The following is a 72,089-nucleotide window of genomic DNA, read 5'->3' on the forward strand; positions in this document are numbered from 1 at the left end:
CCTGAGGGGCTCATCTTCTGGCATCATATCTTTTAGCGTTGTGATACGTTCCATGGGGTTTTCTTGGCAAGAATACTGGAGTGGGTTGCCATTTCCTTCTCCAGTGGACCACATTTTGTCAGAACTCTCCACCATGACCTGTCCATCTTGGGTGGCCCTGCACGGCATAGCTTATGGCTTCACTGAGTTATGCAAGCCCCTTCACCACAACAAGGCAGTGATCCATGAAGGGGTAGGAAACTCTACCTATCAGTAAATATTGGGAGCATCCTCCATGGCTGGTACCATCCACTGGCCAATGCCAGTTCTACCATTAAAATCCCCACATAACAGAAATCTTATATCGGGATAGTGACATTCCAGAAGAATCAAGGTTTCAGATAAGCTATTCCAAATGCTATTAGGACCTAAATCTCTGGACAGGATAGGTGAAAAATAAACATTTATACAAGTAAGGGAGCCTGTATACTTTCCCTTAATAAAAAGAACCATACTTACTTACAGAACTGTACACAGTATTGCAAGTGTGGCCACACCATAGATTTGTATAACAGCAGTATGATCTGGCAGTTTGATTTTTTTATTTCTTTCCTAATGATCCACAACATGGAATTTGCCTTTTTCACAGCAGCTGCACTCTGGGTTGACATTTTTATTGAGCTATCCATCACAGCACCAAGATCTTCCCTAATCAGCTCAGACCCCACTAGCGCAAAAATGAGGATTTTGGTCCCAACTTGCATCACTTTAAACTTGTTTACATTGGACTACATGCCCAATTTTACCGTCCATTCCTCCATTTGGTGAGAACCTTTCAGAGCTTTTCACAATCCCCTTTTTGTTTTTGTTTTTATTTTAACCATCCTGAATCATTTGGCCTGCCCACCTCACTGCTCACACATAACTCCAGATCATTTATGCGACAGTCTGCCCTACTTTCAAACAGTTCTTACCATCAGGACATTTCTCCCACCATTTAGCTGAATTTAGCTTCCCTGCAGTTTCCATCCATTGGTTTGAGTCCCACCTTCTGGAGCAACAGAGGACAACTCTGCTCCATCTTCTGTATGGCAGGCAGCCCTTCAGTTCTTTGAAGACTGCTTTCATTTGTGTCCTTAAATCTTTTCTTTTTTGGGCCAAACATACCAGCTCTTTCAACTGTTCCTCATTCATTCATTCATTCATTTAATCACCTATCTGGCTGGTCACCCAGCTACTCTGGGTGATGTACAATAATAAAAACAGTTTAAAACAATAAAATTCTACATTAAAAACATCATTTTTCTAAAAAATACCCTAACCCACCCCAAATGCCTGCCTGAACAACCACATTTTTAATGAGTGGCGGAAGCTCATTAAAGGTTTCATAGGTTTCCAGATCCTCACCATCCTGCTCATCCTCTTCTGGCACACTTCAGTCCTTAAAATATGGTGCCACTGAGCACACTGTTCCAGACACAGCCTAACCAGTGCAGAGTAGAGTGGAACAATATGCGCTTTTCTACATGAAGCTTTTAACCCGCTACTTTACTGAGGCTTCTACTTCCAGATATTTGTGGGGTTAAGATCTGCTCCTTTACACGTGTCTTTTCCTGGGGGTTTTCTTTCTCTGCCTTTCTATATGTTCTGTTACACAACCACTGGGTGGTGCTGTGGTACAGCAGAATTGCACAATTACACCTAGGGATGTACAAAAGTCACTTACCTGGTCCCGCAGCTTGCTTCGCGGTGGGGGGGAGGTGCTTCGGTTCTCCCCCCCGAAGTTCAGGCCGGGGGGGGAGGTGCCCCGCCTCGCCCGGCCAAAATTCAGGCCGGGGAGAAGTGCCCCGTCTCCCTGGCCGTGAAATAAAAAAGTGAATGTTAAAAAAACACACACACACGTGATAGGCTATGTAACGATTTACGTAGCCTATCACGGCTAAATTTCCAAAGTCAGCCATGATAGGCTACGTAAATCGTTATGTAGCCTATCACGGGTGACTTTGGGAGGGGGGGGGAAGCGCGTAAGCAAATGGCGGCGCCCATGGGCGCCGCCATTTGCGTTCCTTATTTGGGCCCGGGTAGTCTACGTAAAGATTTACGTAGACTACAGCGAAAATAAGGGCAACGCTATGTAAAGATTTACGTAGACTACCCGGGCCCAAATAAGGAACTCAAATGGCGGCGCCCATGGGCGCCGCCATTTGTGTACGCGCTTTTTTTTTTCCAAAGTTACCCGTGATAGGCTACATAACGATTTACGTAGCCTATCATGGCTGACTTTGGAAATCTAGCCGTGATAGGCTACGTAAATCATTACATAGCCTATCACGTGTGTGTGTGTGTTTTAACATTCACTTTGTAATGGCGGTGGCGGCGGCTGGCTGGAAGACCAGCCGCCGCCCCCACCCCCGCCGAAACGCCGCTGAAACGCCGCCGGGACCCACCGCCGAGAGGGACATTCGAGGGAGGTAAGTCCCATCCCGGGGGGGGGGGTGGAGAATTTCACCGCCAAGAATTCTCCACCATCCCTAATTACACCAGGGTTTCATGTCTCCATTCAGGGAAATACCAGACTTCCCTCTTTAGAAAAAAAAATGCTGCAGTGGTTGCAAAGGATGGGAGAGGTCCTGGAGGATGATGACATTGTGTAAAGCACCTGCAAACTACTGTGAGTGAGGAATCACGAATGCACAAAAAATGCCTCATGTAGAATGGCTCTTTGCTTCTGTTTGGGGGTGCTGCCTAAGGTTGCATTGGGTACAAGTTCTTTATTCCTTGGGTATGATTTTCCACACAAGGGAACCGTGCCCATATGCAGAGGGATGCCCAGAGAGATCAACAGAGCCCAGTTTTCCCATTCTCCCTTTTGGTGCATGTGCACAGGCAGCATACCCCAGGGTGTTGCAGGAAATGGGAGGTCTATGTGTACCTCCTATAGCCCCATCTAGCCTTCCTTCTCCACTTGGAAGCATAACATGACTGAGCAGAGAGAGAGGAATGGATAGGGATGTGGGAAGTGCATGCATACATCACAATGTCTGGGTGGCTCTCGTGTGCTATGCAGTGAGTGAGAGGGGGAAAACAGGGCTCTAGTGGACCCTACAGGGATCTCCCTCCACACAGGCACACATGGGGAAGGATCATGTCCATAGAATTCTAGATTTTCTTAGGATATTTTAGGATACATTCTTTCACACAATATTTTTAGGTGGCTTGGGGTTCATGCTCTAATCTGTGGTTTGGAACATCTCATCTAGGTATCACAAAGGACAGAGGACAATGCATGATGGGAGGAAGAGGAGGAGGGGGAGGAAGAGGAGAGGGAAGAAAGAGAGTTTCTATGCTGCCACTCAGTAGAAATTCTCATATCTTACATGAAAAGGTGTCACTTGACTTCTTAACAGTCTGACAGTGCAATCTTATGCATGTCTACCCAGAAGGAAGTTCCACTGAATTCAGTGGGACTTACTCCCAGGCAAGTGTGCATAGGATAGCAGCCTTAAGAACTTGCTGACTTGCAGCTGTATGGAATGTTCTGCATTTGAAGAGATGTGAGATGTCACAGGTGTTATTTCTGTGGTGGTTGATCTGTGATGGCTGATTTTCCCATGCCAGATGCCATCTGACGTTGCAGTTCGTCCAGTAATGAGTCTGTATATGTGAATTAGCCCTCTACTGTTACTCTGGTTCTATGTGGTTGTAATGCCACCAATGCATGAGTTTAAATGGGAATGGGACAAGCTCCCAAGGATCCTATTAGTACTGCTATTGTCCATCTAGTAATTATACAAGTGATTTTTTTTAATGAAAACCAGACCTTTTACATTTAAGCCTGCCCATTCCTGTTGTCTAAGAGACTAAGGGCACAATCCTATCAAGATAGGCAGCCATCTCCGAACTTGGATGTGACGGCCTATCCAAAGCAAGGCAGGAGAGGCACTAGGGGATCGTTCCCTCCCTGCCTCTCCTGCCTTGCTATTTTTCACTAAACAGCCATTTTCAGCTGTCTAGCGACAGGGGGGCTAACTGGGAGAGGAAGCTGCCATATGACACATTGGTTGTGTCATACATGCAACTCCGCCCCCCTTCCCCAGAATGCCCCCAGCCCAGCCCCTTTTCAGTCACTCCATGCTCCTCTTCCAAGCACGGAGGATGGGGCTTCTCTGCACTGCCTCAGAGGCAGCATGGACAAGTAGGGAGGTCAGTTTTTCGGGAACCAGTTCCCCGAAATGAGCATTTCCTATGGCCCTCTAGTGGCCATAGGATGGCTCCCTAAGGGCACAATCCAGTGTATGTTTAGACAGAAGAAGTCCTACAACTTCCAGTATGCTGAGAGTTGCCAGTATGCTGAGAGTTCTAGGGCTTTTTTCTATCTAAACATGCATAGAATTGCACCCTAAAGAAGCTGAAGGCATTTGTAGATCACATGATGGTTCATAATTCCCCAGAGAATTGTACTTATGTCAAACAGGCAAGTTTATACCCATTTGATTTCTTCTCTGTGTTCAAAACCATAAACTCATTTTGCTGCCTTCTGATGTAGTCCCATAGATCAGTTTGCAATTTCCAGTCTAGGGTGGGTTTTTTTGTCCATTGGGTCATCAATATTGCTCTTTTATTTGCATCTGCAGAATTGTACGTTCTGTGTTTGCCCAAGATTTCTCTTTTGATGATCGTCTTTTTAGTGATAAAGTTTTTTCTCACATCTCCAGACAGATCATCTTTGATACTCCCATAAGCAATGTAATGTAGTGCCTAATCCAAGTCAACTGGAGCTGAAGCAAACTGGAGCCTCTGTAGATCAATAAAGTCGAAATGTACCCTGATTAAGCATCTGTCTGACTGAGTGAGCAAGTTCCAATCTTTTCAAAATGTTTCTCATCCATCTTCATAGATCTGTGGGTCAGTGACATGTTTCAGGCATGAAACGATACTTGTAAGTTACACCCATCATAGGCTATATAAGCAAATTCATTATGTGATTAAGAAATAGAAGGGAACAGACTATGACTCAGAGGTAAGGTGCATAAAATCCAGATTCAGGGTTTAGAAACAAACAGCATGTATGAAAGGAAGAGGAGGAAGTGGTGTTCAAATGGCTTTGCATGAATTATCTAGTTGTAAATCTATCAACTCTGTAAGATAAATCAGTATTATTACCCTACATATTGCAAACGGGGTGCTGAGGCTGAGTGAGAGTGGCTGACCTAAGGCCACCCAGTGAGTGGGTGGTGAGATTCGAACAGGGAACTAATAGCTAGATCTCTTTAACCATGATGCTGCTGCACAGCACAAGCTCTCATACAGGTGAGAATACTCCCCCAATCAGCCTCCCACCCTTTCTACAGGTGTCAAAGCATCAGCTTATCATTCAAGCAATGTTCATATTTCATGTTGAGATCTGTGTAAATGGGGCAAAAGTGTAAAATTGGGTCCTATTTTCAAACATTTATCTAGCAGCCACAAAACATGGTCAAGTGCACTTAAGGCCACTGAAATCAATAGGCTTAAGGACATGTAACAACTGCCCACTAAGTTGAATTAGTTAGAATCCAATTTTTTGTAGCCACTCAAATTGTACTTGTAGTATTAGTGGTCACATCAGTTTAAAATGTAACAAACGCTTGCAATCACAAGCAATTACTCGCAATTACATACACTAATTTCATCCTCTCCACTCTGTGTTTGGTTATGAAACTACCGTAGCCATTCTAAAAAAGAGACTCTCAAACAAATATTCCTCCAGTAATTAAAGAAACCTGCTGTATGCTCTGTATTTTGGCTTGTTATTATGTTTTTAATATATAGCTCATAACCTGAGTGCATTTGATATTAGCTTGAAAGAGAAAGCCCAGGAAAAATAGCCCCGCAAAAAGGAGAAAAAAGATTGTACGTCTGCTAGCATTTTTATATTACTCCAGTTAAGCAAACCCATCTCAGATAACTATCCAGTTTTATGAATAAGATTCCCAGAAACTGAGGACTGATGTATAGAAAGTGCCATTTCATGATTGAAAAGGTGATAAAGTGACACATTAGAGTGAAAGTATGCTCATCTCTAAAGAACTTTCATATTTCAAAATCACATGAATAACATTTTCTTTCTCCTACAAAGTTTTTTTCTCTCCCATGAACCATTATGAAATTGTTCAGTTAGCCATAGGAGTTGCAATCCAGCACAGTTAAGACACTTTTAATGTCCACTGATTTCCCTGAACTTAAACAGAGTGCCACCAAACTGTGGCCAAAACATTTTCCAGCGCAATGATGCCTGGTTTTTACATCTATGGATCAGTAGTGCATAACCAATGTTGTAACTGTTGTTCATCCTGATTACTCTTGTATGTGAAGGTATCTCCTGATAGCTTTTTGCATCTTTCAGATTGACTACACTTTCTGCCACAACTGAGTGGAGTTGTGTGCATACTCTACTGGTTTCCTCTTGTGGCCGAGGAAACAGGATGCTTGCTGACCCAGTGCTAGGAGTTTATACACATTCTTTCTATCCCAGCAGCAGGAAGCTTGCATCAAGTCTCCTCAGACCTCCTCTCATCCAAAGGTTGGGGCCTTCTTTGGGAGAGTCTTGGGGAATATTTTTAGAGAGGAGATCCATTGGGAAATGCTAGGAATTGGAACACCCCTGCATGGAACTGGACTCGGCCTCAAGTCTTGTTCTAGGCAAGGTGGCTCTCAGAGCTGCTAGAAGTCTTCTTTGCTCTTTTACTTCTGCTGGAGCTACCAATGTTTGCCTCCATCTATGTATATACATTTAGGATGCTGTCCCGCTCCCAGCCAGTCCCCTGATACAGAGAAAGTTATTTGTGCTTAAATACCGAAGCAATTTAAAATGCCTATAGCTGAAGAGTTGACTGCTAAATAAGTCAAGGGGTCTTGGAGAAAGTCTATCAATCTCATGACCAATTACTGCCATTAGAGGCTGGTGGATCCAATTTCTGTGAGGCTGTGAATCTATTCCAGCTTTCAATCAGGACAAGTCAGAACTCTCAAGGAGCTGTCCAAGATGCTGAACCCATTTTGGGGAATAGGGTTCAGTACTTTGGGTGGGCTCTTTAGAGTTCTGACTGTTTGTGATTGAAACTCAGAGTGGATTCACAGCCCCACTGAAATAGGAGCTACCGGCCTCCACTGATTACTGCAAGACTCCACTGACCAAGCTGACAGCTGCTTATCGTCTTTGTGAGCTTCTTCGGCCAACCCTGCACAGCTTCTGGGTCAGTTCAGATATCTTGTAGCTGTGGATCACATGACTTATTTCTTTATGCTCAGTCACTAGACTCTCCTTTGAGATTCCTTTAATAAAAGTCCTGCAAAGCCTGCATGTCCTCACGATGCCGATGCTCTAAAGCAGAGGTGCTGAACCTCTTTAAGGCCAGGGGCCAGCAGTTTGGGAGGGGCAGTGGTTGGTGGGTCCAAAGGCAAAAGTGTTGGGGACAAAAGACCCCAAATACCAGCATATTGTAGCTTAAAGCCCTTACTTCCAGTAGCTCAGCTGTAGGACAAACATTTCAACCTTTTAGAATGGGGAAAACACTGCATAAAAGCCAATGTGGTGTAGTGGCTAGAGTGCTGGACTGGGAGTAAGGAGATCCGAGTTCCAGTCCCCACTCCCCACTCGGCCATGGAAGCTCGCTGGGTGACTTTGGGCCAGTCACAGACTCTTAGCCCAACCTACCTCACAGGGTTGTTGTTGTGAGGATAAAATGGAGAGGAGGAGGATTATGTACACTGTCTTGGTTCCTCATGGAGGAAAAAAGGCAGGATATAAATGTAATGCATACATACATAAAAGCCAGGAAACCACCAAACAATTGGTAGTCAGGGGAAAGGGGGTGGGGCCAGGGAAAGTAGGTGTGGCCATCTAGAGAACCCTAGAGGGCCACCCCAGAGGGGTGAATTTGGCCCCTGGCCAGAGGTTTCACTCCTCTGCTGTAAAACCTCCATTTTCTGCTGGGATTGCTGTTGGGTTGCTTTTATTTTGTCACGAGTGTTCTTGTTTACTCCATCTTGGCTTACATTCCAGCTTACAATTTCTCTCACCATCCCCATACTAACACCGATCTCACCCCATCTCCCTCTTCCCCAGTGAGAAGTCTAAGGGCAGCAGTACATGGTTTAGCATCCTTTGGATGAAAAAGCACTGGTGACTTAGGATATCACTCTAATATTTGCTTTGTTTTCAAAGCCACTGGCAGAACGTATTGGAGGCAAATACACTCCTTGAGCAGGTAGCATAAATGCTAACCCTGCATCAGGTTACCAAAGAAAGTCCCTGAGCCCCAAGGTCCTTCACAGTCAGCTAACTTGTAGCTCTCCCTCTCTGTGTCCTTGAATACAAACCACAAATCTGCTTTTAACTGTCTCTCTGTCCCTCTTCCAAATGGGTGTCTGATGGGTGCCACATGCTGAAGGCTAGGGCTATCATCATGGAACATTAAAGTCCTTTTGTCAAATATCTGAACACCCTATTAGGCAACAGCATAAGCAAAACCATTGTCGTAGACCCATTCAAAGTAAGCCACAATTTTATTCAGCTGCTTTCTCAGAAGCTTTTATGGTTTAAATAATGGTGGCTGTGCTTTCAACATTGTGCCCTCTGGACTTAATTAAACTACTTACTTGCAAATGTGCCATGTCAGAATAGAATGGGATACTGACAATTGAGATAATGTATGAGAGACAGAAATAATTTGGTGTCTCTTAAATAATTGTCTTAACACTAATTCTGTCTAGTTTATTTAGTATTTTCATTTATTTATTTAAATAATTTTAAATAAGTGACAGTATTTTCATTATTATTTTACAAAGCAATGGTCGCCATGTTGAACATATCAACATTTCCAAAATCTGTATTGCTGTACTAATTTTACTAGGCCAATTAAAAGATAAACAAAAAATTGTGCAAGCTTTCAAGATCCCCAGAACCGTTCTTCAGGCAAGATGTTGTAAAAGGTGTGTGTGTTGCGGGGGGGGGGGGAGGTGACGAGACAGTGAAGTCACATTGTCTGCAAGTTCAGACGAATCCCAAGGTGTACTGTGGGAGGAGGAGTCTGCAGGTCAGCAGGTCATGTGATAGTTACAAGAAGGTTATGTTCCCACTGGTTATGCTGGGAAGAGGAGATGAGAATGTCAGATTTGGAGAATATAAAGTCCAGCCATACTCAGTTTTCCATCTTGGTTGATGTATGTGGGCTCCTTTTGCCAGTGGATCACAGTGAGAAATTAGACATTATTTACACTAGGGATGTACGAAAGTCACTTACCTTGCCCAAAATTTGATTTGCGGTGGGGGGGAGGTGCCCCATCCCTCCCCCCCAAAATTCTGGCCAGGGGGAGGCGCCTCGTCCCTCCTGCCGCGAATCCTGACTGGCCGGGAATGCAAATGGCGGCGGCCGTAACCACCGCCATTTGCGTCCCTGCAATCAGCCGTGATAGGCTACGTAAATGTTTACGTAGCCTATCACGCCTGAGTTAAAAAAAAAACAAAACATGCATATGCAAATGGCGGCGCCCATGGGCACCGCCATTTGCATACGCATGGGGTTTTTTTTTACTCAGCCATGATAGGCTACGTAAACATTTACGTAGCCTATCACAGTATTTTTTTAAAATCTAGCCGTGATAGGCACATAAATGTTTACGTAGCCTATCACGTTTTTTGGTGTTTTTTTTTACTGGAAATGGCCGCAGCGGCAGCCGGTCGGAAGACCGGCCGCCGCAGCCGCCGCCGCCGCCACCACCGAACCACCGCCGCAGCCGCTGCTGCCACCAGGGACATTCGCACAAGGTAAGTCCTGTCCCGGGAGGGCGCGGGGGCAGACCGTTTCGCCACCGATTTCGGGGGGCCAAATGCGCTGGCATTCGGCCTCCCCGAGATTCGTGGCGAAATTCTCTGACATCCCTAATTTACACAGGAGATAAGTTTAGATGCTGTTCTAGTTAATAAAATCCAATGGAAGCCAAATTGGGTAACATAACATTACCTAGTAGCTGGAAGGGATGAACCCTCAGAGAATAAAGTCCCAGCTTCTGGTGTTATAAAATTCTCCTTCTCTTCCATTGTAGAGTCCTGCTGTAGAACAGCTAAACGAGGTATTCTCAAAGACTCACACACATACAAAAACAAAGGTAGATGTGTTGACGATAAGAAAAATTCCATAATCCACACTGCTGTAATTAGACCACCCCTGAAAAAAACCTAACCTGGAGCCAGAAGATGTAAACAACCATAGGCCAGTTGCTAAAATCCCCTTCTTAGGGAAGGGGTTTGAGCAGATGGTTGGTAGAGAGCTACAGGCTGTCTTGGATGAAACTGATTTTTTAGATGCATTTCAATGTGGTTTCAGGCCTAATTTTGGAACTGCCTTGGTCACCCTGTGGGATAACCTCTACTGAGAGGAAGACATGCTATGGATTCTCTTGGACCCCTCAGCAACGTTTGATACCATAGACCAACCTTCCCCAATCTGGTGCTCTCCAGATATTTTGGACTACAACTCCCAAAATTTGTGATCATTGGCTTTGCTGGCTGGGGCTGATGGGAGTTGAAGTCAAAATATTTGGAGGGTGCCAATTTGGGGAAAGCTGCCATAGACCATGGTATCCTTCTGGCTAGGCTGTCTGAGTTAGGGGTCTCCTACACAAGTGGTAGATTCCAGAAGGTGGTGTTGGGGAATTATTGCTCTGCCCCTTGGCAGTTATGCTATGAGATTCCAGTGGGCTTTATTTTATCCTCCATGCTATTTACATCTGCATGAAAACACACAGGGTGAGATGTGGACTCAGGTGTCACCAATACATAGAGATGGTTGCCACGGGGAAATCCGGCCCTTTTGGGACTCAGCAGATTTCCCTGGAGTCCCCAGCTTGGCTTGCATTTGCAAACCAAGCTATAGGCTTCTTACTAAATCTGGGAACTTTCATGTTTTTTCCATCTTAAAATCAGCCCTTACACAAGTAAAATCGGTATTTATGCAAGTAATGCAAGTAATTGCAGCCGTAATTTGCATCATTTGCACAAATTACCACCATAAATATGCTTAACTTGCACAAATTGTGGGAGCCATAATTTGTGCAAATTATGCAAATTGCAGCTGCCAATTTTGAGAGACACCCCCCCCCCCATGATACAGATTGAGTCGGGCCAGCTAGCAGGTAAGCGAGTGAGTTGGAGTCACGGGGGGAGTGAGCTGCTTAAAGCTCAGTGAACTTGACCCCCTGGATGGATTCCTCCAACATCCCTACCCATACACAGCTCTATTTCTCCTTTTCATCATATCTGAGTGAAGCAGTGGATGTTCTAAACCAGTGCATGGGCATGGTAAAGGCTTTTGGATTCAGCCCTCTATGTTGTTAATGTTATTGTTGGTTTTAATTCTCTACATATAATAAGTGGCAAGAAGTGGTATATCTCTCTCTGGAGAAGGGTTTGAAGTCTAGTCAATCCAGTCAAAATTTACAGTATATTCAAAACTTATGTCTGGTTCACATATCACAACTACCCATAGGTTGTTTAATCCATAGGTGGTCATGAACAAGTGGGAGTGAGCAAACCGCTGTCGACCACCTGTCCGCCTGTTCCCACTTTGCTAAACAACCCAGGGATGCTCTGTCTCTGGGTTGTCAATTGTGACATCCAAACCCAGAATTGTGGGTTGTTGGAGGAGAGACAATCCAAAGTTGTAACCCAAGAACAAACTATTGGGTTACAATTCTGGGTTGTCTCTCCCCCAACAACCCAGAATACCCAGTTCAGATATCACAATCAACAACCCTGGAACAGGACATCCTTGGGCTGTTGAGGTCCACCCAGCTGCAGCAGGAGTGATCAGGCAGTGAGAAGCAACAGAACAGGCTCACTCTGTCCCAGTCATTCATAACTATCCATGGTTTAAATAACACATGGGTAGTTGTGGCATGCACAGTGGTGTAGTGGAGCTGGGGTTCACAGGGATGAAGTGCTGGCACTTTTTATTAGCAGGGACACTATTATCTGCCACCCCCTCAAAATTTCCTGTTTCCTCTGAGCTTAGTTGAAATCCTGATAGTAGCTCAGGGGGAGAATGAATTTTCTCAGCAACAAATACTGTTCCTTGTAGCAATGCAAAGTATTGAATGGCCAATGAAGACCCGTAAGCTTTACAAAAGACCTGCTCCTGGCAGATGAAAACTGACAGAACTGGTTTCTTGATGTGGACTAACACAGCCGCCTGCAATTTTGGGCTCTCCTTGGGGGCGTGGCTGTGGGGACTGTCAAGATGAGTGCCTACATTCCAAAGTTGACCAATATACTACTGGATGTGCGAGCCTGTCTTACGGTATTGAATTTAGCCAAGGTTGTTCATGTGCTTCTGAATTCAAATTCTAAAATTTCATCATCCCACCTAGGGATACTGGAGAAATCTGCTGTACACCCAAATGAGGCCGAATTCCCAGGAATCCGCCCTCTTGATTCCACAGCAGACCAGGCCCCCCTTACCTGGTGCATCTGCCATAGTTTGCGAGGCTGCTCTCCAGCTGTCTAAAAGGCATATGGCAACTGCCATTAGCCTATCGCAGGAATATTACTGCTGTAAATTGCATAGTTTATAGCATGTTCAGCCATAAAACACTTCCTTCTATGTAAATTGCAGCATAAAAGGCTGGAGAGCTACTCTGCGCACTACAGTGGATGCTCCAGGGCTCTGGGAAAATCCAAGGGGCCCTAAGTGGTCCAGATTTCCCTGTAGTGGACACACACACGGGCTGGATGTTGGGGGGTTCACCCATCCCTAGTCCCACCTCCCATGGGGGACTTGCAAACCTTCCTAGAGCTAGTGTTGAGCCAATAACAGCCAGAAGAGCTGTTACACATTAGGCCTGACTCACAGCCTCTAAACCTGCAGAGGGTACACTGATCGTAGTTTCAGAATCACTGTGAAAGAGAATGATTGTCAAGACTTTTTTTCCTGATGAAAAATACTCCTTCGTAGAGAGATGTCTGGTGTTTGGCTGCTAAGCAGCCTGCCCTGCTTATGAAAACAGCCTGTGCCTCTCTTTTGCTCTGTAGCAGATTGAGGCCCCTGAAATATGGCTTCACCAATGATGATTCCGGAGTGTTTAGCTTCCTAAATTCGAATTTGCTTCATTTGCCAAAATTCATCAGTATAACTAAAATGATTTACAAATAAAAAGCTCTGTTATACTGATGGATAGAGGAAAGGGATGATAACTCAGGGGTAGAGCACATGCTTTGCATGCTGAAGGTTCCAGGTTCAACCCCGAGCATCTCCTGCTAAAAAAGGAGCAGGAGGCCAGTGATGGTAAAGAAGCAGGTAGCAGGTAATGGCCCTGCCTGATGCTCTGAACAGCTGCTGCTGCTGCCAATCAGAGGAGACAATACTGGGCTTGATGAACCAATAGTCTGACCCAGTACAAGGCAGCTTCCTATGTTATAAGGATGTTCCCAGCCGACCCACCCAGTCTCACTTCCTGTGTGTAAATGTAAAAACACTCCTTCCATTCCCCCCTTTCCTGCCTCTGTTCTCCCCCTAATCCCATACAAAAAAGTTATCTAAAGTTTCAGCAAGTTCCTTGAGACCATGACAATCTTTAGTTCACATTTTAATCTTATAAAACCACCTTACTCCTCCTCTGATAGTCACGGTATTTTGAGGCTTAAATTGGGAATGTGGTTCCTGTGAATGATATATGACTATTTGGTTTTATTTTGTTTTCTCTCAACTTATATTGAACCTGAAAGGCAAGGTTGCTAACAGCGTTAAATACCTGTATAAAAACTCGGGCTTGGATCCAATGCTGCATAAGCAGAAGTCCACTCACGCAATGTGACCCACCCATGCAATGAGACTTCCCTGCCCTGTCCTCCCTGCTGCAGCCCCCTGCGCCCCTTCCAGCCCTCTGGAGAAAATTTGGGGAGCACGCAAGAGACTGCAGGGGAGAGGGGAAATCTGTTCTGCTAGTGGTTTCCCTTCTGCTGGTGGAACAACACCATTGGATCCAAGTCTCAAAATGATAGTATTAAGACAAATCATAATGGGGACAATCCAACCAAATGAAAGCCCTTTTAGGTTCCATTAGGTTACACATGCTTAACCTCTCGCACTGAGACATCCAATCAGTGGGCTCTAAAATGCCTTCACTTTGGCTGGATCATGGCCAAAGCAATCTATTAAAACAAATCCAGCTCAGATCAACTCAATATAGATCAGATCAAATTAAATGCCTCCTAATTTTTTTAAAGAACACTTGACTTGCCTGCTATACCTCCCCCGCCCACACACACACACACACACCCCATAGGGTTTATTTCAAATTCCTTCTGAAGTGTTACGGTTTCTGGGCATAGCAGAGCATCTTCAAGTACCATTCATTTCAATGGAAGAGGCAAGCTACATGCTGAAATCTCTCCCACTGAAATCAGTTGGACTTTAAAGTGCTGAACTTCGGCAGAATCATGTCCTGTCTGTGTGCTTTATTAACAAAGTGGAACTAGAGGCACAGCACTAAGCACGGCGAACAAAAGAGAAATCAAATGGAAGCCAGAGAAGCTAGACAGCCCGGTCTTCATTGTATGCACTTAGGCAAGGCCCGGAGCTTTAGTTACCTTTGTAGAAGAGTGGCAGTCCAGTATGTGCTGCTCAGAATTTGGGCTTGGCACAGCTTGCTTTGCCTTTAGTTCCAGGAATGCAGCATGAATGTATTAGGTAGTGATATTCCAGTCCCCTCAAAGGCAATGCTTAGTTAAAACTGTGTTTTAAAAAATCATGTAAGTAAGGCTGGATCCTAAAATCTCAGCTCATGGAAAGGATACTCCAGGTGTCTGCCAATGCAAAGAGGGGAGGGGATTTTTGCTGATTCCCTCATACCCCCACAGCCTAATGCTGTGCTGAACATTTCTCCTACTTTAGGACATAAGAAGAGCCCTGCTGGATCAGACCAAGGGTCCATCGTCCAGCATTCTGTTCACACAGTGGCCAACCAAATGCCCATGGGAAACCCACAAACAGGACGTGAGTGCAACAGCACCCTCCCACCCTTGTTCCCCTACAACTGATGTACATAGGCCTACATTTTTTCCCCTTCCATTCTCACTCAACGTGATAGAAAAGAATTTACTTTTGAAAAGAAATTCAAAGGAAAAGAAAATTTTGGAGAAATGCTCATGGGTTGGTTTCTCGATTCTTGTGTCTCCTTTACTTATGAGGTGGCTGAGGCGTGCACATGAGTACCCTGTCCAAACACCCATCCAAACCTTGTCTGGATTGTTTCTGTACTTAAAGCAAGTTAAATAAAACATGTTCTTGCTTATCCCAGTCCATTGGCAGTGCAGATTCCAGGCTTCTTGATTTCAGCTCAGCTTCTTTTCTCCCTGGATTCTGCAGCTCTCCACCTCGGCTTACTTCTGATTTCTAGCTCTTGAACGGACTTGACCGCCTGCTTACCAACTTCACTTCTGTACACTATTCCAGCTCCCCCACCCCCAACGCTTAGGGTGGCCAGGTGTCCTACTTTACAGAGGATGATCCTCTATTTGAAGGTGTCCTCTGATGGGCAGCCAGTCCACATCTGTTAAAGTCAAAAAAGTAAGAAGGGAGAGCAGGGGCCTTGAACTTGCCCATCAACAGTGAGCCCCTGGGCAGCAGACTGAGCAGGCACACAGGTCAGCTGGTCAGTCTTCCCCACTAAGGTGAGGTGTATTCTATTTCTATTGAAATTATTTTTATTGTTTCTAAATTTGTTGTCACGGAATTAGAGTGTTGGGCCGAGCCAGAGAGACCTGTTCAAGTCACCACGCAGCCATGAAGCTCACTGCATGACTTTGGCTTGTCACTGGGCTGGTTCGCACAATCGCCAGCAGCCATTTTGAATATTCAAGCCATGGCAGGTGGGCACCACAGCTTATCATAATGTCTGAACCCAGAGCAGGGGGGGGAGTTTGTTGCCATGGTTAACAAACCACACCAAAAACAGCCCACGGTCCATCTACTGCAGGCTTCCCTAATCCAGTGCCCTCCAAATGTTTTGGACTACAACTCCCAGCATTCCTGGCCATTGGCCATGCTGGCATGGTCTGATGGGAACTGAACTCCAAAGTATCTGGAGGGCACCAGGTTGGGGAAGGTTGACCTACTCCATCATTGTGTTTTCAACAGCAACCAGCCAGATGGCTTTGTGTATTCACAACCCAGACACGGAGGTTATGCAACACTGACAATTTGGAGGCAATGCTGCCTGTGTGTAGTGTAGGTAAGTTCTATTTAGTGGCTACCAGCTACTGATCTCATATTTACAATCACTAACATAGAATAGAATTCACACTCCATCCATAGGCATATGTAAAAACAAAGGGAAACGGGCCCCTTTTAAACGTCTTAATTTAATTTAATTTAATTAATTTAATTTAATTTAAATTAATTTAATTAATTTAAACACCTTTAAACGTCTTAATTGTTAATACCATGTAAAAATATTCATGGGCATTAAATGACTTTGAGATGTACCCTTAGAATGTGATCCTGAACACGTTTACGTGGAAGTCTGGCTTCTTTCCCAATAATGCGTGGAGGAATCGTGGACGTTATATTCAGTCTTCACACTCTCTTCTGGACTCTGTCTGTTTAATCTACAATTTACCATGAAGCACTGAAACTGGGAAGCAGTCCAAAATCATTTTGAAGTGAGGTACATTGCCTGCACCAGTGTGGCAATGTCTCCTCCTTCTACCTGTCTCCTCTATACACAATTTCTGCAAGGGAGCACTAAGAAGAACATTTTCCACTTTGGAGTATTCACAGTGGTGGAAGGCAAACCAGCTGAAAGCAACTATTTCTGTCAAGGGACAACAAAGTCCAATAAAGACTTTGCTGTTACAGTAGACAGTCTTTTGCAGTACACATATTTCTCTGCAATTTGAAAGGGAAATGACCACCTTGACAATGCTTACTATTGCCAAAGGAGAACAACGCCTTTCCCACTCTTTTATTTTGTGCTATATATCACATAAGGGCCACTGTTTCCTTATGGCTTTGTTCTTTCAGCCTCTGGGCTGATCAGGCACAAAGTCCTAATAAGATCAGGCACAAGGTCAGGATAGGGGCTGTCTTACAACAAGGCATCTATTGTGCGTTCATGACTGGTCACTCACGGAGGTTTGTGGGTCATTTACATTACACTGTCAACCTCCAGAGCACATCCAGCTGTTTTTTTATCTATATCCTGCGCACACACACACACACACACACACACAGAACACCAGAGATAATCCACTATTTAAATGTAAATCCACTGGAATGGCTGTGTGTAAATGTGTGGTTCTGCTTTAACCACAGCCTGGGAAGAAGAAGCCATTGGGCTAGCCCCCCTCCTCCAGCATGTCTGCCTAATGACCTGGACTGGGAGGAGAGTTTTCTTGGCCGGGTAAGGGAGGCTCAAAGCAAGTGCGGAGCTGGATGGGGAGAATCATAGAATAGTAGGGTTGGAAGGGGCCTACAAGACCGTCAAGTCCAACCCCCTGCTCAATGCAGGAATCCAAGTCAGAACATCCCCGACATATGGCTGTCCAGCTTCATCTTGAATGCCTCCAGCATGGGAGAGCCCACCACCTCCCTAGGGAACTGGTTCCATTGTTGTATTGCCCTCACAGTCAGGAAGTTTTTCCAGATGTTCAGCCGGAATCTGGCTTCCCGTAACTTGAGCCTATTATTCTGTGTCCTGCACTCTGGGATGATTGAGAAGAGATCCCGGCCTTCCTCTCTGTGACAACCTTTCAAGTACTTGAAGAGCGCTATCATATCTCCCCTCAGTCTTCCCTTCTCAAGGCTAAACATGCCCAGTTCTTTCAGTCTCTCCTCATAGGGCTTTGTTTCCAGTCCCCTGATCATCTTCGTTGCCCTCCTCTGAACCCTCTTCAGTTTGTCTGCATCCTTCTTAAAGTGTGGTGCCCAGAACTGGACACAATACTCCAGATGAGGCCTAACCAGTGCTGAGTAGAGGTGAACTAGTGCTTCACAGGATTTGGAAGCGATGCTTCTATTAATGCAGCCCAAAATAGCATTTTCCTTTTTTTGCAGCCATATCACATTGTTGGCTCATATTCAGGAAGAAAGAAGGAAGAAGACAGCAACTCCCTATGCAAATGGCTGCCAGCAATGAAGCCACACAGACATCCTGTACAGCTTTAAAGGGGGGGGGGACTTGACTCCCTCAGGAGACCCACTGATTCACGGTTCTCTCTCCACCCCAAGGCTACAAAGAACTTGCCTGTGTAAAGACCTGATCTTTATCTCACTTAGAATGCGGAAACAGAAGCCCTGGTAAATTGTGAAATAAAAAGCCTTGTGTGATGAGGCTCAAGATCAGGCACAAAGCCCACCACCATTTAGGTCACTTTTGCTTTCCAATGCCTCACCCTGCACTAGCAACACTCACAGGGCAGTATTGCAGTGGTCATGGCCACCAGTGACACAAAGCCTAGGGCTGCGCAGAGTTTGTACTGCAAAAATGAACATTATGCCAGAGGGTAACTCAGATGCTTTGACTGGGGGGGGGGGTGGATTCTGCACCTCAAAGTAAATGCATCAGATTCTTAATTTGCACAGTTTATGTTTTGTCTTTGTTACTTAGAGGCCAGATGATCGTTGCAGAGACCACTGAAGCCTCACACTCTACCCACAGCCATTCTTTTCTTTCACATATACATACACATGCAGGTGCTGATATTTCACCAGTCATCATAGCACACATGTCAAACTTATTTCTGCAAAATTAGAAAGTTTGTGTGTGTGTTTAAATGTTAAAAAGTGATATCCCCAGGATGCTGAATTCTGCATATGACACAAAATTCTGCACTGGTGCTATATACTTGCAGAAACACAGAATACAACAAATTCTGATAATGCCCTTAGATCAGGGGTGGGTAACCTGTGGCCCTAGAGCCCCACGTGGCCTTCGGATTAATTTCATGCAGCCCTCAGCCTAATTTCAAAAGCCCTCTGCATCAGTTCAGACCTCTGGCAAGATAGATCTGTCCCTTCCCTGGCAGCCTGCTTTGTAGGAGGTGGCAGAAAGAGAAAAGGGTAACCCACCCACTTTGGGCTCTGGCCCCACCCACTGCTGGCTCTGGCCCCGCCCATTGCCAACATGTAGCCCCTGGCAGATTACCCATGAGGGAATAGAGCCCTCAACAGGAAAAGGGTTGCCCACCCCTGCCTTAGATGATTTGAACACAGAGAGAATGAAATAGGAGCAGTACTGGAGATAGCACGTTCTCACACTTGCCCCAGGCACGTGTGAATGCAGCAAACAAAGTATAAAAACAGATATAAACAGAAAAATCGCTTACTATGATCTATCATTAAAACAAGACTACCAGACTAAAAGCAGCATCAAGAGCTAAAACAAAAACAAAAAAACATACAAAGCCAAAGCTAACAATAACTATGTTAAATTAAGCAACAGCAGAACCAAAAGCATGTCTAAAAAAAAATGTTTTCCACTGAAGGAGCAACACACACATAGGGAGAAATGATCTAGCTGCTAGGGTCAGTGAGTTCCACATACAGGACACTGCCATTTCTCATGCATTGCCACCAACCATGGTTCAGAAGAAGGCAATGGCACACACATGAGGGCTGCAACATCAGATATTAAAGAATGGTGAGATTCACCCTTTCCCCCCTGTAATGGCCTGTCCAAGTTCCACTGCCATACCTCCCCCCTGCTCATCACACTCTGTAGAACAGCACCCAAACGGGTCTCATTATGCCCTGTCTTCTGAATAGGAATGTCAGAGAAATCTGCAAAGGATTCAAATGAGTTCAGTTTTCTAGGAATCCAGCCTATGGATTCCGTAGTGGATCAGCTTTTTCTGAGTTGCCCAGATTTTGCAGACTTGTGGACCGTTGTGTTGGGTTTCTTTACTTTCCAGAACTGTATGCAAATTTAGCTGTTCAAAACTACAAAGAAGAAAAAACACCAATCAAAAATGTGCATTTCCCCGAATAGGCTAAAGCATGAAAATGTGGATTTCACATTTTTCACTCTCTTCTTTTCACTTTGGGGGAGATTTGGGCTAATTCGCATTAACGGATGCACATTGCACATATATGCAAGGGCATACCAGCACAATGCAGATTAGCACAAGTAGAATGAAATTGTCCTACAAAAAATCCTATTCAAGCAATGAGCAGATGACAGAACAAAAGATGCTTGATAATCTGTGAGGCACAGGTGGAACAGATTTAACAAAATATGCACATCTCTATTTCTGAAAACACATCCTTATGCTCCCCCCAGCAACTGACACCAATGCCAAAATTAGTGCCCAAAGAGCTAGACACAACCCTCACAATAAAAAAACACAACCCCAGTAATCGGCAGCTTTAAAAGAAGGGGGGATTACAAAAAAAAACAAGAACAAGCAGATTGAAACACTCCCAGCAAGACCTCCCAGCTTACCCATCCACCCATCCACACTCTCATTATAGCTAGGGCAGTTGCGGGTAAGTCACCTCCCCAAACCAAAGGGACCGTCAGGACTGCCCTCTGAGTGCACTCCAGGTGAGACAACACCAGCCACTCCCACAAACTGGGGGCAACTCACCCCCTCTCAGAAACAACCCATGCCACCTCACCAGGACAGCCCCAGGTCAAGGAGGTGGGAGCGCTTTCCTCTGCGGCATCCCGAAGAGGCGACCCAACGGGGCAACCCAAAACCATGGCTCAACCTCAGTGAGATCCCCCTTCCCCCAGCCATGGAAGCAGCCAAGAGTCACCAAGGCAGTGCTGCTCTCAGCACCTCTTGCTGGCTGTCTCTCAGGCAGCTACATAGCACTGAGGAGGCAAGGCGTGTATCTCCCACGAAGCTGGCTTCTTTTGCATTTAGAATTCTGGTGCACCATCTTACCAAGTGCTGTCCATTTGCGGAAAACCCTGAAGATTTGTCAGGATTCAGAGCGTATTGTGAAGGTGTGTAAGGGCTTCTCCACATTAATGGAAAATCCTGCTGCCTTACCAGAGCTTTCTGGATTCTTAGCAGGATCACGATCAGCTCCATTACATGGGCAGCCACATGGTTTGAATGGAAACCTTCCGTTTCGGCACTTTTCCTATGTTTTCCTTTAGACAGCGCCATCTAGTGGCTGAAATATAGCGCCTAGGTCGGCATTTGTTGTTCAGTCGTTCAGTCGTGTCCGACTCTTCGTGACCCCATGGACCATAGCACGCCAGGCCTTCCTGTCCTGCGCTCTCTCCCAGAGTGTGCTCAAGTTCATATTCATTGTATCGGTGATGCTATCTAGCCATCTCATCCTCTGCCGTCCCCTTCTCCTTTTGCCTTCAGTCTTTCCCAGCATCAGGGTCTTTTCCAGAGAGTTTTCTCTTCGCATTAGGTGGCCAAAATATTGGAGCTTCAGCTTCAGGATCTGTCCTTCCAATGACCACTCAGGGTTGATTTCCTTTAGGATGGACTGATTTGACCTCCTTGCAGTCCAGGGGACTCGTAAGACTCTTCGCCAGCACCACAGTTCGAAAGCATCAATTCTTCGGCGCTCAGCCTTCCTTATAGTCCAGCTCTCACAGCCATACATTACTACTGGGAAAATCATAGCTTTGATTAGACGGACCTTTGTCAGCAAGCTGATGTCTCTGCTTCCTACTATGCTGTCTAGGTTTGCCATAGCTTTCCTCCCAAGGAGCAAGCGTCTTTTAATTTCATGGCTACAGTCACCGTCTACGGTGATCTTGGAGCCCAAGAAAGTAAAATCTGTCACTGCTTCCATTTCTTCCCCTTCTATATGCCAGGAAGTGATAGGGCCAGATGCCATGATCTTAGTTTTCTTAATGTTGAGTTTCAAACCAGCTTTTGCACTCTCCTCTTTCACCCTCAACAAGAGGCTCTTGAGATCCTCTTCGCTTTCTGCCATTAGGGTGGTATCGTCTGCATATCGGAGGTTATTGATAATTCTCCCAGCAATCTTAATTCCGACCTCTGATTCATCCAACCCGGCATTTCTCTTGATGTACTCTGCATATAAGTTAAATAAGCAGGGTGACAATATGCAGCCTTGTCGTACTCCTTTCCCAATTTTGAACCACTCAGTTGTTCCATGTCTGGTTCTTACTGTTGCTTCTTGACCCTCGTACAGGTTTCTCAGGAGACAGGTAAGGTGGTCTGGTACTCCCATCACTTTCAGAATTTGCCAGAGTTTGTTGTGATCCACACAATCAAAGGCTTTAGCGTAGTCAATGAAGCAGAAATAGACATTTTTCTGGAATTCTCTTGCTTTCTCCATGATGCAGTGAATGTTGGCGATTTGATCTCTAGTTCCTCTGCCTCTTCTAAACCCAGCTTGTACTTCCAGTAGTTCTTGGTTCGCATACTGCTGAAGCCTAGCTTGTAGGATTTTGAGCATCACCTTGCTGGCATGTGAAATGAGCGCAATTGTGCGGTAGTTTGAACACTCTTTGGCGTTGCCCTTCTTTGGAATTGGAATGTAAACTGACCTTTTCCAGTCTTGCGGCCATTGTTGAGTGTGCCAAATTTGTTGGCATATTGAATGCAGCACTTTAACAGCATCATCTTTTAGGATTTTAAATAGCTCAGCTGGAATACTGTCATCTCCGCTAGCTTTGTTGTTACTAATGCTTCCTAAGGCCCACTTGACTTCACTCTCTAGGATGTCCAGCTCAAGTTCAGTGACTGCACTATCATGGCTATCAGGGACATTCAGATCTTTCCTGTATAGTTCTTCTGTGTATTCTTTCCACCTCTTCTTAATCTCATCTGCTTCTGTTAGGTCCCTGCCTTCTTTGTCCTTTATCATGCCCGTCTTTGCACAAAACGTTCCCTTGAGATCTCCAATTTTCTTGAAGAGGTCTCTAGTCTTTCCCATTCTGTTGTTTTCCTCAATTTCTTTGCATTGTTCATTTAAGAAGGCCTTCTTGTCTCTCCTTGCTATTCTCTGGAACTCTGCATTCAGTTGGATATATCTTCCCCTTTCTCCCTTGCTTTTCGCTTCCTTTCTTTCCTCAGCTACTTGTAAAGCCTCATCAGACAGCCACTTGGCTTTCTTGCATTTCTTTTTCTTTGGGATGGATTTCGTTGCTGCCTCCTGAACAATGTTACGGACCTCCGTCCATAGTTATACAGAGTGCCATAGGCACTCTGTCTATCAGGTCTAATCCCTGAAATCTATTCCTCACCTCCACTGTATATTCATTAGGGATATGATTTAGGTCATACCTGAATGGTTTAGTGGTTTTCCCTACGTTCTTCAATTTAAGCCGAAATTTTGCAAGAAGCAGCTCATGATCTGAGCCACAGTCAGCTCCAGGTCTTGTTTTGACTGACTGTATGGAGCTTCTCCATCTTTGGCTGCAAAGGACATAATCAATCTGATTTCGATATTGACCATCTGGTGATGTCCATGTGTAGAGTCATCTCTTGTGCTGTTGGAAAAGAGTGTTTGCTATGATCAGCGTGTTCTCTTGGCAAAACTAAAAATTAGCTTTTGTCCTCCTTCATTTTGTACACCAAGGCCATTCCTGCCTGTTATCCTGGTGATTTCTTGACTTCCTACTTTAGCATTCCAATCCCCTACGATGAAGAGGACATCTTTTTTTGGTGTTAGTTCTAGAAGGTGTTGTAGGTCTTCATAGAACTGATCAACCTCAGCGTCTTCGGCATCAGTGGTTGGGGCATAGACTTGAATTACTGTGATGTTGAATGGTTTGCCTTGGATTCGTACTGAGATCATTCTATCGTTTTTGAGATTGTACCCCAGTACTGCTTTTCCCACCTTTTTGTTGACTATGAGTGCTACTCCATTTCTTCTAAGGGATTCTTGCCCACAATAGTAGATATGATGGTCACCTGAATTAAATTCGCCCATTCCTGTCCATTTTAGTTCGCTGATTCCCAAGATGTCGATGTTCAATCTTGCCATCTCATGTTTGACCACCTCCAGCTTACCTTGATTCATTGATCTGACATTCCAGGTTCCTAAACAATATTGTTCTTTACAGCATCGGATTTTCTTTTCACCACCAGACACATCCACAGCTGAGTGTCCTTTCGGCTTTGGCCCAGCTGCTTCATTCTTTCTGGCACTACTTGGAAATTCCCTCTGCTCTTCCCCAGTAGTATATTGGACACCTTCCGACCTGAGGGTCTCATCTTCCGGCGTCATATCTTTTAGCCTTGTGATACGTTCCATGGGGTTTTCTTGGCAAGAATACTGGAGTGGGTTGCCATTTCCTTCTCCAGTGGACCACATTTTGTCAGAACTCTCTGCCATGACCTGTCCGTCTTGGGTGGCCCTGCACGGCATAGCTTATGGCTTCACTGAGTTACGCAAGCCCCTTCGCCACAACAAGGCAGTGATCCATGAAGGGGAGGGCGGCATTACACACTACCAATTCTGCGTATTTTTTAAAAATACCTGATTTAGTCCGGTGTTTTTTTACAGCAGGATAAACCTGGAAGAGGGTGGGAGGGGCCCTGGATGTCAGCAACGTTGTATAATGGACCCGCAAACTTCCATGAGTGGCCAGTCATGAGTGTGCAATACATTGCTGGTGTAGAGAAGCTCTAAGACTTTCTGGCTTGGGCTAGCTTTTTATTGCCATGCTTAAACAGAGAGAAGTTAGTTTTAAGAACGTAAGAAGAGCCATGCTGGATCAGACCAAGGGGCCATCTAGTCCAGCATTCTGTTCACACAGTGGCCAACCAGCTGTCGACCAGGGACCCACAAGCAGGGCATGAGTGCAACAGCACCCTCCCACCCATGTTCCCCAGCAACTGGTGTACATAGGCTCACTGCCTCTGGCACTGGAGGTAGCGCATAGCTACCAGGACTATGGCCCAGGAGGATTCTCCTCCAGGAATTTCTCCAACCCCCTTTTAAAGCCATTCAATTTAATTTATTGGAAGCACTGGAGGCTGTGGTGGGATAACATTTTCAGCCCAAGGCACAATTCAATTTTGGAGAAGCTTTCAGGGGCCAGTGATAGGTGGAGCTGAAGGCAAAGGGGGCAGGGCCCTGGGTGAAAGGGAAGGGGCCAAAAATACAAACAAGACCAGCATATTGTAGCTTAAAGCTCTTACTAAGCCTTAGGAGTAACTAAAGCCTTACGAGAGGCATTTCAACCTTTAGGAATGGGGGGGGGGACTGCACAAAAACTAGGAAATCACAAAACAATTGGTCATTGGGAGGGAAAGAGGTGGGGCCAGAGGGAGGAGGTGTGGCCACCTGGGGAACCCCAGAGGGCAGATTGGGCCCTCAGGCCTGAGGTTTCCCACCCCTGCCATAGAACTCAACAAAGCCCTGTTCCCTCTCTACCATCAGAACACAGGCAGGCAGTGTGTTAGTACACAGAAGTACATAGAAACTCTGTGCATGCCTCCTGTATCTCCATCTAGCCTCCCCTCTCTGCTCTGTGCAACATCTTGATGCTTTGGAGCCCCCCAAATATGTGTAATGACAGAGGCACACAGACAGTTCCGGACATGGATATGGGAATTGTGGTGCATTCCTTGTACTAGCCAGTCAGAGCATGTGCAGGTCCCAAGAGACAGAGAATGGCAATAGAGCTCTAATAAGCCCGGGGGCAGTGGGGGGGCAGGGGATTGCCAGAGTCTCCTCTTAGTGAATCATAGAAACAAGTTGTTTACCAGTCATCAGTTAATGAAATCCTGCCAGCAATTTCAGTGAATGAGCTCCAACCAAGACCCATCCATCTGATCTCAGGGCAGGGAAGTCAACATAACATTTTAATAGCTATATTAGATGGAGTGAGTGCATGTAGCCTGAAAAAAAGTCTAGCCTGAAAAAAAAGTGCTTGCTTCTAGAACCAAGCTAGACAAGTGGCCTGTCTTCTGTTTAGACACAAATAAGTCACCTAAAGATGGTGGTTTAACGGTTACAGATGGTTCTGGATACTGAGATATTATACAGAAATTATTGTGATGGATAATCCATATTGAACTCTTTAAAGGAGATGTAACAGGCCTCGATCCCAGTATATCCATGGAGAAATCCATACCCTGGAATGCAGAATCCAGCCATTCCCCAGAAATGACAATGAGAATAGGCCAATGACTTGTTACAACTTATTTTTCTGACGCGCTTCCCATCTGAAATTCTACCAGAGCTAACTGCAGATGCTGCAGAACCCTACTCTGCCTATATAGGTCCCCTATACCTATACACTGATGAATAGGAAGGGGCAAGGGAGTGGATTGCACTGGGCAGGGGTAGACAGAAGGTAGACCTCTAGATATTTTGGACTTCAACTCCCAGAAGCCCCTGCCAGCATGGACAATGGTCCAGAACACTCCAGAACATCTGGAGATCTACTTTCTGCCCACCCCTGCCCTATGCAATTCACTCCCTTGCTACTTCCTATTCTTCAGTGTGGTTGGAACACCCCAAAGCTTACAAGAATATGAAGGCCTTAGGCATATTGTTCTCAGTCTCTCTACATTCAGTTAGGTAGGACAAGCCAGAAGAAGAATAGGCTGAGGTTCAGGAGACAATTGACAGGAAGGTAGTCTAGGAACCTCAAAGCTTTTCACAGCATCCCTAGTGCTAAGTGATACAACCTGGACTAATAGTGCCTATGACCGCAATTTGAAGGATCATCTCCTCCCATATACCTGCCCAGACCTTAAGATCTTTTTCAGAGGCCCTTCTCCGGTGTCCTCATCAAATGAGGTGAGACAGGTGTCTAATAAGGAGAGGGACTTTTCAGTGGTGGCTTCCCAGTTGTGAAATGCTTTCCCCAAAGAGGCTCATTGTAACCTACATGGTGGTATTTTCAGCACCACTTGCAGACCTTTTTTTATTCTCCCAGGCTTTTTAGTCCCTCGGTTAATTAAAACAAAATGTTAGTGGGGGGGGGGGACTCTATGCATGTTCAGAAAACATGCATAGGACTGCGTCTTAGTGTATTTTAAGATCTTCACACTGCTGCTGACTTTTACTTTGGTTTTTTTTAATCTGGTTTTTACTCTGTTCTTTTAACTTTTAAAGGTGTTATATTATGTTTTGTTATGTTATTATATTTTATGGTTTGAAGTCTTGTTTTATTTGTTTTGTTTTATTTCATTTATATCCCACCTTTCTTCCATCATGGAACTCAAGGTGGCTACATGTGGTTCCCAGGTGGTCTCCCCTCCAAGCACTGACCAGACCCAAACCTGCTTAGCTTCAGCAAGGTGGCTGCCTCATGTGCCTTCAGACCATGCCCTGGGACCTGGTTTTATGAACCACCCTGAGAGTTTTGGCTATTGGACAGTATAGAAATGTAATTAAAAAATGCATGATCAAATCCAGACAGTCCATTGAATGCATGCTACCACTGCATTTTAGACTTAACATAGTTCAGTTCAGTTCAAAGAAAAGAATGTGTTATACAGGCTACAATGCCCTTCTACAGGAAGGAAGGACTTGGATGGACATGTAGTCAGTGGAGGCTGGTGGTTCCCATTTCAGTGGGGCTGTGCATCCATTCTGGGTTTCAGTCAGAGCCAGCCAGAATTCTAAAGGAGCTACCCAAGATACTAAACTCATTTTGTGGATAGGGTCAATACTTTGGATAGCTCCTTTAGAATTCTGGCTGGTTCTGACTGAAACCCAGAATGGATGCACAGCCCCACCAAACTCAGAGCCACCAGCTTCCACTGAAAGCCTTCCCATACCATTTTAAAGGCAGGATAATGTACACTCCTGTGCATCAGGGGTGGGTGTTTAGCATGCAAAGAGGGGAAAGGGATTGCCTGGGGCTCCAATTCACAGAAGGTTGGAGAAGCTCCTTTTCAGTTTCATCTACAAAGTCCTATTTGTTGGCACTAGTGTAGTGGAACCAGGGCCCACATGTCTTTATGAACAGGGATGCTGGCATCCTCTGCCACCCTCAGAATTCCCTGTTTCCTCTGAGCTTAGCTGCAGTGCTCTTGGGGGGAGGGGTGAATTTTCCGAGCAGCAATATATTGTTCCCTTTAGCAGTGCAAAGTATTTTGGGGTAGCTGGTCTTGAATGGGCAGTTAAAACCTATTAGCTTTGCAAAAGAGCTGCTCCTGGTGGAAATGAAAACATCTGGAACTGGTTTGTTGACATGGACCAACAGAGCCGCTTGCATTTTGGGACTCTACCTGGGGGTGTTGCTAAGGCAACTGTCATGATGAGTGGCTGCACCTCAAAATTTACTACTACGCCATGGTTTGTTGGGATGAACACAGGACTGCCCCTGAAAATGGGCGCCCCATGTCAAATTCTCCCTCTCCATAATGTGTCCTCCTGACATGCTGCATATCTCTCTCTACCCTGACCCCAGTGGCAGTCAATGGATTTATCAAACTTAGTTCTGTTCTAAAGACTCAAGGCTGTTCTTTGCAAGTTAGTTTAAAAGTTGCAACAAAGGGTGATCGTGGCTAACACAGGGCCATCTCAAGGTATTTTGTTTTTGGTGCTGTCGGTGAGGTACAATGTTGTTGTCCTTGACGAGGTACAATATTGGCACCCCCTCCAGTGGTACCACTTTTTGTTCCTGAACAGCATGGAATGAGTTCACAGCGCCTCTAACCACTCTAATGCCCTCATTGGCTACACACCCTCCAAACTTAGTGAGCTGATTGGTTCAGCTTGCTGCCTCTCACACAAGGGAAAATACTGTGATCTAAACTAGCATGTGGCTGCAACCTGGACTAGCCATTGCAGTATTTTCCTTTACTTTGTGCCAAGCTTTGCCCAGCCATGATTGCTGCTGTCTGCTTGAGGCTTATTTGGCACCCTGGCCTGGATCTCTTGCTGCCCTAGGCAACTACCCACTTTGCCTCCCCTTAGATAAGCAAACAGGACGTGTTGATCAAGGACAACGGATACCCTGCTCAGCACTGACCAGACATAGAACGTCACCACCTCTCAGCATAATCTACTTTACAGAGTTATTTTGAGGAAAAGATGGGAAACTACCCTAGCATGCCACCCACAGCTCCTTGGAGGATGGGTGACATACAAATGCAATAACAAAGTAAATGAAGTTATGTGTTGCTCATCATTAGTGTTGTCACAACAATTGTCCAGTGGGGGTCAATTTTTACAGGCCGCACTCCAAATGCCAAGGGTCTCACTAGTGGGGCAGGGGTGGGGGGTGGATTCCATTTTCCCAGCAACAATATATCGCAATGTGAATGCTGGGGAATTGTGGTATATCTGAAACAAAAGGATTTTCCTGAATGGAAACATCTGGATTGCAGGCAAAAAAATGGGCAACAAATGCAACTGAAAAAGGATGAACAGTTCAGTTCCTCATACCAAAGAGGCAGTACAATGAAAGTGGATTTTGCATCCAAGAAAAAGGCATTGTTAGCAGACGCTTGATCACTGGAGTTTCATCACTGGAGCAAATTCAACAGGCAAAATCCAGTGTCTAATAAAATCTAAAGAAAATCTCAACTGAGCTTAGGAAGCACATGAATTCCCGCCCCCACCACCAACCAGTAGGAGCTCTGTTTGTTTATTGCATTAATGATTTGTACCTTGCGGGTTTTATCACACATTGCCAGATCAGCCCCAGACAGATGGCTACAGCCTGCATGACATAATCAAACAGTCAGCTAGCCCCAGGCCTTCCTTGGACGCATTCTTGTAATGCTGTGTTTGGAGGAAAAAGTCACAGTAGTTGCTCCAAAGAACACTTTCTACTAGTCAGCATGTGTAATCAAAAGAAGTAAGGCATAGCTCAAAGCATGCGGCTGATTGCTTCTTGACCTCAATCACCTACCCAAAAAACATGCCATGCAAATACAAGGTAGCTGCAATGTTGTTTTCAGACAATGCATATAACTAAGCACATCATTTCAGGGTGACCTGTGGTTTCTTGTCGACAACAGTTCTCACTGTGGTTAATGAACATAAGGAACTGTGCCAAAATGAATCACCCTTGGCTTTGCCCTACATTTAGTTTGCCCCATTCAGCAGTTCTATGAAGAGGATCTGCCATTTTCTTTAAAAAAGTTAAAAGCACCACAGTGATGGAAGGGGGGGGGCTAATTCGATCAGACATGTGGCACTGGGGCACACAGCTCATTCCTCCCATGCCATTTTCCCAGTTTAACACACATACACACACACACACACACACACACACTGAAGCTGCTATTTGTCCTGCAGGGGAAACCATAGAGGTGCCATATTATTTGTTTGTTTGTTTGTTTGTTGTTTGTTTAAGTGTCTTTATCCCACTCCTCAGACAACAAAAGCTCCCAGAGTGACTTATATACAATCAATTTTATTCATTCATTCATTCATTTATTACATTTATATCCTGCCTTTTTTCTTCCTTAAGGAAACCCAAGGCATTGTACATAATCCTCTTCCTCTCCATTTTATCCTCACAACAACAACCCTGTGAGGTAGGTTGGGCTGAGAGTGTGTGACTGGCCCAAAGTCACCCAGTGAGCTTTCATGGCTGAGTGGGGACTAGAACCCGGATCTCAACTCCCAGTCCAACACTCTCACCACTAGACCACATTGGCTCTCAGTTAAACAAGATGGGCCCTGCCCACAGGCTTACAATCTCAAAAGACATGATGCACAAGGAAAATGTGGAGGGAAGAGGAAAAAATGAAGTAGTCTTTCAGCAGGGCTGGTAGAATGGCCCTGCTCCCCTGTTCATCTCCCTCTGCTGGAATGGCTGTGGGGGTGATGAGAGCTGAGGGGGGAGGAGGCTTCACGGGGGAGGTCTTTCATCAGGGCTGATGGAATGGTCACCATATCTTGAAGCTCACACCATACCTGTACCAGTACCATAGCCCTGGTTTCATTCAAGTCTCAGATGGCTGCTTTTATCTTCATGAATTCATATTCATGGATCTCCTGTATTATACTGAGTTTGGCCCCATGATTCTATATTCCCAATTCATTGCTATTAGAACCAGTCACTGGGAAGGTCTCCTGTGCAAGTGCCATTGAAATGATTAGGAGAGCAGTACATATTCTTAGGCATGTACCATCTATTTCAATGGAGCCTGCACAAGAGAATTTCCTAGCGGATGGTGCCCTTTGTGGTGTAACAGAAGTGCTCTTTTATTCCCAGGTACAATGTGGGACTAAGGCTTTATGCCTTAAAAGGGATCCTTCCCTCCATGTGTGCTGCGTGCCCCCATTCATAGCATACAGCTCTGAACAAATGTTGGGAATTGTATGCTCGGAATATACAATGCAGCTTATGTGGCAGGAGAGGCTCGCTGTTAAGGCAAAATGCCCTTAGTGCCAGATTGGTTCTGTGTGGTTTATGGCCTGGCATGTGTAAATAATACTTAGCCTGAACCAAAAATAAGCCTAATCAAGCTAAACTGTATTTGTGCATTTACATCACCTCTTAACCTTGTGTCCCCCCACTCCCTGTCTTCTGTTGCCTCCTCCACTATCAAATTTAGATTGCGTGCTCCAAGGTATTATCATCCCCCACCAAAAAAAAGTTCTAGAAGAATGCACATGTTAGTCTGTGGCAGGAAAAAGGCACTATACCTTTCAGAGAATTTACTACATTAGCATGCACCTGTTTAAGCAGGCTCTCTACTTAATGGGGGAAAGCAACACATCTTGATCTGAACCTTTTGAGAGGAATTCTTGGGAAAGCATGGACTCTTTCTAAGGATTCTCCAAGGGTCAGGAAGACCCAGCTTGGGATGTTCTTTCTCCATCACCAGACTTCTTGTTGGTCTGTTTCCTCCCATTCCATTTTCCTACACTTTTCTATGCTGACAGGTTGGCGAGGGGTGGGGGAGAAGTGCCCACAGAACTACACCAAACTGACTATTTCTCCTAAAGGTCACTCAGAATATCTGCATGATCTACTGTCTATAGCTCTATATTTATATACCTAAACACATACACACATTTTTAGGATTCTTTTGTAACCATCTTTTAAATATATATATATATATATATATCCATACTAGTTGAAGGGAACAGATCACTGCCGGTACTGTTGCACTGCTAATTGCCAAAACATAACATTGTGCCATTTTTACTACTATCAAATGTTAAAGACACATAAGGATCAACCCCAGTGAGCTCTCTCACTGCCATATCACATCGCCACATCACACTGCCACATTGTGCCCCCCTACCACCATCTGCTATCCCATGAACCCTACTCCCATCTCCCATCCCTCATCCTGGACCCCCCTTAACTTTGCTGCTGCCAACTCACTGGCTCTATGGAAAGCCCTGTGGCTGGAAGAAGCAGCCATCTGGGGTCTCATAAGAGGCCCACCGCCACTCCTTCTGGCCATGTAGCTCTCAATAAGGGAAGTAGAGGGTGGACAGTTGCTCCAGAGAGCCTAGCCAGCCATTCTCTCACTGCAGCAAATGCCACGATGAGAGAGCAGCTGACTGGGCTCTTTAGAGCACCCACTGGAGGAAGCGGGGGCACAGGGAGGGTGGAATTCACTGCTCTTCCCACTCTGCTGCCTGATGCAGACACCTAACACTTCCCAGGTGGGCCAGCCCTGGGAAGAATCCAGACTTTAACCTGCATACAGTGTTGCATTTGTGGCACAACCCTCACATGAAGTTTGTAAATTGTACAGTATAAACTGTCACAATTACAGTTTTAGTAATTGGTCTTTAGCTGCAATCTTCTTAAGCAGCAAAAGCATAATCACTTTATTAGGACAACTGGATGTCCCAAAGTATTGACATAGCTTGATCCCATTGAAGGATGGATTGTGGGTGCCTGTCGTTTCCTACAGTGATTGATTGGTGGCAAAATTCCACCACTGCTGCACCACATCCAAACATGGGAGTCATACTTAGAGAAGTGTTCTCTAACACTTTACTCAAGTGTTGGGACCCCTGACCTGCCCCTTACACAGTGCTTCTTTATGATCAGAGAGGTATCTGTGGGGCAGAAGGCCTAGAGGAAGGCTACCATTTCTAGTTTAGGGATGGGGTGGAACCAACTACTTGGTCCATAATACAAACTATGGGCATCTCTACACCAGCCTAAAATCCTGCATTTAAAACAGGGCTTTCTGCTTCCGTTTTAAATGAAGAAAACACAATGACTCCCTCTGCTTCCTTCTCCCCCACCCCTCCCCACTCCTTCTCCCAGTAGCTGAGTCTTCCGTTATCTTTCATTGATCTCCCTCCTCTTCTTGCCGCTTTTACTCTTTTCACGGAGGAAACTGAAGCGGAACACAATGGGGTAATTTGACAGCTCGTCAACTGCGATCTATTTAAAAACGGAACAAAGGGCATTTAGTGGAGACGCCTTGAATGATCAGAACGTCATGTAAAGGGCCCGCAAACTTCCGTGAAGGAGGACTCTCAATCGCAGGATAAAAGCTCATTGCGAAGGAGCCCTATATGCTACTTCTTCTTGGTAATTATCCAGGGGATTGCTCATACAGTGGTATTTACAGTGGCTCTCTACAGGCCAATATAGTTTACTGTTAAAAAGATGTTCTCGGATTGGAGACCTTTGTCTGCTTCTTGACTTCAAATGCTGTTGTATGTATACCAAAAACTGTATTATATGCTGGATGCTATGTACAATAATTAGATGCGTCTGTTAATGCTGTATTATTATACCTCCTGTGGCTTTTAGTTTCAACAATAAGCTAATAATTGACTGCTTTAAACAATAAAAATGAGGCAAAACAACAGAAAGGCACCTGTCTCTCGGCCAGAAATATGCCAATATTTTGTACATTCCCCACCACCACCACCACATTTTTTGAATGTAAAACAATGGGCTTGATTTCGTTCGTTGAAGTCTGTGTGATCCTTCTTTCTAGTACTGGAGTTCACACCTGACCAGATTTTTAAATGCGGGGAGCAGCACTAGAACCAGCCCACCGCAGAAAGTCTGCCCCATGATTGCCTTTGAATCGCGCCTTGGGAGAGCCTGGCTTGCCAAGCTTCCGATGCGAGGGAATCACGCGTTCATTGATCGTCTGGATGAGAACGTCCTCCTTTTGCCTTCCCTTGAAATAAACGAAGCACAAGTCGGGAGCGGTCGCCACTGGGCACTGCGGCCTCCTGCCGAATCATCGTTCCAGGAAAACTGCGTGAATAGGACGCGCAAAGTTTCCAAGTTCCTTGCATCATCCCAGACAGCAACATCCCATGACTCGGAGGCCAAGCGATGGAAGCTAGGGCTGCAAGCCTGTGCACGCTTGCCCGGGAGCCTGTCCCATTGAACCCAGTGGGGCTTACTTCCAAGCAGACGTGCATAGGGTTGTGCCGTCCGGCTCCTTCCCCTAAGCCTCAGGCTGGGAGCCCCGTTCGCTCAGCCCTCCGCCCGCCCGCCCCACGGATTCCTTGCGCCGCGCGATGCTGCCCACCTGCGCTCACAGCACTTCCGCGAGCAATGCAGCCTGTTCGTGTTATTCTTATTCGCAGGCATTCGGGACGGCCTTTCGGTTCGTGCCTGCGCGGGATGGCAAGCCAGAACGGGGGGGGGGGCCGCCCACCCCCCGGCCTGGACCACATGACGGCAAGCCCTGCTGGCACTGCGCAGGCTGGGGCTAAAAGCAGCACCGTCCCGCCCCGGAGGCTCCTCCCTCCGCCGCCTCGCCGCACGCTCACCCAGCCATCTCGCACACGTGTGTCAGAGCCAGCCGTGTGAACGCACGTGCGCGCGTGTGCCTGCCTGCCTGCCTGCCTGCGGGCGCGTCTGCGGCGAGAGAGAGCTCCGGGCTGCCTTCGGGGAGACCGCTCTCCTTCCTCCCCTCCCTCGGTTCCTTTCCCTGGGCGCGCCTGACGAGGGATGCGGCGGCGGCGAGAGCTCTCCGCGGAAGGCGGCTTTCCCCGGGGCCCGGGCGCTGAGGGGCGGCGGGTCCGTCGCGTCTCTCTCCTGCCTCGGCTGCGGCTTCTCGGGAGCTGCCGGGGTCCCGCCCCCCGCCTGTAACGGGGAGAGGAGGAGGAGCGGATGGGGCTGGAGCGCCCCGCGCCTGCCTGCCTGCTTCGCCCTCCGCCGCTTGCGCCGCAGCGAAGTGCCCCGCGCCCGCCTGCGCAGCCCCACGGACAGCCCCCTGGCCGCCCATTCCGCGGCCGGACCCTCTCCCGCTCCAGCCCGGTCCTCCTCGGGGGGACATGGAAGCCGGAGGCTGGAATCAGAGCGACCCCAACGGCACCCAGCTGCCTTGCGGCGGCCCCAACGGCAGCCTGGGCGCCAGAGGGGGCAGCCTGTGTCCCGGCCCCGGGGCCAGCCCGTCCATGGTCACCGCCATAGTCATCATGGCTCTCTATTCCGTCGTGTGCGTGGTGGGGCTCTTCGGCAACTTCTTGGTCATGTATGTCATCATCCGGTAAGAGGAAGGGGGCTCCTGCCGGGGGAGGGGGCAGCTCCGGGGAGCCCTGGGCCACCCTAATGCTTCACAGCCTCCCTCGACCTGGTGCGCGCCAGATGCGTTAGACTCCAACTTCCATCAGCCCCAGCCAGCATGGCCAATGGTCCGGAATGCTGGGAGCTGTCGTCCAAAGCATCTGGAGGGAAGATCTTTCTTTCCCAGCTGTTTTCTCCCCTCCCGTCTGTAGAGGGAAATGGTTCCTTCGTCAATTTCACTGCGCCCACTCCGATGAGGAGTCGGTTGCATAGCGCCCACTCGCCTGTGTCGAGAAGCGCCGTCCGTTTGCCGTGGGAAAGCAGCGAAAAGCTGTGTCGCCAATATCCTGGTAGCAACCTAAAGGCGCTGCTCTTCTCTCCAAAAGAAGGTTTTCCAAAGCCAGTGACTCTTCTCCGTGCACGACCGATCTTCTGCAGAAGCCCCTGGTCGCACTTCATGAAAGCAGCTGGGGTGGCTCAAACCATGCTAAGTGGCAAACCAACTAGTCTCTGCAGCGCTTTGGGGGCCCACTAATTGCCCCCCCCCCCGGTCAGGACGCCTCTTCTCTTCAAGGGGAACTGTACTGGAGCGATTGGTGGTGGGAGACAGAAGACATGTTATTGTTATTACCTCTTGTCTAGATGCCAAAGGATTGATGCGAGCTCTGACACCTCTGTGCTGGCAACAAGAGGGGATCTGTAGTTAGAAGGGGAAAGTTGCAAAAGGGAGCAGGTCTGATCATTAGAGTAAATCCATTTGGGAATGTTTTGTGGCTAGCAAAAATATGTTTCCAATTACTGAGAAGAGACGCGTGGAGAGATAAGAGAAAAAACAACCGGGCTTTTAAAAATGTGCCACCAGACACAAAATGCGCAGTTACAAGGTGGCGGGGGGAGGGGGTGCAATTTCAAAAGAACAGTGTTGCAGTTCAGGTCATGCAAGCATAGAATTATATTGGCTGATTTATTCATCTTTTTTAATGACCGATCATGTGAAAAGTATATGAAAAGGGGAGGGACTGGTCCAGCCTCTTCTAAATTCCCCAGACTCTGATCAAATGTCATGGAATGGACTCTAAGCAACAAAGCACATGCATGCGCACAGGGAAAGTGCACAGGTGTGTTGTAGAGGCACACACTCTTGCACACAAATTACAGCGACAAACCACTGTGCATTCAAAAATTTCCTTTAAAAAAACCCTGATTACCCTTTTACAAATAGCCCCAAAGCAGTGTGTGACATGCTCAAGATTGCAGCCTTACACTGCAATCCTATGCATGTCTACTGAAAAGTGAGCCAAACTGAGTTCCGTGGGGCTTACTCCCAGGTAAGACTGTATAGGATTTCAGCCTTAAGAGTGCACATACAGATGATTATTCATTTTCCTGCCTCTTAGGATGGTTTTGCTCTTAAAGCCTACACATGCTTTTAAATAAATAATCAAAGCAGTAAACATTGGAGGCTGTTGGCTCCAATTTCGATGGGGCTGTGAATCCATTCTGGGTTTCAGTCAGAACCAGCCATGAGCCACCAGCCTCCACTGGCCATAAATCACTCACATGTATACAGCTGAACACCAGTTCTACGTTTAGATGAATCCATGGAAGACAGTGATTGGACATATCATTTCAATGGTTCCCCCTGCTAAGTTCCATACTAGCATCTCCCCTCTTTCTTTCAACTGGAAAAGACGGAAGCCTATCAAAACAAATGGAATACATTTTCCAGACAAGTAAATGCCTCTCTCAAAGAAATGCTAGACAATATGCTTCTGCATACATAGTTCCATGGGACAGAAGTTACTGCAAAGAGAACTGGCTAATCTTTAAGGAAGATTTGTTGTCCATTTTTTAATCAAAGAAATGTTTCTTTTGTATGTGAAGTGGGTTGTTACTGGTGTCTAAATTAGATTTGTTTAATGAAAGTCAGGTAGAAAAAGCAATCAAATTTGCTCCTAGAGCACCCTAACATTAAGGTGAAATGTGATTACAATCCATTTCTATGAAAACACAGCACCATCTATTGAAACGATTGATAACAACAGATGGAAACTGCTGCTTTTGGAAACCACATGTGTGAATAGAAAAAAAATGCTGCCTTAAGAAAGAAGGGGGAAAAATGCTGCCTGTGTGTGGGGGGGGGGGGTATTCATGTCTTTCACACACACTCCTTCTTTAACTTTTTTCATCCTGGAATGACAGCAACCTAAAGAAGGAAAATCTGGTTTTTTAAAAGTAATATAGACATGCAGTCGTACTTCAAAACAAGTGGAACCTGCAGCCAGATGTGATAGGGTATCCTCCTCACCCCCTGGCAGGAGTTATCTTGTTCAGGCTTCCTGCCAGCCAGCTGGATGCCTTCCCCTGTGAAGCTACATGAGCTAGCCTTCCTCAACCTGGTGCCAAGATGGCTGGAGATAGTGAGGGGTGGGGGGTGTAGTCCAACACACTGGGAGGGCCCCAGGTTAGGGGAGGCTGCTATAAGTAGCTCAGGCAGGCATTCCATCCCACTGTTACCACCACCAGTTTTCCATTTGTCTTTCCAGCTGACACTCAACATTGTGTAACTTCTGAGCATGCTCAGTCCTCATTGGGCTTCATTCCCCCCTCCCATTTGGGTCCCCTTTGGGGTGGTTGTTGTTGTTGTTTTAGAATATGTCCTTCTACATGCCTCTGAGTGCCCCTGAGTATGCCGATGCCTACGTCTCATTTCTCATGCCCCCATTTTAGCTGCATAACCATTGGCACACACCAACTAAGTTAGCTAGCAGAGGGAGTGATATGCGCTGCTGTTTATACACTCCTAGCACAGTGACCTGTATGGCCATGTTAATTATTTTGATTGATCATCTGGTTAAGAACTGAGCTTTATGCAAAAAGATCTCAGGTTGCACAGAGACCTGCTGGAAATGAGAAGGACCAAAGACTCTTTTGAAAATGATTATCTGTTATTAATTCAACAACTGTGATACAAGATATCTATATTTCTTTTGAGATTAGGTTTGTTTTTATCCTGCTCTTCCTTCATGGGACTTGGGTTGGCTTGCATGGAACTCCCCATGGTCTCCTATACGGGTACTGATCAAGTCCACACTTCCTCACTGCAATAGGACGAGTTATTGATGAGCCTCTCAGTGGCCTATTCCTGCCTTCTCATCATCACAAAATGACTTAAGGTGCAATCCTATGCAAGTCTAGACAGGAAAAAAGTCCTTCAACTCCCAGCATTCCCCAGCCAGCTATGCTTGGAAATCCATCATCCCATTACTGCAGTGCTATCAGGCATACTGTATTGTGTGTCTGGCACCTACCCAAAAGCGAGAGATAAGAACAATTTGCCAAAAAAAGAGAGCTAACTTCCATGTTTTAAATGCTTTCAATTTAATCATGTGTGTCTATGTTCCAGAGCATACATGGAAGGCCACTTTCATTTCTGATTGAGCCAGGCAAGAACAACAATTAGAAGGTCTGGCAAGAAGTCTGATCACTCTTGCTGTGGGTACAAATCCACAGCCCATATTGTGCCACGGTAACATTATCACTGCTCATAGTGGACCTGCAGTATAGGAAACTTTTAAAAAGAACCATGTCAGAAACAACCTAAAATATTGCAACAAGAGAAACACTATAAGAAATAGACAGGATTTTTTTTTGGGGGGGGGGGGAGGTAATGATGTGTGAGCATCGTTATGAAATCAATTTACTTGGTAAGGAATGGGTAAAATCCAACCTAAGTCCTACCTAGAGCTGACCCATTGAAATAAATGGTACGTAAGTCAATTGTGACTAAGTCAAGTCCCATTCATTTCAATGGGTGTACTCTAAGTAGGACTTATGTTGGATTTTACTCAATGGGTACAGAAATCATAGACTGCCTTCCAGAGGGGAGAGGTAGTTGATGGAAGATTGGATTTTGGTGTGGGGACCCTGAGTTCCAGTTTATACTCAGCCATGAAGTTTTCCAAGGCTTAAGCTCCATGTGGCATTCCATCACATGGAAATGTCCTCTCTTATTGTATTATTGATGATGATGATGGAAAGGGAGCTCCAGAAAGCACTGATCTAGAGCAGAGTGCCAGCAGTGTGAAGGGGCTGCTTAATTCCTTCCTTTTCTGCCATTCCTGCCATTTGCCCACTTGAACCCATCCCAAGTGGCTTTCCCAGATGCAGCAACAATTCTGTGGGGCTTGACTCTCTTCCCCTCTGGAGAGAAAAGCAAGTTGGGGTTGAGAATTTGGAGTGGAAAAGCAGCCTAAAGGGGAAAGGTTTTTCATTTTTGAGAGAGAGAGAGACAGAGAGAGACAGAGAGGGAGAGAGGGAGAGAGAGACTGGGAGAAGCTTCACACCTCTGAACGTCCTGCATACTTTTGACCTGATCATGGGTATGCCATTAACTCTCGGTATAGAACTGTTGTGTAGATAAAGCATGTTGTACATTGAACAATTCTATAACATGCTTGATAATACTCCAAAGATAAAGACTGTAAGTCAAAACAGGCATTGCTTGAAATGTGTGTCTCACACCTACATTTTTTTTTCATTTTTACTCTAGAGTAGGAACAAAGGCTGTGATCTGAATTAAGCATGGGGGTAGAGGGGCTTTTAAGATATGGATTGGGACCTCAGCACCTACTGCAGGGGAAAATGATAAGAAGACGTAGGACAGTATCCAACTGGATAGTAATGCTAAAGTAAATTATGTTGCACTAGCATAAACACTCTCTGGCGCAATGGCAATAGTGTTAGCTAGCGAGACATGTTTTCTAGGGAATACTCTCATGCCAGCAAACACTATTGGTGTTGTGCTAGACATCCCTTATGCTAGTGCAACATAATTTACGTTACTGTAGCATCCCATTGGATAGTTACTACCCATAGCTGTTAGCTACACATTTCAAGCAATGTCTGTTTTGGCCCTGTTTTTCACAGCCACAGAATTTACTGCCTTCGAACCAAGACCAACAGGTTTAATGCCCAAGTAAACATGGGTCGGATTACAGTCCTAAAGTTGTTTTTGTATTTCCTGAAATTGTGCGATGACATTGGATGCTTGATCAAATGTTAACGTTTATGTGATGGTGTGGGATGCTTGATTAGATATTAATATCCTTATGCTGTTGGAACGATTATCCCTGCCATTGTAAAGAAAAGGGCTAAGTTGTTATTGCAGCAGGGAAAAACAAGCAAAGTGCTGGAGTCATGTAGAGAGACACACACACACACCCTGGCCTGGCAATTGTATTGTGTGGGCTATGTGGGTAGAATCCCATGTTAGTCTTACTCAGAGTAGACCCATTTAAATAAATTGGATTTAAGTCAGTCAGAACTAACTTAATTTCCATTCATTTCAATGGGTCTACTCTGAGTAGGGCTAACATTGGATACAATCCTGTGTGTGAGGTAATCTGACCTAAATGATCACATGCAGAGAGATTATTTTAGATGAATACAGAATGCAATGACTGCAAGGAAGCTTTTTGTCCAAGATCACATGGAAAGTCCAGCCAGTCTCCCTAGGTGAAGGACTGACATTTTCTCAGGGCAATCCTTTAATGGGTTGTTTTATCCAAATGGCCTGACTTAAGTCTTATCCATTTCAATGGGTCTGCTCTAAGTAGGAATTTTGTTGGATACAACCCAATAACAACAATTCTTCACAGAGTGCATTGTTAAACTAATTATGGACTTCACTACTAGGGATGTATGGACTGTGTAAAATCTGTTACCTCTGTGTTTCATGGATTGTCAGGCAGGCACCTTTCATTCTGTCATCCACCCATTGCCAGAATTGGATGTTTTTGTTTCCAAATTTGCACAAATGTGCATCTGAGCAAAAATGCATTTGCACAAATTCGCATGTGCAAAAATGTGCAAATTCCCCCCCAAATTCACATTTTCATGCCTTAGCCTATAGGGAAAATGCGCATTCTAGGCTGAGGTTTTTTATTCTGCATATTTTTCAACAATGAAATTTGCACAACATTTGAGACAGGTAGAAAGTTGGTCCACAAGTCTATGGAATCTGCCCAATGGGGAGAAGCCAGTCCACCACGGAATCCATGGGTCGGATTCATGAAAATCCAAACTCATTTCATTCTGTTGTGGATTTCTCTGACATCCCTATTCACTACCACAATCAATGGCCTTGGCCACCAACTTAGATGGATTTAAAAGGGGAATAAATAAATAAGAATAAGGCAACCAACAGCTCCTATTCAGGATGGCTACATGCTACCTCTATGATCAGAGGCAACATGCCTTTGAATATGAGTTTCTGGGGAACACAGCAGGGAGGGTGTCATTGCCCTCATGTACTGCTTGTGAGGTTCCTAGAGGCATCTCTCTGGCTACTGTGGGAAACAGAATGTTGCATTAGGTGGGCCTTTGGTCTGATCCAGCAGGGCTCTTCTTAAGTTTTATGTTCTGTAGTTTATAGAGTTACCAATTCCTGACCCAAAGATGGCTCCTGTGCTTAATAAATGAAAGGGGATGTTTTGCACATACTGCTTCTCTTACCATCTCACTGTAGTAAAAGAAAACACCAGGGATGTATGGGTTTTGTTAAATCCTTTCCATCTTTGTTTCATGGATTGTCAAGCATCTTTCATTCTGTCATCTGCTCATTAATGGAACTGTATTTTTTTAAACTGGAATGTCCCAGCAAAACCTGACATCTCAAGGTATCTCCATACTGGGATACATCTCAAGGTATCTCCATACTGGGCCTTTGGGAGTTATGGCCCAGCCTTGCCTTCTGCATTGAAACAATGCATGTAATTTCCTTCTGTAATATAAATTAAAGGGGGAAGGAACTGGGTTTGATTTCTGCAAAGGGTGAAGCCTACAATTTGGCATTCAAAATGGCTTGGCTGATATCACGTCGGTTGCCATTTTAAAAAAAAACTAGTACGATTCATGGCCATCTTTAAATGAATATGAATATTCATATGAAAATGAATATGTACATTGTACATTCATATGACTATGTACATTGTAAAAGGCACCTCCCATGGGTTGCTGGTTTTTTGTTTGTTTGTTTTTAAGAAAGAAGAACATGAATCTGAAACAGATCAAATCAAGTTGAAATGCCATTTTGAAAAGCGCAAGTTACAAGCTACCAGCTACTGAAAATTCTTAACTTTATTTCTCTTTATAAATTGCTGAGAACAGAGAACTGTTTTTCAGGTACACAGAAAGGTCATAGCTAAGATATCATCATCATCACCACCACCATGTTCTTGTTTACAAAGAATGACAACATTGTATGTAACTGTTTACTAGGCCTGAAATCTACTTCAATCCCCTACTTGGGGAGGGACCAGTTTAAGGGTAGGCAGTGGGGGGCCCACAGGTGCCAGTGCTCCCCCAGGCGTCTTTTTCAGCACTCACCAAGGATCCCCACCCCTCCCACTCAAAAAAAAAGCTAAGTTTTCTTACCAGCAGCTGGGATTGATGTGAAACAGCATCCTGTTGGTGCTGAAAACTGTGAGTGGTTTACCATGCTGGGGCTGAGATTCTACCTCTGCCTTGTACTCAGCCTTTGGGGAAGGTTATTTGTCCTTTGCCATCCCTCCCATGGAGCCGTTTTGTGATGGTGCCCATGACAGTTTCTCAAATTGCCAGATGTGCCAACGGGCCCAAAAAGGTTGCCTATGCCTGGACCAGATAGTGACAGCACAAACGTGATGGGCTGGATCCAGAGTTCCCAAGAACAGAACTCCACTCATGGGACGCTCCCACTGGAGGAAGGGGGAGGTGATTTTCACCAATCTGACCTTCCCCCTGCATCCTTTTGTGCCCCCTGAAAAGCTGCTCCAGAGGGTCAGGGAGGTGATATTAGGGTTGGCGGAGAATTTCTCCCCGAAACTTTGGGGGGCTGAGCGCCAACGTGTTCGGCCCCCCGAAGAAGTTTCGGGGAGAAATTCTCTGCACCCCCCCCGCCCCCTGCACCCCCCCCCCCCGGGACGGGACTTACCTTTCCCGAATGTCCCTCCCGGCAGCGGGTCCCGGTGGCGGTTCGTCGGGTCTTCGTCAGGGGCGGGGGCGGCAGCCGGTCTTTCGACCGGCTGCCACCGCCGCCATTCCAATAAAAGTAAAAAAAAAACAAACGCCCCCATGATAGGCTACGTGATGATTAACGTAGCCTATCACGGGTAGATTTGCAAAGTCAGCCGTGATAGGCTACGTAAATCGTCACGTAGCCTATCACGGGTGACTTTAAAAAAAAAAAGCGCGTACGGCTAATGGCGGCCCCCATAGGGAGCCGCCATTCACGTTCCTTATTTGGTCGCTGTAGTCTACGTAAAGATTACGTAGACTACGGCGAAAATAAGGGCAACGCTATTTGCGTTGCCCTTATTTTCGCTGTAGTCTACGTAAAGATTTACGTAGACTACAGCGACCAAATAAGGAACACGAATGGCGGCTCCCTATGGGGGCCGGCCCGCCATTTGCGTACGCGCTTTTTTTTTTAAAGTCATCCGTGATAGGCTACGTGACGATTTACGTAGCCTATCACGGCTGACTTTGCAGATCTAGCCGTGATAGGCTACGTTAATCGTCACGTAGCCTATCACGGGGGCGTTTTTTTTTTTTTTTTTTAACTTTTTATTTCGCGGCCGGGCGAGGCGAGGCGCCTCCTCCCCGGCCTGAATTTCGGCCGGGTGAGGCGGGAAGCCTCCCCCCTGGCCTGAATTTCGGCCGGGCGAGGCAGGAAGCCTCCCCCCCGGCCTGAACTTCAGGGGGAGAGCAGCGAAGCGCCTCCCCCCCACCGCGAAAAGCTGCGAGACCAGGTAAGTGGCTTTCATGCACTCCTAGGTGATATAGGAGTGGCAGGGAGAAGAGGGATTGGCAAAAATTATTCCCCACCCCTTCCTCCAGTGGGAATCTCCACTGGATCTCATCCCCTTCTACCAATAGAAGAAGCCCTTCCATTCTCAGAAAGGACAGTCTGGATTTGACCTTACATGTCTAAGTCCCAGCTTTAGTTCCTGAATCTTCGTATTAGGTAGCAGGGCATGGGAAAATCTCTGCCTGATACCCGCTGGGCTATAAGAACCATCTAACCCAGCAAGCTGTTTCCAAGGGAAGCACCCAGATGCCTCCTGAAGCCCCACAAGATGATGGTTCTGGTCAGCCCCAGTTGTTTGCCTCAAATGGTAATTAGGGTATACTGGTTCTGAAGATGGAGGTTCCAAACTGCTAACAGCGTTTGATGGACTGATCCTCTGTGAATTTGTCTCATCCTTTTTTTTAATGCCAGCCAAGCTAGTAGCCATAACCACATCTTGTAGCAATGATTTCTGTAAGTTAAGTGAGTGTTATGTGAAGAAATTCTCTTTGTCTCTCTCTGTCTCTCTCTCAGTCTGCTCCTAGATCTACTGCAAATCAACTTCATTTTGTGATCCTAAGCAGTATGAGAAGCGTGTCACTCAATCCACTTGCCATCATATTAATGTGCCACAGGATGCTTATAAAATATGCGCAAGGAGGCATCTAGTGAGATTTCACATTCCGTCATTCATTCTCACCATTCAAAAGCCAAATGCCCACTGATTTCAACGGAGCATCTGCTGCGCCGATGATGGCTGTCAAGGCATCGATCTGCCCTTTTTTGCACCCCCAGGAGAACAGATGGCTCTCTTTGCATAACCTTTCCATTCCAACAGCTATTTGCATCCTTCACTTCTGGTGCTGGGTAACAGAGTTTGCGTTCCATAGTTTATTATATCCTAGGGGACTGAGGGAACCAAATGAAGGATAGGCATTTTTTTACCTTTAGATTTCTGTGACTGGAATTTGAAAAACAGAAATTGTAGCCCTTCCCTGGCTACATTCTGAGACTGTATAGCAGCCTTCCTCAATCTGATGTCCTCCAGGTGTGTTGCACTACAAGTCCCATCATGAGGAGGATGGGTGTTGTAGTCTAAGACATCCAGAGGCCACCACGTTGGTAGTTAGAACTGATCACTTGCAGAGGGCTTTTGGAATGAGGTCAAGGGTCACATGAAATTAGCAGTGGAGGCTGGTGGCTCTGAAGTCAGTTGAGCGGTGAATCCCCTCCGGCTGTCAGTTGGAACCAGTCAGAACTCTAAAGGAGCTATCTAAGGTGTTTCCACACCTTGGATAGCTCCTTTAGAGTCTTGGCTGGTTCTGACTGAAACCCAGAGTGGATGCACTGCCCCACTGACTTCAGAGCCACCAGCCTCCCCTGGAAATTGGCCCCAGGATCACATGCAGGCAGCATATCCCTGTTTAGGGTCTAAGCCAATATGCCCCCAATCACCTTCCTTGGTGCCCACTGAGACACCTTATTCCTCCCAATTTTTATTTTAAAAATATGTGCATATTTTCTTACTGGCAGCTGGGATTGCTTCAAAGCAAAGTGGGAGCTTCTAGCTGCTGACATCTTCATTTCCTGTGAATGCATCTGGAGAGGTTATTTGTCCTTGGTGGATAGCCATGCCCACCCATGGCACAACCATCCTATGGCTGTGGCCTGCACAGGTTCTCAAATTCCCAAAGGGCCCAAACGGTTGCCCACCCCTGGCCTAAGCAGACAAGTCTGGCAGGTCGGAACAGTCCATCCTGGCTCCTGTGCCCTGGGGCTGCCATTGGGTGGAGTGACGCCTCATGGACGGGCTCTCAACAGTTAGGAGCCTTAACATGGATGCTTGCAGGTTATTGCTTTCATGCTTGAACATTCACCTTGCTTAATTTCTTTTCCTTTTTAAATGGAATTCCGTAACAGCCATCTGGGGGAGTGGTGGTGGGGAGGACAAATAAAATACAGTGGGGAAAGTTTTGCAACAAAGCATTCTATGAGTTTATACTGGAAGGCAAACAATAGATCTTTTGTCCAGTGCTTCTGGTTGTCCTACTAGGGTTACAATAAAGAAAAAGAAATAAAATGCACCATATTGCTCTTTATTATTATTATTATTTTGCTCCTGCCACAAATACATAATAAAAACCATGAAACAAAATTATGAGAAAATGACTCTGTAGCTATTACATATTCCATCAAAAATACAGCTCCTGAGTTCCTTATCGTTTTCTGTTCAAACTTGGTTACAATAAAGTAAAAATATAAACATTGCCTTTACAAACAGGAAATCATCCATCTTAAACAGAAATAGGCACTATTCATCACAAAAGTAGGACAAAATGTAACATGACCTAGTCTAAGAATATAAAATGTAATATGGAGATGATGAAGGGAAATAATATTAAAATGTCAAGTATTATTGGAATAAGTGGTATGTGTAGCCCATTACAGTATATAGTATTAGTCAGTCTTACGAGCAGGTACATAGGCAGCTGCGTACAGCAGCAAATTGTAATGGACGATTTTACTTTAGCATCGGATAGAAGAGTCTTTTCCAAAGACACATTGATAGGCCTGCTTCTTTTTCTCAGGAATGTCATGAATTCAGTTCATGAATTGAGACTGATTTATGGATGAAGAATACCACCAGTAGCTAATTTCCAGAGGGGTTGCTCTGTTAGTCTGTTGCAACAAAAGCTACAGGTTCTTGTGGCACTTTAAAGACTAACACATTTATCCTGGCATAAGCTTTCATGGACAATTATGTCTGTGTTATCACCCCACAACATTTTGTGGATGGCCCCTGTTTAGGTAACTATCACTGTCTGTACTTTCTGCATTTCAATTCCCTCTGACAACACAGTTTACACACACACACCGCATGCATTAAAAAAAATCTGCCAATTTGAGGTTAATACTACATGTACCTGATGAACTGGTCAGTGCCTGTGAAACCTTATGCCAAAATAAATGTGTTAATCTTTAAGGTACCACAAGACTCTTTGTTGTTTACAGTAATTAAGGCATGGGAAACTTATGAGCCAAGATTAAAAAGTTGTTGGCCCATTTAGCTTAGAAGATACATCTTTAAAGGCTGGGTCACCATGTATCATACTTGAGGGAGGACAGGCCTCTATTTCAAGGCATCCACTATTTGATGGGCTGCCCAATCCAAGTCTGCTTTAAAGATAAAGCCCAGTAAGAAGAGACCACAAGGGCCTTGAAGTTGCCCATCTATACTGAGCACCTGGACAGCTGACTGAGCAGGCACATGGGTCACCTGGTCCCCGTCCTCCCCAGTATGATGAGATATATTGTATTTCTATTTAAATTATAGTAATTATTTCTAGATTTGCATCTATACATATAAACCAACATATTTAATTATTAAATGTATGTCCCTCCTTTCCACTAAAAATAGTGTTCAAGGCAGCTACAAATAAAATACAGGTAAAATAGCAAACGTTACAATTAAAACTTTAATACTCATCAAATAAAAACGCATCAAATATGCAAGTTTTATTCACATCTGTGTTCTCTTTTGACTTCTTTTTTGGTGACGGATTTTCTCATTTTTGGCGATGCGAGAATGACTACTCTATTAAAAAGCCTCCATAAACATAGAGCTTTTTTTTACACGAGGCTGTTAATGAGCTTTTCATCCGCTGTATCTACTTTGGGTTTTGTCACAGAATTGAGATCTGAGCACTACACGAGAAGCTTTTCCTTTCCTGCTTTTCTGCTACATAAACTATAGGTGGCATTGCGATATATTGGAATATCACAACTACACAAGAGGAAATTGCACTTTCTTTCGCTTTCACAATTAAATGCTGCATTTTCCCTGTTCCAAAAAACTTGCTGAAAGTGCTGGTTAAACTCAGAAGTGAAACTGGAAGGTGACTACATTGTCTAAAGAACCTGTAAACAACCCTGAATAGGGAATAACTAGTGCACAATAAATGCACTGGAGCTCTACCTTCTCCCTCCCCGGCCCCTGAGCCTGTTCTAGATCAAAGATCTTTGAACGAACTTTTAGGGGTTTGATTAAAATAATCATAATGCCCACAGATGAGATCACAGAGTACCCCACTGGCTGGCATAGGCTTTGGATAAAGCTTATGCTGACCACTAAGGGCTTTGTGTTAGTGGGGAAGACTGTTCATAGCACTGGATCCAAATGTAGTAGTTAAAGTAGACCCACTGAATTCAATGGGAGTTAAGTCTCATTGATTTCAATGGTGTAAGTATGACTACATCTGGAAGCAATCCATATTCTTTACTATTCCAAGGATCAAAGTAGACAAAATGGTAAATTTTGTTTTTGTATTTCTGTCCTTTTTTCTGTGTATAATGGGGGAGGTTTTTACAACAAAGGCACTGTGTAGGTTAGGGGGAGCTAAAGCTATACCAAATTGACAGGAATATTGTCAGGAACAGAACAGGAAGCACATAAAGTGAAAGTATGTGAATATCTGAAGCACATCACTGTTTAAGATCTGAAGCCATGTCCACCTGCTACTGATCCATTGCCATCAGTAAACTGTTCCGCAAACTCCATCAAAAAAGATGACGGGACGAGACCGTAAATAATTAAAGACAAAGACATTAGATTTCCTTCTTGTAGGATCTTCTGGGCATTTCTTCCTTTGCCCTTTGACTTAGATCCAAGGACGTTTTGTGTTAGACATTTATTTATTGCTTTCTGACAGCATAGAAAGCAATTACAATGAAGTCCCTCAATTTAAGGCAGTTGAATTAAATTCAGTGGGATGGACAGCCTGGTCCTAAGGGGATCTTTTAGCTATAGTGGTGCAAGCAGGAATTGATTCCACTGATCCTACAAGAGCAACAGAACCATACACTTAATTTGGGGCTCGAGGCCGTGTCCATATAAGGGATCTGACTTCACCCCAGTGCCGTGGGGTCATGGAGCCAGGGCTTGCAGGGCCAGCCCTGACTTCTTTTATTAGCAGGGGCGATGATGACATCTGCCTCCTTCCTCAGGCTTCCTTGTTGCCTCTGAGTTTAGCTGTAAACCTCAGAGTAACTTGTGGGGGCGGGGGGGAAGGGTTGATTTTCCAAGCACAGTGTGTTGTTCTGAGCTATCCCTGTTGTGATACAAAATACTCTGGGATTGTCTTGAATATTTTTGGCTTGGCCTTGAATGGGTAATTCAGACCCATTCGCTTTAGAAAAGAGCTGCTCTTGGTGAAGAGCAAAGCTGCTAGAATTGGTTGGCTGTCTTTGAGATGAGTGTGCACGCACATGGACACACACAGAGAGACATACGCACACATGCATAGATGTAGATCAACACAGCTGTCTGCAGTTTTGGAGTCTCTTGGGGATGCGGCTATGGGGACTGCCATGATGAGCATCTGCACTTCAAAAGTTACCACTACACCACTGCTCCAGTGAACGTCAAGTTCGGGCATGCTGGGCTGCTGGGCAACCATTCCTTATGTGCACCACCTCTTTTCTTGGTGAAGCTCCAGTGCAGGAGATGCATACTGAAACTTTCCTAGAGAGCTATGCCACTTGCATGGTGCCACAAACCCCTTGGCCCCCTCTATCCTTAAGCACTCACACACACACAAGTAGAGAGGCTTCAGTCGCATGCCTTTAATTCATTATTCACAGTTCCATTGCAGATGCAAATTCTCGAAGACTCTCCAGCTACAAAGGAATGCCTCCAGGGGATTCAAATGGGATCATCGAAAGTTGCCCGTGGTTTGAAAGGAAGGCTCTCTGGCTAGGCTAACGTAGGGAGGGAGGCCCCACCCCTCACCTGATGCTTCCCTGCGTAGCCTCTCGCACATCGCTAACCGGGTCAACCATCTGAGCTCCACCCCTGACGTTTCCCTCTTAGCTCAGTGCCATCACATCGCGTCTCTTAGGTCACAGTCCCCAATCCCCTCCTCCTGCTGCTCGCTGCTTCTCACAGAGGGGGGTGAGGGGGAAGCTTCAAGCCTGGCCATCTGGGAGCTGGTAACCTAAGAAGCACACCTACCCATATCTGAACTGGCCTGTGAAAATGCCTCCCCCAGTTCTGGCTGCTCCTCTTCTGAATCTGAGCTACTAACTATCTCCCTGCGCTCAGAATCCATCCTGACACACGGGGCAGAGATCCTCTCTCCTCCTTGTCAATTTGTTTAGGTAATTAATGAACCATTTAGCTGGATGAAGGCACAAAATTATGACATTATGTCCTTCCGAGCATGTTAGCCACTATTTCTGCTGTGCTCCTGTGTGATCCTGGTCTGTGTTTTCATGCCTCTACTTTGTTGACTTCCTTAGATACACCAAAATGAAGACTGCTACCAACATCTACATTTTCAACCTTGCCCTGGCCGATGCCTTAGCAACCAGTACACTGCCATTCCAAAGTGTGAATTACCTCCTGGGAACATGGCCATTCGGTACCGCGATTTGTAAGATTGTTATATCCATAGATTACTACAATATGTTCACAAGTATTTTCACCCTCTGCACTATGAGTGTGGATCGCTATATAGCAGTTTGCCACCCAGTCAAAGCTCTGGATTTCCGCACCCCCAGAAATGCCAAAATTGTCAATGTCTGCAATTGGATTGTTTCTTCAGCCATTGGCATCCCAGTTATGGTGATGGCAACCACAAAGGAGAGTAATGGTGAGTCTTCAAATGTTCACTGAATTTCTTCAGCAAGGAGGGAGAGGGGGGAAGGAGGGAGGCACACTCAGGAATCAAATTGCTAGGGTACTACCCAATGAGTTAGAGCCAGGAAATTTAGTATATGCGTGATCCCTGATTACTAGAGGATCTGGAAATGGAACATCTGTATACCACTCTTTCAAAATGTGGGACTCAAAATGCCTTCCAAAATGGTTAGGCTCCCACCCACTCTAGTAAGAAATCTGACGTTTGGTACACACATGCTCAGAGTACTCTGATTATTAGGAAAAAAATCTTAAAGGGGGGATATTTGTAAATTACTCCCAAGAAAGAGAGGGGAAGGTGCACTCCCAAATGATTAAGGTATTTCAAGGACACCCAGAAATCTGAAATTTTGTACACGTACAACCTGAGACACACTAATCATTAGAAAACCGTCAAAATAGGGCATTTTTTTTACCCCTAACAGAGCAGTCTTATACATCGGGGTAGGCAACCTCCATATGTTTTGGGCTACAATTCCCAGAAGCCCCAGTCAGCATGGCCAACAGTCAGGGATTATGGGAGATGTAGTCCAAATATCTTGTGAGCACAAGATTGCTTATCCATGGTATACATGTCTGCTTAGTATGTATCATTGAGTTCAATGGGGATTACTCCCTGCTAAGTGTGTATAGGACTGCTGCAGCCTAAATTTCAAACATTTGGGAAATGAAATGGAGACAGATGGGCCAATCTGTTTCTGTTCCATGTTAACTTCACATGTGTTCATTCATAAGTCTGTTCAGTTCTGTTTCTGCATTAATGTGCAGATGTTTAAAAACTGCACAAAAATGCAGTTCAGACATTATTTTTAATGTATTCTCCCACTAAATACACATTTATACATGCATTTATCTAAATGCACACATTTCTAAACCTATGTTATTCTAAACTACAGATTTAAAAACAATAACATATTTTAGTACATTGAGCCACAAAAATTGCATTCCAAGGTTTGAAGAAGTGCAAATCCACAAGATAATAATTATATTCTGATCCTCACATCAGTCTGAGAGGTGAGGATCAGGTCAGTTTGCATGAGAATTTGGGAAGGTCAAATTCCTCAAGCATCCCAAAAATTAATTTAATTTAAAAAGAAACAACTTATCAATTGGGGTAAATAAGCTGGTGAAAATAAACAATATCCAAAAGGATATAATGCAACGTAAGAGAGCAATCCTACCGGGATAGGCAGCTGCCTCCAAACTCAAAGACGACTGCCTATCCAGTGCTGCGCAGGAGAAGAGAAGAGAAGAGAAGAGAAGAGAAGAGAAGAGAAGAGAAGAGAAGAGGGGACTGTCCCCTCCACACTTCAGCCACCCTGCACTTGCGGCTAGACAGCCGATTTCGGCTGTCTAGCCACCGGAAGGCACAGCGGGGGAAGAGGCTGCCAAGCAACACGTTGGATGTGTCGTACCGGCATTTCCGCCTTCCCCACCCCAGAACACCCCAAGGAATACCCCATTTTCACTGCTCCGCACTCCTCTTCTGAGTACAGAGCATGGGGCTGTTCTGTGCTGGCTATGAGCCAGCACAGGAGGGGGTGAAGGTTGGTTCTCCAGGAACCAACCTCGGAGCACAGGCTCCAAGGTTGGTTCCCAGAAACGGACATATCCTGTAGCCAGCTAGCCACTGACTAGCAGCCACAGGAGTGTGAGCCCTATTAATCTCTACAGGCTAAAAACATACAGTCACCCTACAATGCAAGAAAGCATAACTAAAGTGTACAGTCATGTCATTCAATACCAAAAACAACCAAACACATTTCAACCATTAGTCTTCTTCAGTGATCTAGTATGTAAAAAGGTATACACACACACACGCTATCCAAGCTTTACACACATATTCACAAAGTAAAATACTACATTGTGTCCACCTGCAATCATAAATACAATTTTATTTAGAAACACACACATACAAATACATATCTGTAAAAAAAGAAAAACAACCTTCCCCAATTCAGGGTCATGCTAATAAGAGAAGCCAGCATTCCAGCATAGAGTAAGCCGAACTGCACCTGGTGTAGACTATTTTTGGCAGCTTCTTCACACATTTCAATCAAACCATGATTAGGGGAAGGAAGACTTCTAGATGCACCAAAGACCATTATGGTTTCAGAATGCATGTGTCATTTAGCGGTGAGTGGATCTATATCGATTTACCTAGGCTAAATCTATATCAATTTATCTAGGGGGTGGGGCATGAGTGTGTGTGTGTGTGTGTGTGTGAGAGAGAGAGAGAGAGAGAGAGAGAGAGAGAGAGAGAGAATCATAGGTTCCTGGAGTTGGAAGGGGCCATTTAGGCCATCAGGTTCAAACCCCTGTTCAGTGCAGAAATCTAGTTTAACGCATCCTTGACAGATGGCTCTCCAGACAGAGAAAAGATAGGTAGACAGACACCTTGAGAGAGTTACACCACTAACAACCTAGAAATAATTTTAGATGACAGATGATAGATAGATAGATAGATAGATAGATAGATAGATAGATAGATAGATAGATAGATAGACAGACAGACAGACAGACAGACAGACAGACAGACAGACAGACAGACAGATGTGTGCATGTGGGGAGGCAGTATGTGAACGGTGTGTGCATGGGGGGTGGGTTGGCTCCATCTGCTCCTGAAATATGCTTTAGTTGCGGGGGGGGGGGGGAGAGATCCATTTTAAATGACAGTATTGTGGATTACGAGAATGAAGAAGTAACGTATCAAAATGGTCTTTTCTAACACCATTGAATGACAGCTTTGATTATTAAATTGTAAATGATCTCACACCTTCCTTTTGTCCTGACAAGAAAAGAACTAACAGAGGTGAATGAAGATAGCTATGAATTCCTTCCACTAAGCTATCTAAGACATTCAAAATTCAAAGTTATAAATTTTGACTAAAATGACTGCTGATCAGCTTGAGAAAGCTGCACTATACAAAACTTGCCTACTGTTTTCTTATTAAAAATGCTTTTAAAACACATTCCCCATCCCTGTTCTAAAGTCAATGATGTTTCATAGGGAAATCAGTTGGCCCAAAATGCCTGTTTCCATTTAAAAAACAAACAAACGGGTTAAAAATGTAGTTATTATGTACTTAGCTTCATGTGTAATTTGGTCCCAAGTGGTGTCTTTGGACATGGAATTATGGGCTCAAGTTACAGAAAGCCAGATTCTGGCTAAACATCCAGAAAAAACGTCCTGCCTGTTAGAGCAATACGACAATGGAACCAATTCCCTAGGGAGGTGGTGGGCTCTCCCACGCTGGAGGCGTTCAAGATGAGGCTGGACAGCCACCTGTCAGGGATGCTCTGACTTGGATTCCTGCACTGAGCAGGGGGTTGGACACTCGATGGTCTTGTAGGCCCCTTCTAACCCTACTATTCTATGATTCTATGAAGCATTTGCAACAATTCCCTCTTGTAAACTGTTGTGAGAGTACAGGAGCCTTTTCCTTGTTCTTGTTGTCATGAGTCTAGTGAAATTAATAAAGGGGGCAGGTGGAAAGAGGACAGGGCTCCTGCTCCTTCAATAGTTGTGCAGAAAGGGGAATTTCAGCAGGCAGAGCTGAAGCTACACCCGCTGAAATGCCCTTTTCTGCACAACAGTGAAAAGTGCAGGAGCCCTGTCCTCTTTCCACCTGCCCCCTTTATTAACTTCACTAGACTCATGAGAATTAAAATCTCCAGGAGGTTTTCTGGCTGGACTGGACCAGAATCAGATTTCTGGGTCTGGTTTTAATTTATGAAAATTCCCCCCACCCCCTATTTTAGCTGACTGAAACTAACCTGGATTGTAATTTCCTGTTCCCAGCAAGGATTGTCTTCAAAATCAAGCTCCATAATTTTTTTTGCTTAAGCAGGAAACATTCAAGTGAGACTCTGCTCAGCAAATATAAAATATCTCTTTTACTTTCTATGGCTGCCTCCGCACTGAGCATTTACTGTGGAAGGGCCACACTTCGTGCATTCACTTTTTATGAGGCAGCTGCATGATGCTGTGATGAAAACATCGTCTTCCCATGTTGGAAAATCCAACTGTTTTTAACACCACAGAACAGCTGAGCAATTTCCCCAGCTGACCCATTGTACAGCTATTCAATATCTTTTCTGACTGGTTATGGCCAGAATAGATTGCTGTACCCATTTCATTCTCTATGGTCTGTCCCTCCTCTCTAGAATTGACTCTATCATTTCACTCTTCCCTTTCCAAATAACATTGCCTTTATATCTGTTCCTTTTCTCCCTGCCCGAATGCAGTGGGGGGAGGAAGAAGTAGTTAACCCTTTCCCCACACACCATGGATTGGTTGCCATGGAGCTGGGCAAAGGGAAACCATAGCCAACTGGCTCCAGAATGTTATTTGGATTCCAGAAGTCTGGAAACAGTTACAATTCCACTTGCAGCTTAAAGCAGAACACTAGTGAATGGGTACTGCTCAATTGTCCAAATCTCAAAGCACCCTATTTTAGGGGATTAAACAGACATTGCTCCAATAAATCCCTGGCTAACCTCATAGTTGGGTGAGGTGCCCCCATTATCCTCCCCTTAATTTCACAAACGTTGCTCCTGCTTTCACCTTGCATAAACTGTACACATCACCTTTTGACCAGAATAACATTACAGTAATTAAGTGAGGGCTTTTGAAAATTAAACATTAGCATGAACATTTAGTTTTAGTATACCATTTAACAGGCTTCCATCATATTATAGTATAGTTATCAACTTGGGTTTGTGATGGGGTGGGGGTAAGAAGAGATATTAAAGGGTAACCAACAATTCACTACAGGTTGCTTCTTTTTTCTTTTCTTTTCATAGGATCTATTGATTGCACTCTTAAATTCTCTCACCCAGCATGGTACTGGGAGAACCTGCTGAAAATCTGTGTTTTCATCTTTGCCTTCATCATGCCCGTCCTAATCATTACGGTGTGCTACGGACTCATGATTTTACGCCTGAAGAGTGTCCGAATGCTCTCTGGCTCCAAGGAAAAGGACAGGAATCTTCGAAGGATCACCCGGATGGTCCTCGTGGTCGTGGCTGTCTTCATCGTCTGCTGGACTCCCATCCATATTTACGTTATCATTAAAGCCTTGATCCATATTCCAGAAACGACATTCCAGACAGTCTCCTGGCACTTCTGTATTGCCTTAGGATACACAAATAGCTGCCTTAATCCCGTCCTTTATGCATTTCTAGATGAGAACTTCAAAAGGTGTTTCAGAGAGTTCTGCATCCCAACAGCTTCGACCATTGAGCAACAAAACTCCACCCGCGTCCGACAAAACACGCGTGACCACGCCTCCACTGCCAACACGGTGGACAGGACTAACCAGCAGGTATGACTAGCCGTGGAAATGTTATCTGTGGATTCGGGGATTCCTCCTGGCAATGACATGAATTCTGAAATCACAGTCTTTACTGATGTATAGCTTCTGGAAGATTTACAGCGCCCCTTTGATTTACCATCCCTAGCTGGGGTGATACAGAAACATGGAAAGGTGAATCCACATAAGCTGGCTAGACACTGTCAGTCCTAATCCGATTCTGGGAAGCCAGGAAGTTCCCAGATGCACCTTTCATGACCAGGCCCTGTCTGTGTATCGGTGTAATGTTAATTTAGTAGATGAGAAAGAAGGAGATGCTTTTCTGGTTTCCATCTTGCTACTGCTGAGCATTCTACTGATTCATGTTTGCTACTGCGCAGCATTCTGGAACTGTCTATATTAAGAACTGCTGATACCAAATCAGAACATTGGTCCATAAAATAAAGAACTGTCGGCCCCACTGGCAGCTGGCCTCACAGCCAGCTCTGTGGCTCCCTGAAGAGTCCTCCTCCTTTATACTCCTGGCCTACAGCAGTGGTGCAGTTAGGTAGTTCTAGACTCTGGGCCTCCTGGTCTTATGGGGGGGGTGCATTTTAGATGGCAATGTGTATTAAAACCAGTTCTGCTGTGACTGGAGGCCTTCTGACTCATTCTGCTGAGTGGGTCCCTGGACATCTGCCCCAAAGGCCTGTCCTGATGGCACCACTGATTGACAGGCTCATCACTATAGACTTTCTTTCAGTACAAGTAGACAAGTCTGCACCACCGTGCTTCATACTCCATGAACAGACTTTGACTATCCAGTTTCCTAGCAATGTCTTTGTGAACGAGTAACCTACACACTTCTGAGGCTGTATTCTCACCCTGAAATAGGGATCCAATTGGCAACCTATTACTAACACACAACAGCGTGGAGTTTTTGTGATTGAGCGTGTGTGGGCTAAACTCACAACGTGCGCACTATCCGCTGTTCATATGAACACCCTTTCATAATGAATTCAGCTCATGGGGATTAAGAAAAGTACTTCCAAACTTCATGTTTGCCTTCCTTTCATTTTGAAGAATAACTCTTTCTCTGGGCTTTTCTACATGAGGCATTTATCCTGTGCTCATCATTCCTTACTTATGATTGTTTACAGGTTCTTTGGATGACATCATGACCCCCCAGTTTCACTTCTGTGTCTAATGAGCACGTCCAGCAATTTTTTTTTTACAGTGGCCAGGGGAAATATGGCATTTAACTGAGAAAGCAAAAGAAACCACTTTTTCACTTGTGTGTTTGCGCTATCCCACTATACCACAGTGCTACCTAGAGGTTATGTAGCAGGAAAGCAGAAAAACAAATACTCTTCATGTAGTGCTCAGATCTCAATTCTGTGATGTATCTGAAAGTAGACACAGCAGATTAACAGCCAATTAACAGCCTTGTGTAGAAAAGCTCCCCCCCATACACACACACCCTTTCCGAATTCTCCAAATGATCCATTCTCTGAATCGAGAGAAACCGTCTGTCATATTCCTTTGTTTCTCCTTTACCCTCCATAGTGACTGTCTTTCTCTTCTCTGAAGAACAATTTCTCCTCCACCACAGAAAGCAGTATCAGATATTCATTGTGTATCCATAGTAGGAATATACCTATGGTGGCAAAGGGATGATGACTGCAGGTATGAGATATATTTAGATATATTTTAAATATGTTCAACAGTATATACATATATTAAATACATTTTTAAAAATGATTACAGCTGAACAGGCAGTTGATGAAGGTGCTTGGGTGGGGAGAAGCAGCAGAAAACAACAGACAGAGGCATCTGAACTTGTTTTGTGAGTAGATCTGAGTGTCAAATCTTGCTTTCTGATGGAAGTCTGCTCAGAAATGGGGTTGCTACCTGTACCTAATATCTGGAGACTCTTGATACATTTTTGGAATCTCTGTCTATAATAAGTAAGAAAACTTTATGTCTCTCAACAAAGCTTAATCAGTCTTGCCATCTCTTTCAAAACTATGTGTCTGTGGAGCGGAAGTAATTACTCTGAAATAATAAAGTAATATAATTAATAGGGGTAAGTAATTTGGGAGAGAGATATTTACATACCCATTCTGAAAATGAAAATTGTGCCATAGATTAATAAGGAGCTGAAATAGCCACTGGTAACTGTTAATGGCAATTAGTGACTTGCTTTCCATTTGATAATTTAAGTGATGTGACAATAGCTCTGATTATACTTTGATCCCAATAAGCGTCTAATGAATTTTGGCCCACTGATGCAATGAATATCTGAATAATTTCCCAGGTTAAATGGTAGCAAGTCAAAGCTTATAGCCATGCATCCACCGTAGTCTCTCTCCATAACCATCCCACATGTTTTGTCTTCAAGTTAGTCGTGCATCTTGCCGTCCAACATTACATCAGCAGTGAAAAGGCAGGTACAAATGTAATAGACTACTTCCCTTGAAAGCTAATTCCCTGCGATGTTTGGCTTAATTATATTTATGCGCATACACGTTATCTCTTGCCTAGCATCACAGCTGAGCTAAAATGCTGAGATTAGGAGGCAAAGAAAGGGTCATAACACTAAAATTGGAGATACGGCAACCTTACCTGGGCCTCCCGATGAATGAAGTTTAAGCAGGGATTTTGAATGCCAGTATCTCAGGACAGCTTGGAATGTAATATATCACTGAAGTGCTCTTGGAAGTCAATCCTATGTCTAAAATTGCCTGTGTCTAAAATGCATTTGTTGATGTGCCTGCTTCCAAGAAAGAAAGAAAGAAAGAAAGAACATTTATGTCAAGAATCCAGGAGCGGTTTGGTGCATCTTTCTTGGGATAGGTACTGAGGGATTCATAAAGCCCTCCCACTTTGCTGTGTGTCCTGTTGGACCTCTCCCATGAATTGGAGACTTGGAGGAGCTCTCCTGTATATTAAATGTAATAATCCTGTTATTTATGGATTATTACATTTATCTGTGGAAGTTAGTGGCTCCTATTCCAGTGGGGCTATGAATCTATTCCAGAACCAGCCAGAACTCTAAAGGAGCTAACCAAAGTGCTGAGCCCTATTCCCAAAATAGTGCCTTTAGAGTTCTGACTGATTCTGACTGAAACCCGGAATGGAGTCACAGCGCCACCAAAATTGGAGCGACCAGCCTACATTGACATATATATCCCACCCTTCTTCCAGGAAACCCAAAGCAACATTTGGGGTCCTAAACTGCCGCCATCACTACCTGACTTTATCCTCACCACAATCCTGTGGTTAGGCTGGATGCCAAAATTGTGACAGGCCCAAAGTCACCCCATTAAGTGGATGGCAGAACAGACTGGAACCTGTCTTTCCCCAGTCTTAATCTAACATTTTAAACACTGCAGTGCTGCAGCTTTCAAATCCTCTTTGAACGTAGCATTCAAAGTGGCCATTAGGTACCATCCCAAGGCCCCGTTCTTCACTGTGTGAGCCCAAAAGTGCTACACTGACACCCTTTCCAGAGTTGGCAAGCCAGGCTACTCTCTCTTGTATATCCATCTCTTGAAAAATAGGAGCATCTCAAAATTATTGCCTAAAAACACATATTCTTCCTTGGCAAAATTTAATTTCTGCATACTTTGGGCAGTATCCAAAGCTGACAATCTGCCAGCACTCATCAGGTTGCACTAGTGGGAACGATCACTAGCTCAATGGGAGACAGGCCAGTGGAGCTCCCTCCTACAAGCTCCACTGAGTTGTTCCATTCCAGAAACACTCACCTGGGCTAGTTTCTGGTTGCTGTCATGAGCGCTACCTTCCCATTGCACTAGCGGTCAATCCTGCGAGCACAACGGCACCATTGGATACTCCCCTAATACTCTCTAGATCTAATGGGAGGGAAAAGGCTTAAATGACATGAGAACTCACAAAGGAAGCTACTCATGAGTGCTCCTGCCATTTATTTTCTAACAAATAAAGACTCTGAAGAAGATTCTAATGATTTTTAAGGTATCTGTTGACTCCTAATGGAACAGATGCTTAGTACTAGTTCTTTCTCTTTAGCTTCAGGATGGTTGCACGGAGGGGAGGGGGATTATCCATTATCCATTTTCCTTATTATGCAAAGAAAAAAATAAATAGCATTTTGCTTCATCAACAGAGACACCAAGAAGTGTATGCAGAAAATGGAAAACCATATGCTTTTTTTTTAAAAAAAGAAAGGCATGCATCTCTAAAACTAGTATTCCACCCCACCCACCCTGCTGCTGCCATAATGAAATTACACTAGCTGTTAGTGACTAGCAGATGTCTGCTAGTGCAATCGGATTTTCTCCTTCCCTCCTCTGGACAGTCCTCCTATATCTGTTTCCTTGCCCTCTGGAGCAGATTTTGAGGGTTGCGGGGGGGGGGGTCGTCCCCTACCTGGTTCTGCTGATGGAAGCACTTCTGTCCATGGAATTTCACTACTAGATAAAATCTATTAGATGCCAGCCTGGTAGCAGAGATTCATTTGAAACTCTGACATCTGAATGTATGGTCATGGCTAGGGAAGTTGGAGAAATTCAAAATGGACTAAAATGAAGTCAGATTTCTAAGAGTTCAACCTGCAGAATCCTCTGCGGACTACTCCCTCAGGCCATGCAGAGCCTGTGGAATTTTGGATGTGTGTTTTTTTTTACTTCCCCCAAATTTATGCAAATTTATTTGTAGAAAATATTATGCAAGTTTCTGCTGAGACTGGTAAATATACGCAGGGGAAATTTGAATGGAATGAGGGACAATACGCTAAATGTTATGTGCTAACGTAAATAGCGTAAATTGTAGCGAACCCCCTTATGGAATTATTTGTGTATTTTTCCACATAATGGGAAAAATTCGGAGCCGTCTAGGAATGGATGCCAGAACGAATGATACCATACAATCCACAAAACATACATGGGACAGATTTCACAAAACCCGGACATCCCTAGTCATGGTGCTTCTGGTGAACTTCGGAAAGAGCTCTAATGACAGAGTGGCAAGCACAGAGCCAAACGGATGTTTCATACAAAAAATAAATAAATCACATCATACCTGTAAAAAATATGTTAAAAAGGGGGGGGGAAGTATTCTAAATTCATCTGAAAGTATAAAGCCTTCAGAGGGACTTAACAAAGCATGTAAAGGGCAATCTTATAGGAAAGGCTAGTTTCGAAGAAAGTACTCCTATATCACCTGATTTAGGACCCTTGGAGACACTGGCTGCACTTAGTATCTTAAGGGCATAATGCTATGCATGTTTAGACAGAAAGAAAAGTCCTACAACTCCCATGGCTGGCTGGGGAATGCTGGAAGTTGTAGGACATTTTTTGGTCTAAACATACATAGGATTGTGCCCTAAATATATCTGGGCTTTCTAGAGAAGCAGCTGTTAACATGTGGCACCTTAAATAAAGGGCATAAGAATTTGCAGACTACAGGCCACTTCATAGGGTGCATGAAATGTTATGTTGAGTTACAAACATATGTATGCATAACATGTGTGGGGAGTGGTGGTGGATTTTAAACAGTGAGGTCGGAGGGAAATAAAATGGAGACAGTATAGACAGTTATAATTACCTTATTAATAGCTGAATTTTAGCATGCTTCTACAGGATGAAAAGGGAGTTCTGGGATCATATCCTTCAAGCTTGCTACAAGGCCTTTAAAAAAACTGGAAATGTCTGAGAGCTTTCTGGGAGATAAAGGAGGAAAAAATATTGGGAACTACCCAGTATTTTTGTTGGAATTGTTTGTTCATTTTTCAAGCGTTTCAACCTTAAAAATAAATCTTTAAAGTGCAAATACTTGTTTAATAATAGCAGATTGAGGCTGTGGTCATACACACATGGTGTTTTGATACCATTGAAATCAATGGGATTTTAGGAGTCCACCTATGGACAGGATTGTTCCTTAAGAGATTACTGTGAATGACATTACAGGAAGCAGTCAACATGGAAAACTGGTCAGATTTCAAGCAACAGCTTTTCATCCGTGGCTACAAAAAGAGAACCTACTGGGGCAGGCTTCTATCAATGCAGTGTACATACTACACAGGCCCCCTTGAGGCAGAAGAACAATTAGTAATTTGTGCTTGATATTTAATGTTGTGTGTGTATGTGGTATTAATATTACTCTATTCTATATGGTGTGTTTTGGATGCATAGCACCAAACTGTTGTAAACTAGCAAAGCTTTGTTCAACTCAGTGGAGGTATGCTGGTTTACAAGATGAAAAACTGTCCCACATATTCCAGTCGTCTGGGTAGGAAATCCCACTACTGTTGCTGAAATTAATTACAGAGAACCTTGTAATATTCTCAAGCACTATAGAACTCTGGTGGTAATATGAACCCTCAAGACACTAGGAAATCATCCAAAGGCATCTCAGTCACACGGGGAACTACTCTATCAGCTTTAAGGTTCAATGGGTCTACAAGTGAACACTTCCTAACCGATCAGTCTGATTCTTTGGTGTAAGGACAGTTATGTGTCTGTTTAGAAAAGGTGAAGAAAAGGTTGGAAGCCACTTCTGAAGACAGCCTTAGGGCTGCTGAAAATGGGAAGACCAGATGAGTTGGGTGGGTGAGCAGTTCGCGGACAGACATAGAGGGGGTGAAGAACTTTCAACATTAAAAGGGGAGTTACATTCCAGTTGTAAGAAGTAGACCCATTTGGATGTGTTTATAAACACTGAAGTTCTACTGTTAATGCTCCATTCATTTGAAATCTGTGCTTACATGTATGTGTCTCTGAAGGTTTTCTGATTGGATTCTTGGAGTTGCCAACCTTCATTCTGAAATACTGAGTCAGTTCCAGCCAATCATTGTGTATCAGATTTTCCTTTTGGAACATTGTGATATTTTTACTTCCGATGTACATTTATTATTTATAATATTAATTATAATATTATTTATTCATTCTGGCAAAACCAATCAAGATTGTTTACCAAAAAAAAAAAAAAAGAAAACAGAAATCGCAAGGAAATAATAAGATAGTAAACCATTAAAAACAACTTTAAAAACCATAACAATTTAAAAAGCCAAAATAAAAAGAAATGTCTTAACCCCGCCTCACACACACACACACACACACATACACAGATGCCGGAATGCAGGGAGAGTGAGGATGAGTTGTAGCTTCAGAGGGAGAGCGTTCCAGAGTCTGGGGGCAACACAGGAGAAAGCCCTTCCTGACAGGTGGGCCTCTGTGAGCAAGGGTGTCTTCAAAACAGACTTTCCTGCTGATCTTCACAGCCGAGCAGAGTTGCACCAGTTAGTAGCCTAGCTGTTGCATTTTGCACCAATTGAAGCTTCCAGACTCTCTTCCAGGGTAGCCCCATGTAGAGAGCATTGCAATCGCCTAACTCTGATGTAACCAAGGCATGGATAACTGTTGCCATATCCGGCCACATCCCATTATTGGTGTTCTGTGCTGCTCACAGAAACACACCATGCAATGGTGCGTCTGTGTTACCTCCCTATCAATATTATTCTCCTGGCTGTAGGCATCATATCAGTCCTGCAGAATAAATGGAGCATATAGGGGTTCCTTCAAAACCCACATCAATGACATTCACAGAATCCTGGGAGTGTGGATGTGGGAACAGGTTCATTCAGTGCCAGCTCCAGGTTTGGAGGTCCATTGGGCAAAACAACCTCAATGGACACCCTCCCTCAGTGAGTCTGCTTTCTTATCCACATTGTCGCCAACTCCTCATTATTGCTACCACCTGCTTACTTGCCAGGCAGAAAGCCAATGAGCAAAGTGATAGTGACATCTACTGCTTCTTCTTCCTTAACACCACAACCGTCGTCTGAGCCAGAGCAAGAGGAAGGTGAACAAGTATGTTGGAATGGTGAAGAGGAAGGGCAGGCCCGGGGGACTCTTGGAATGGTTGGGCACTCTCTCCAGGTACCCAACCATTCCAACCATTGATGCCGGCCCTGGAGTCAGCTCAATTACTGTGCACGTGGAGCTTTACAGAGCACATGAGGAGAGGTCCCTGCCCTAAGGAGCTTACAATCTAGAATTTGGTGCAGGGGAAAGAACAGTGGAAGCCAAGGCAGGTGGGGTAAACAGGACAAGAATGCAATTATTTGAGTTATGTATCCTTCGGTTGAGTTACAGCAGGGCATGGAACTAGGGGGTTGTACCAAAGGCTTCAAGGAAAATGTGGGTTTTGGGGAGTCATTTGAAGGAAGGACAGGAGAGAGGTGGCCTCATGCAGGTGATCTAGGAGGCAATTCCAAGCCTATGGGGCAGCAAAGGAGAAAGGGTATACTCTTTTGAGGGAACAAGAGACCTTTGGGTGTCTGCACATGGTGGAGAGTTATCAATGTTTACTGATGTTATTTAACATTCATATTGCAAATTGCTGTGTAATCTCTAGCTCATTTAACATCATAAGGAGTCCTCAGGCAAGCTGTTATCACCATGTACATAGCAGTAACTGAGGCTGGAAGGTGGTGTCTTCCCCATAGCTGCCCACTGAGTTCATGGAGTTTTGAATTTCGGTCTCACACCAACCCATCCACTGTTTCACATTTATGTTTATTTATTTTTATGTTCATTTCCCGCCTTTTTTCCTCTTGCAAGGAACCCAAGGCAGCTTACATGATCCTCTTCCTTTCCATTTTATCCCCACAGCAACCCTGTGAGGTAGGTTAGGCTGAGAATCAGTGACTGGCCCAAAGGCACCCAGTGATCTTCATGGCCGAGTCAGGACTAGAACCCTGATCTCCTGAGTCCCAGTCCAATGCCCTAACCACTACACAACATTGGCTCACATATTCTATGACATCAGATGCTATTATGTTACACCTTCCACGGGGATGAAGCCCTAAGGTTTAGCTTGGAACTGGCCCAGTGTCCACAGTCATTCTTCTTTCATGATGTAATGCAAAGGGGTATTCCTGCCTTCTCAGAATGATATCATTGTGCTTTGTTCATTGTGAAAGGAGTAGCAAAATGCTGAGCAAATTCACTGAGCTTCACTTGCAAGCAGCTGGGTCGAGAACTCAGCTCATTTCTCACTGTATTTCTTCCCTTTCAGTTGGAACTTCTGGAACCTGAAATTACACCACTACCACGACAACACCCCCCCCCCCGCCATGTAAACCAGAGCCACTAAGTGGCTGTGCTATTTGTGGCAGGAATATGCAGGAGACTGATTTCCCCCCTCCTCCCTCTAACTCATCCAACCCTAAGGCAAGTGCCTGCCTTAAACATCCAAATGATTTGCCTCTGCGGCAAATTTCCACTGCACATTTTGAAAACAGATACAAAGTCAGACCAAAGGGGAAACTTTACACCCTGCCTCTAGTGTACTAAAATATAGCCACCAAGAATCTACCTGTTACTTATAGGATGAATCTGAGAGATTAGACAGACTTACTATAAACCAAATCGAGACTACAGTAGAATAAAATCAGACCAATGTCCCACCACTACCACCTAAGAAAGAAAAGAAAAGAAATTATGGGAAAAGGCTACATGATGGAGATTAGCACTCAGTATATCCCATGCATTTGTAACTAGGGGTTTTGAATAATTATTTTTATGGATGCATATTTTGTTGTGCAGGGCTATTTCTCATACAAATATTTCTAGCACATAATTCTCAGTGGAAAAAAAAAGATTTACAAGCTAGGTGGAGTTACAAGACAAATCAAAGCTACCTCTGAGATATATTTAAAAAAAATATTAGCTGAGATTGAAATCCTCATCTCCTGAAGTCCGCCATTTCACTAAGAACAAGATTCCAGCTAAAGAAGATTCTCCACCCATAGTCTGTGCCAATTTGAACACCAAAAGTCTCCTTTTCTATACATTTACAAGTATTTGAACTACAAGATTATGGAATGCGCCTTTCAGGTAGCAGATGGATGGAGTGTGAACAATAGCTAGAAAGTGTTTGTGTTGTTGCTGAATTTGTGTATCAAAAGCAGAGAACCACAGTTAGGTTTTGCCAATCCCATTGTCAATATGTGTATAGTGCTAACATTTTGGCAGTGAACTATGTTGTGGTTTTGCTTTTTTTTTAATGTATATTCATCCAACTGGACTTTGTCCCATATAATTCAAATATCCTGGTTTGATTTGAAGGCTCTCTTAGTGATAGGACAGCTGAACTTTATATATTTATTACACATGTAAAATATGTAACTTACAGTGATATGTTATTACACATGTAAAATAATGTGTTTGTCTGTGTGTATGTTGCTGTGTGTGTACTTACATCTGTAAAGTAGTTCAACGTTTCTAAGTACATTTTAGAAAACTGATTTATTACTCAAGCACCTGGAAATTATAGATTTCTTTTAAAATTAAAAAATATACATTTTAAGTACACAGTCATACTATACAAGGTTTTCTGTTCCATTAATGATGCTGTCATCTCCCTATTTTATGATAACAACTAACAGTAATTAACAGCTTACAAAAGCATAGTCAAAAGAATAATAATGATCTTGTCTCTGGCATAAGCAACAGTAATAATCACAAAATTTGTAGTTATATAACATTTTATACTTGTTGTTTAGTGTATCCTGTAATTAAATGGTCAAAAATTACCCAGAAAGCAAAAAGCACTTAGTTGAATTTGTGTGCATTGTAAGGAAAATCATACCCGTTGCTTCCATTTTAAAATTTCTATCAGTGCATTTTCATTGCTTTTTTGTGGTTCAGTTATGTAAGTAGTACATTGTTCAATTATGTAAGTAGTACTATTATAAAAAAAAATGTTTCTTTGAAGAAGGAAATATATTCCTCATCTTGAGGTGAAGAGATGAAACACAGTTAAATAACTGGAGTCAGTTTACATTAACTAGTTGTATTCTTGTGTACAGGGCACTGTAAAAACTGATATGAAAAAGTGCCTTATTTTTCTCTGGAATCTCAGTTCTCTTTTGAAATCATGTCTTTGATAGCATCACTGTTTGCCACTGGCAAACTATATTTATTATAATGTTTCATGGATGTTGGTTTTATTTTATTTTTTTTCTATTTTTCCTTTTCATACAAAACAATGCATTACAACAGAACGTTCCCATTACCCACTGGCTATCAGGTCACCATCCAACCCAAAATAATCCCTACCCCTACTAGGGATGTCAGAGAAATCCACAATGGAACCAAATGAGTTTGGATTTTTATGAATCCAACCTGTAGATTCCGCACCAGACTGGCTTTTCCCCTGTCGTGCAGATTCCACAGACTTGCGGATCAGTTTTCCAACTTTCCCAAACTTCATCCATAGAAAAATATGCAAAATATTAACAAACAGCCAAACATGCACGTTTTCCCCATAAGCTCAAGTATGAAAATGTGCATTTGGGGGGAATTTGCACATTTTTGTGTGCACAAATTTGTGCAAATGGAAATTTGTGCAAATTCAGGGACTAAAAGCTCTGATTCCATCGATGGGTGGATGATGGAATGAAAGGCACCCGACAATCCATGAAACACAGAATAGATTTTACACAGTCCATACATCCCTAACTCCAACCCTCACCTCTGCATCCACTCCAGTTCTATTCCTTTGAGACATTGCCCAACCAACCCACCATCAAGATTTGGCTCAGATCAGCCTTCCAAAGAAAGAACTGCATAAAGGGAATAGGGAGAAGGTATTGAGAGCCTTTGACTGGGCCAAGAGCTTTCATCTTAGAGACACCCAATTTTTTTTACTCTGATTATGCATTATTATATTCATTGGTCCTAATCCCCACCCAATAAAATAACAATTAATTCTATAGTATTCTCTCACCTAGGCGTGAAAGTATGCAATTTAGCACATACAACACTAAAATTTATCACCGTCCAATTTTAAGCCATTGATCTAGATGAAGAAGGAAAAGTTCTAGGCTGTCTAAAAATCCCATAAGTTTTTTTCTCTGCTTTGTACAAAGAGGAGCTTGTGCTGTTAAAAGCAACAGTGTCAAGAAAAAGTTGAAAAAGAATTTGAGAAAATATCGGAAAGAAGCTACAGAAAGAAATGGGTTGTTAAAGTGTTGAGGAGCATCCTGAAAAAGGAACTGCCCGAATTAATCACTAAAACTATGGCCAAAGTGTATGAAGGTCTCCTTGAAAGCTCTTTGAAAGGGTACCTTCATGCACCTTATTTAACAGATGAGGTGAAGGTGCACAGCTGTAATAAACACAGAGGAACATACACTGGGGACACACACATGGACACACATGGAAACACACACCCAGGAAGGAGCCATAATATAAACGTAATTCCTCTATTTCAAACATTATGTTTGTTAATGGGGAGAAACAAACCTATCTGCCTAACAAAATGTGAGCCAGCCCTGCAATCAAGGAACAATTCACATGAACAATGTTATGCCCTTGATGTCAATATTGAAACTGACATCAAGATTTGGGACATCTGTGCAGACCCAGAATCCACAGAAGACTAAGATTTTGACTGAGCACCAACCCAAGCTCAGGAAAGAATATTCACAGTCAGAAGAATGGGAAATGTGCTCGACTGAGGATCTGGACTGGCCCCGAGATCTGCATAAATGATCAGGCCAGCAGGACAAGCAAAAAAAATCAGGCAGTCCTGTTGGGGGAGGACTCCAGAAGAACAGCTCCGATGTTGCATTTAAAGAAGGAGTCTAAGGGCTCAAGCTTTGCAAGGCAAGGCAGACGTGAATCCTCCATACCATCTCAAACAGCAGCAGACAAAGCAAGAGGAACCAGCAAACATGCTGTTGCATGGTACCATTGGCTGGGAAGGCAGAGTGTGATTTCAACACATAATAAGCCAAGAAAATAAACCAGTTCTGCATGCAGCTGATGAGAAAACAAAGCAGCTGCTCATCTCCTCAAAAGCCTTTTTACATGCCAAATCAGCCATCATGCAATGCCCTGACCAATGGCCTAATGCCGCTGCAGCTCCTCACCACTTGGTTCCAAACACGAAGGAACCCTGACGAACAGAAGTTAGGACACCTGCATGGAGCACCACAGAAAGGCTTGTATCTGGATCCTGAAATGTGGCCTTCAGGAATTGCTATGTAAATGTCTTGACCACACAAAAGTGAGATCCGTCACCCCAGTTCAGCCACCCCTGCTATAAGGGAAGGAAGGATTATTGCAGATAATTCCCATCTGCACCAGAAAACCAGTCCAGTTCCTTATTCTTGGCAGAATGGGGCTCTAGCTGGAGGAAGAGCAACACGGTAGTTTCACTTCTAACATCAAGAGGGAGAAAAGCATTTCTTTCCTCCAGAGAAGCAGGAAGCAAATCCACAGACCAGCACCAACCTTTGGCATGGAGGCTGAACCTGATAACCATGGAGATGCATATATTCCTGTTATCTGAAGGCCCAATTACTTTATTGGGCAGCAGGTGGTCACAATTTCAAGCATACTAGCTGCTAGAAAGGAACCGGATCACAGATGTAAAGATGTTACATTATTACTGTTGGAAGCATCTTTCCTGTTATCTGATGAAAAATTGAATAATAGATTAACTGAACACAGCTTATGCAAAGAACAACCCAGTTAATGTTACTGTTTTACCTTAGTGTAGATTTTGGAGCTTTAAAAAAAAAATCAAAGGAAGTGATAATACTCACTGTTCTTTAAAAACCTTTTATAGTCCTCTCAGAGACAACGTCATTAGAACACAACTCACAGGTAGGTTCCCGCATTAATCAGCTTTCACAGCCACTCTTGATTACTTTAAACTACTATTTCTTTTATGCCAGGAGTGAATGGATGTCTCTGAGCACTGCAAATTCTCTCTGGTGGTTAGTCAAAGCACAAGTATTTGAAATATTCATTTGGCTCGATAGAGGAATTGGTTTCAGCACATTATTCAGCTCAGGCCATGCGCTGAAGGCCGTGTGGCAAAGCATAAACAAACAGTGTGGGGCTGTGCTTTTCTGAGAAGTCATGAATATTCATTGCAAACGCTTTACAGTAAATTATGACATCTTGCTTTTCTGCCTCTTGATGCATTAATAAAGATGAACCTGAATCAAACATAGTTTTTATGTGCTGTGTACAGTCAGTTGCACAAAGATATTTAGGGCGCAATCCTATGCATGTTTAGACAGACAAGAAGTCCTACAACTGTCAGCATTCCACAGCCAGCATTGCACCCTTGTGCACCAGAATCAGCCCTACTGTGGGGCAAAGTAAGTAGCCACCTCAAGAAATAGGTGTTTGGTGCCATTTACTGTGGCACTGAGGGACTGCTGTTGCAAAGTTCTTCTGAGCGATATCCATTGAGATGAATCAGGAGTGCATAACCACGCATTTCAATGGGGCTTGTAGGGGAACTTTCTGGTGCATTGTGTCCTATTTTATTCATTGGCGGGGAGGTACCATTTCATTTTTCTGCCTCATGTGTCAAAATGTCTTGGGTGGATCCTACAACTCATTTTAATAATATTTAGGCTCCAGTCAGTGGCGACTGGGGCCTACTGAGGCTGGTGGGGTGGAGGAGAGTAGACCATGTGTGGCACTTGGAAACACTGGAGCAAATGTACCTGGTTGTGGGGGGATCTCTCTGCCACAAATGGATGCGGGGCAGGCAGGGGGGCAGTGTCCCATTTGCCCCAAATATAGAGCTGCCTCAGGGTCCAATATCTCAAGATGTTAACATGATTGAGGAACTCTTGTTTCATTCATTCACTCACACACACACACACACACACGTGGCAGAGAAAAGGGACCTCTTCACACACTCACCCCAAGCATGAGAACTACCGTTCAGTGGTGCAGTCCCATGTTACTAGATAAGAACTATGATTGATCCAACCATGGACGTTGCTAGCAATAGGAACAGAGGGCTCATGTCCCGAAACTTTTTCTGAGTGGCTTGAACCTCAGCTAGCCTCTGGATATGCAAAAGTTCTTTGCCCCCTGTTTTTTCCCCAGAGGGTAAGCATGGTGTAGGGAGTGAGCAGAGCGCCAGAGCAGAGGCAAATGCTATTTTGGGCTGCATTAATAGAAGCATCGCTTCCAAATCCTGGGAAGTACTAGTTCCCCTCTACTCAGCACTGGTTAGGCCTCATCTGGAGTACTGTGTCCAGTTCTGGGCACCACATTTTAAGAAGGATGCAGACAAACTGGAGAGGGTTCAGAGGAGGGCAACAAAGATGATCAGGGTACTGGAAACAAAGCCCTATGAGGAGAGACTGAAAGAACTGGGCATGTTTAGCCTTGAGAAGAGAAGACTGAGGAGAGATATGATAGCGCTCTTCAAGTACTTGAAAGGTTGTCACAGAGAGGAAGGCCAGCATGTCTTCTCAATCATCCCAGAGTGCAGGACATGGAATACTGGGCTCAAGTTACAGGAAGCCAGATTCAAGCTGAACATCAGGAAAAACTTCCTGACAGTTAGAGCAATACAGCAATGGAACCAATTCCCTAGGGAGGTGGTAGGCTCTCCCACACTGGAGGCATTCAAGATGAGGCTCGACAGCCACCTGTCAGGGATGCTCTGACTTGGATTCCTGCATTGAGCAGCGGGTTGGACTCGATGGCCTTGTAGGCCCCTTCCAACCCTACTATTCTATGATTCTATGTGCCCAGTGGCCAGTCAAGCTGCTTAAGCAGCAACAACAGTTGTCTGATGGGAGGACTGGAGGAAGATGAGGAGTGAACGAATGAGTGAGTGCTTCAGCCTCTCCTTTAGGGAGGCAATGCACAAAGTGGCAAAGGAGACCTCAGACAGACACGAATGGAGCATCTAACTCAAACAAATGCCTTGTCTGCCTGTCAGTTTCCCCCTTCCATGTTCTTGCAGTCTCATCCTGGTAGGGATGTCAGAGAATTCCACCACGGATCTCAGTGAGGCCAAATGCCAGTGCATTTGGCCCCCCGAAATCGGTGGCAGAATGGCCTGCCCCCCTGCGGATCCCCCCCAGGACGAGACTTACCTGGGACGGATG

General features: G+C 44.6%; 1 protein-coding gene across 2 annotated transcripts; it reads left to right on the forward strand.

Annotated features, from left to right (window-relative positions):
- Positions 1 to 34,618: 34,618 nt before the first annotated feature.
- On the forward strand, positions 34,619 to 57,929 carry OPRM1 (opioid receptor mu 1). 2 transcript variants are annotated; one of them, XM_084827864.1, is made up of 4 exons: positions 35,045 to 35,323; positions 50,468 to 50,820; positions 55,674 to 56,194; positions 57,728 to 57,929. In XM_084827864.1, the coding sequence occupies exons 1-4, from the start codon at positions 35,109 to 35,111 to the stop codon at positions 57,728 to 57,730; spliced, it is 1,092 nt and encodes a 363-aa protein (XP_084683990.1). In that variant the 5' UTR covers positions 35,045 to 35,108; the 3' UTR covers positions 57,731 to 57,929. The 2 variants fall into 2 exon arrangements, with proteins under 2 accessions (XP_084683989.1, XP_084683990.1); XM_084827863.1 differs by lacking the exon at positions 57,728 to 57,929 and having other exon boundaries at positions 34,619 to 35,323; positions 55,674 to 56,812.
- Positions 57,930 to 72,089: the final 14,160 nt, after the last annotated feature.

Source organism: Heloderma suspectum, chromosome 1 (assembly GCF_057233095.1).
Source record: "Heloderma suspectum isolate Gila_16-S chromosome 1, 16-S_ref, whole genome shotgun sequence".
NCBI classification, from domain to species: domain Eukaryota; kingdom Metazoa; phylum Chordata; class Lepidosauria; order Squamata; family Helodermatidae; genus Heloderma; species Heloderma suspectum.

Bases quoted from the DNA above. Each gene is read 5' to 3' on its own strand.
- OPRM1 (XM_084827863.1), top strand. From the start codon at position 35,109: ATGGAAGCCGGAGGCTGGAATCAGAGCGACCCCAACGGCACCCAGCTG. The intron at 35,324-50,467 runs GTAAGAGGAAGG...TGACTTCCTTAG, and splicing joins GTCATGTATGTCATCATCCG to ATACACCAAAATGAAGACTG. The intron at 50,821-55,673 runs GTGAGTCTTCAA...TTCTTTTCATAG, and splicing joins AACCACAAAGGAGAGTAATG to GATCTATTGATTGCACTCTT.